Source organism: Cupressus sempervirens, chromosome 4, assembly GCF_028749045.1.
Source record: "Cupressus sempervirens isolate cs-2001-9-10 chromosome 4, ASM2874904v1, whole genome shotgun sequence".
Classification (NCBI taxonomy): Eukaryota; Viridiplantae; Streptophyta; class Pinopsida; order Cupressales; family Cupressaceae; genus Cupressus; species Cupressus sempervirens.
Window position 1 is genome coordinate 455,900,288 of NC_143121.1, and position 72,089 is coordinate 455,972,376.

At 33.2% G+C, this 72,089-nt stretch overlaps 1 protein-coding gene and 1 pseudogene across 1 annotated transcript; both read left to right on the top strand.

Moving 5' to 3' along the window:
- The first annotated feature begins 2,069 nt into the window (after positions 1-2,069).
- On the top strand, positions 2,070-9,204 carry LOC149561948 (4-hydroxybenzoate geranyltransferase 2-like). Its single transcript, XM_089825473.1, has 8 exons — positions 2,070-2,555; positions 3,488-3,623; positions 5,590-5,711; positions 7,202-7,271; positions 7,590-7,739; positions 7,848-7,983; positions 8,150-8,246; positions 8,894-9,204. Exons 1-8 carry the CDS (start codon positions 2,143-2,145, stop codon positions 8,961-8,963), a joined length of 1,194 nt encoding a protein of 397 aa, XP_089681599.1. The 5' UTR covers positions 2,070-2,142; the 3' UTR covers positions 8,964-9,204.
- A 6,652-nt stretch (positions 9,205-15,856) lies between these two features.
- On the top strand, positions 15,857-56,567 carry LOC149561949 (chaperone protein ClpB1-like; annotated as a pseudogene).
- The last annotated feature ends 15,522 nt before the right edge of the window (positions 56,568-72,089 follow it).

Sequence of the window (72,089 nt, forward strand, 5' to 3'; positions counted from 1 at the left end):
TTTCACTAGGTTGTCCTCATGCATAGGCTTTGGACAAGGGTGCAAACCTAAGTGACAACAGTTACTTGGTGGTTTTTCCCATATTGGGTTTCCACATTAAATTTGGTGTCTCTAGTGTTCATTTTATTTTACTTTTGCATGCATATTAATGTTTATGAATGCTAGATGATCAGTAACTAGTTAATCTACCGAGTTACAGCATTCTTACTGTGTTTACCAAGTTTCAGTAGTAAAGACATCTAAGGGATCTGTGGATTTGTTTTTGTGGTAACTGATTCACCCCCCCTCTCAATTACTCCATCTATAATTCCAACAAATAGATCACTCCTTCCATGGGTTGTCTTATTAATATGGTTACTTTCTACATGTTGGAGGCCCAGGTCCTTGATTTGGATGACAAAGTGAATGACATTGAGAACAACCTTAGAAGTATAACAAATCAAAGTTATAGTATTCTTAAGGCCTCTAATGAGCACATTACAATTCTCATTAACAAATTGAAAGGTAGTTTGGGGGAGATAACTATTTTCAATGTTGTTAAGGATCTAGGTGCAGCTCTTGATAGAAGCGCAGGTACTGGGAGTAAGACCAAGGCTAGCACCAAGAAGTTAACTGTTGGGGCCCCTTTAGACATTGTTTAAATTAAAGATGTTGCTGAGAAGATGGACTAGCTAGAGATGAAGGTTGTCGAGGTAATCAAGAAAATGGGTTAATTCCCCTTTGTTGTACTTGTTTTTGTTTCGACTATTTGGTTTTGTCCTCTGTTTGTTTGTTTGTCTTTCTGTAGCTATAGCTTTTTTTGGGTGTTGGCTATGTCTCTTTTTTCCATGATGTTTCTCTGGGCTTAGTGCTATATCTCTAGTATCTTTTGTTAAAGGTTTCAAGGCCCCTTCAAAACTTGTTTTCCTAATCAAAAACATATATTAAATCATCAAGACAATGCATTTTTTAAAGAAGTAAGATTGTCATAAGCCAATATTTTATTTATTTAGTTTCTATTGATTTAATGATATTTGAAATGTCATAATTATCTACTAGCATGTTGACCTCAAGTTTAAACAAATGGCACTGAAGTCCAAATATAAGGTGGGGTGGAACTTGAATTAAGGATAACCATTGACCACCTCTAGCACACAATTCCCCTTTTAATTATTGTGGTTATCTTGTTTGGCACCGCTAATGACATTGGATGTTGCAATAATCCCTCAATTTCTATGAAAAAGACAAATGAAGCAGATGAGACATGAACCTTTGACAATAAAATGAGAAATATGTCATTAAGCCACCATGTTAGGTGATGAAATTGTCCATCATAGTTTTGTGCTTGAATACTTATTCTATTTTGAGTCACATGCATCGGTATGCGAGCCATTGCACTCTATTTTATAGGATGAAATCTTTTCCTTGACTTACATTTCCAAATAATGATATAGCTTCTTTGTCAGTAGAGTATTATAGGTATCTTACCAATTCTGACGTTCCTTTGAGCACTTTTATAATATACATCAGAAACGAAATTTCATCATTCGATACCAAATATAAACTTTATTTTTTGCATGAACCCTTCCCGTTTCTTTCACGGACCTTTCAATAATCCACACGTCAAAGAAATAGATGAGTCAATAAGTCCAAAAGACTTATCATTTCCAGTCAAATATATTAGTCTAAAAACGTGTTTTGAAACTTTGACTTGATCGAATATCTGAAGCCCATGTGCTGTCTATTCACTCAACCACTCCCCTAATAAGTCAAGCCCGACGGCTGTCAGAGTCTCTGACCGTCATTAATTACAGACGTACACTTGATATTTCAATATCATATAGACGAACATTTGATATTTCAATACATAATACAATTATTATATAGGTAGACGAACATTGGATATTTCAATACATAATACAATTATTGTATAGGAAAGTTTGAATTCCGTGCACGATGCATGACGTGGGATTTCGATGGTATAGGAAATCTGACAGTCTCTTTGCTTCATTCAAAAAAGGCCGGTCATTCATCCTCTCTATCCTTCCAAAGAAGCTTATTTAAGGCGCGGCTCATTTGCTTTCTTCTTCATCTTCTCGTCTTGTTCATCCCCTCCGTCCTTAGAAAGAGAAACTCATTCGAGTTCCAAAAGAAAGGTTGGGTATGGCTCATTCACTGATTTCTTCATCTTCTCTTCACTCTGCCTATCAGAGAACACCCATTTCAACTGCATCTGTGAAATCTCACCATTACAGGGGACCATCAGTAGCGCTAAATCTGAGAAAAAAGTATGGAATGGTCAATGGTGAGCAAAAGGTTGGAGAGTTAGGTCTGAAGCCTTTGAGTAGCCTGCATTCTTTGAGATCTAGAAATAGATCATGGCTTCAGAACCAGTCCTCCACTGCTCTCTTCTCTAGTTTGACAGAGAATGTGGTAAGTGAAGATGAGTTGGAATTTGAAGAGGAACAGCTGTCATGGATTGATTATTACCTTCCAAAATGGTTGGTGCCGTATGCCCATTTGGCTAGAGTGGACAGGCCTATTGGAACTTATTCGCTTATGTTTCCCTTCTGGTGGTAAGTTCCTTTCTTGAATATGATGAAGTTTTTGTATTATACAAGATGTACGAGTGCTCTATCTATTATTTATTGTTAGATGATATTTAGGTCATGAAAATGTGTTTTTGGTGTACACTGTGTAACTTGGTATGACATCGTCTTTCAGTCTATTTCATATTTAAAAAATGAGTTTATATTTCATATAAATTTGTGTTAGAGTATATTTTATCAATTCATCTTTTTGTTTTTTTGTTTTTGAAAAGTATATCTATTATTAATATTTATTCATTTGAGCATCAAAATTAGATCAAGAAAAGTTCTCAATGAACCAACACTCTACAAATCACCTATGAAGACCCAAAGTCGCCACTTAGAAATCCACTTTTATTGAGAAACCACCACTATATTAAAATTTTGAAGAACAATAGTCACAACAAGGAATTCAATATTAGATGTCTCCATGGGGAATCCATCATCACTAGGGAAACCCAACATTTGGGTTATTAAACTCAACCCTTTGGGCACTAACCCATCTATTCTAAGGGTTTGTGAAATATAAGTATTTGTATCACCTTCACTAATTATGATAGAACTCTAGAGAGCAAGTTGCATCTTTAGAAATATAATTTCATTACATATATGTTATTGGGCTTGGGAATTTGTCTTAGCTATATGAAGAGGAACTTCATGACATATTAAAACTTTTAAAATTATTTTCCAAATATTTAGTACCATGAGCTAGAGTCCTCCTTTGACTAGAGAAGGTTTTATTTATTATTATTATTATTATTGTTTGTGCTCTTGTTGACATTCTTTAAAGTTACTTGTGATGGATAATATTGTAGATTTTATTAACTATGATATTTTAAATATTATATTTTTTTGATTTCTCATTTACAAGATTATGCAACATGTTGTCATCATCATCTAAGCTTTCTCAAATTCATTAGGTCTATTTGTTTTGCTGCACAATCTGGAAGTCTACCCGATCTAAGGATATTGGCATTGTCTGGAGTGGGATCTGTGTTGTGGAGAGGGGCGGCTTGCACAATCAATGACTTTTTTGATCGTGATATTGATGCAAAGGTTTGTCTTATTATTTTATAGATTCAATCTTAATGATGGAAATGTGTATAATTATGACTTGATTAACAAATTATGGTGTAGGGAATAACATATGCTAGTGATCACTCAATGATAGGACACTTGTTATAAAAATTTTTAAATGAATAATTACAAGACAGATAAAGATGCTTTCAAATCAACAAATATATCAACAGTTCCAAAAAAAATTGTGTTTATGCCCCTTCTAAAACAAAATTCTAATAAGCAATTTAAGAAAACCTATCCTCTTTATATTAAATAGACATGCCTAGTTTCAATTTACATTATCACATTTCCACAATCCATTTCATTGCAACAATTTGGTTTTTGGATTCGATGACAAAAAAAATACACAATCGAATCTAGAAACCTAATTGTTGTGTATTTTCAATTTATTTATATATGTAAATGATGTAAATGGATTTTCTATCTAATAATGTATTGGAATTCTATTTATATATATTCCTTTGTCACGTAATTAGTTTGTTCTCTTTGAGAAATGCAAATCTAGCCAAGATTACATGTTGGTATTATAATTAATTTTGTTACTTATTAACTAAACATGATTCTCAATTGCCAATAAAATATCTTTTCCACTACTATAGAGTGGTTATGATTCCATAGTGCAAAAAATTATGAAATATTATTTTACTTTTCATGTTCTCTTATTACACGTGGGAGGTACACTTGGAAACAACTCTTCTAGTGTGATTTTTTTTTTTCCAACTAGCATGCCTCTTTAATATTAACATTTGAATTCTTATTCTATGTGGCATTTTACTTTATTTTAAGAATATGTGCAAGTTTGTACTTTCTTAAAGGAATCATTTTGAGAATGTTTTATCTTTAGCTAAGTACTAAAATGCCTTTGTCAAGTCCCAAAAAAATGTACTATATAATTTCCTTACAAGTTATGCACTTATTGTAGGACTCCTCGAGACTATTCCTTAGACCTTTTATCCTCACCATGATTCTAAAATCTACCTTCCAATTCATTTGAATACTTTTAGGGTTCAATTAAAGTTTATTAGTATCAAGATGTGAACAATTGAAAAAATAGAGCTCCAAATAATCAAATCCATAATATAATAGCTAAATATTGAGTCACAATTGTTTGAATTAAACAAGTCTATTTTTATTGTATTATCATATTTTTGCAATAAACTATTCAAATATTTATTTAGAAGATAATTGACTCAATGATTTATATATTCATGAATCATTTATTGATCTATTTAGTTTTCTTGTAATGTCTTCTTAGGGTAGAAGCATAAATGTATAACCCACTTGCAAGATAGGGTGTAAATTCATGTTGTGTGAAGTAAAATAGTTTTGGTACTTCTAAATGAAGGCTTACCTTCAGCAAAAAAGTCATCATTTATTTGAAGATATATTTGATAGAAGGTTCTACTATTAGTGGTGGAAGGAATTTTTTTTAGTCAAAATATTAATTTGAATGTCCTCATGGGCTGAAAAGTGGGACACATTATAGAATTCACATGTTAGTCTTCCTTTTTATTGCTATTTAATGCACTACTTTAATTTTTTCTATCTTCATATTTCATGTAAAACCTTTGCACCATTACATTGACATTTTGACAGACATGTACTATTTAATGTTTAATCTTTATAGTAAGATTTTTTTTTAAAATTCTATTAGTATATACTTCTATATTAAAGAAGATTTGAATTTAACGCCTTCTTGGTTCCTACAACAAGGAATGGAAACTTATTTTTACTTAGCAAAAAACTTTAATTATTGACCAAGAAAATAATACAATAATTGAGGACATTATTTTGAAATAAAATGAAAGATACACTATAATGTAATAGAATTTTCACTTTATGTAACAAAATGTTTTATGATCTCTGACTTTAATATTACGAAAATTGTGGATAATGAATTTTCTTATAACTAAATTTTCAAACTATAATTTATGTTTTGTAGATGCGGCGCACTCGATCTCGACCACTTGCTTGTGGTATGGTAACACCCTTCGAAGCACTATGCTTTTTTGGCCTTCAAATCCTTTTAGGAGCTGGAATAATGCTACAGTTTAATACTTATAGGTATGTTTCTTAAGGTTTTGCAATTTTGTGACAAAATATTAAATGGTATTCTTCAAATTATAGTTTAGACTTTATCAAATAAATTTAAAATATCTTACCTAGTTATCAAATTGAAGTTGTGATATTTTCAAGGAGCTTGAAAAAAATTATTAATAAAAAATTGTTGACTTTTCTATCACCATTAACCCTACCGGTTAAAGTGATGCAACACACAAGTATATCTACACACTAATACATTACTACGAATGGAACTAGATGAAATACAAAGATTTTTTAAACTTGCCAATTTTACACTCATCAACTATCCCTCTAAAATGTTCAACAACTTATTAAATTAAAAACATCATGCCAAACCAAAAAAATAATATTAAATTTTCCTTTTTTGAAAGATTTTTACAATTCTTGAAACAACCTCTTAAAAAATCTTACATCAACCTTTAATTTGAAGAGAGTCTATTTTGATTCTTATTTGGTCAATAATAAAGGTGTATTAAATATCCCACCCAAGAAATAACAACATTCTACTATTTTCTTCAAGAAACATTTCTTTCTCTACTATTATCTTCTCACTATTAGGTTCATACTATTGAAAGGAATGAATATTTTTCTTGGGTTTCTTTGTACCCACTTCTCCTAAACTTAGTTCTTTTCTTAATCTTGATTAGAAAACTTTTCAATTCATCTACTTTTAATAAAAACTTATCTTCCATTAAATATTTGATAAAATTCTTCATTCATCTACTTGAGTGCTAGTGCTAGAGGTAAAATCCACCTTGAAATGTTATTTTCAAATGATGGATTGAATGTATGATTTATCGTGAAAGTATGGATCTTGAATGTAGGCGTGGTTTCCAAATGAGGTGAGTAATCTCCATTTTATGCTGATTTTGCAAATGATTTTGAAATGGAATGACTACATTTGGATTGGAAAAATATTGGAAACTTCTAGATAAGCTCAGGATCTAAGAAAAAACTTATTTGGTAAGAGACTATCTCAACCCTTGCTTGGGTAAGGTATGACGTCAACCCTTGCCTAGGTGTATTCCAAGTTAGGATTCCCTCTAAGATCTTGGGGGTAAAGAAATAACAATTAGAAATGAGAATTTTATTAAAAAGGGAAGTTGTTTTATTATAAATTCATCCATGTTCTAGGAGGTCACTTAAATGAGGCCTAAGAAGTATTTAAAGCTTCCAAATTAATTGGTGCTAACTTTTAAGATGGTACACACACACACACACACACATATATATGCATATATTTATTATATATTTTAGTTTTATATTATTTGGAACTTATATGAATTATTGATAAACTGATCTAATTTTTAAGATTTATGTATGCTATAAGATTTATTCTTCATGTATTAGACCACATCTTGAAGCTAAATACAAATATACCTTTAAAAATTCAGTTGATATAAAACAAGTTATATTGTTTTTGAGACATTTTCTCTAACATTATTTTCATTTTCTTCTCTTTACATTTACAGTGCCATCTTGGCAGCACCATGGCCACTGTTGATTACCATATATCCTCTCATGAAAAGAATCACATATTGGGTAAGAGATATCTGACTAATATGCGTGGTTCAACAATCCAAATAATATGACATTGTTAAGAAAAGAATCTATTTTACAATCTTATGTTTATGTCTCTCTCATTTCATGTATCTTGGTTTTGATCTCTTGATTTTTTTAAGCTCATATAAGATCAGATAGATTTATATATTTGAATTAAATTTGAGTTCAAAATATTTTTCTTATACATAAACTATAAACCTATTTGGGATCATTATTTTTTTATTTGTTAAGTGCATTGATAAACCAATGCCACAACCACAATCTAACCAAGATGAATTTTCAAAATCTTATTTGTAGCCTCAAGCATATCTTGGATTTTCGTGGAGTTGGAGTGCTTTTCTAGGGTGGGCAGCGGTAAAGGGTAGTCTAGACCCAGCTGTTTGCTTGCCTCTCTATCTAACTACAGCATGTTGGATCTTTGTGATTGACTCTATCTATGCTCATCAGGTGAAATACATATTTATGCTTGTGGAATATATTAATGATGTTCTTTGTTATACTGAATCTTACATTATAGTTTGTGCATGCTTGTTACCATTTGTTACTTTTTTAAAGGACAAAAGATTTGATGTTAAATTCGGCGTCAAATCAAGTGCATTGAAACTTGGAGACCAAACAAAACCTGTTGTTACGGGACTTAGTACCATAGTTATAGGTGGCCTTATACTTAGCGGATACAATACCAGTATTGGTAAGTATTTATGAGGAGTTGCATGTTTCTAAATCTAAATAATGTTAAAAATATTAATTAGTTTTCCATATTGTATACAGGATGGCCTTTTTGTTTAATTATGCCAATAGTAGTTGGACATCTTGCAATGTTGAAAATATTAATTGGTTTTCCATATTGTATACAGGATGGCCTTTTTATGTAGGTATGACAATGGCAGTTGCACAGCTTGCATGGCAAATTATAACGGTGGATCTCTCAGTCCCTAATGACTGTATGGCAAAGTAAGTATTAATAAATTATTATTGTTATTTTTAATATAATACTAATGACCATACATCATCATCAAATGATTTTTACTCTATGCTGGTCTACCTTTATTTAATATGTTTTCCAATACTTTGTATGCTTGTATTTCCCTTGTTATATAGTAGTATTTTGCTGCAATTTGAAAAAAATTTCTATTATTTCATATTATAATTAGATGTACTTTTGTAACATCAATGTATCATATTTATGATATTTCCTATACTAGTGATGTAATACCCCATCAAGATACTCTTACATAGAGTCAACTAGCTATTTAACATTTTGTATAAGGCACCAACTTATCATTATCGTGGTTGGCTTCTTCAAAAAACAAAGAATTAGAGTATTTTACATTAACTTTTAATTATTATTTTTTACTAATATTTAAATTAATCAAGTGGTAAGACTTTATTGGGATTACTATTTTCATGCATTGATAAATTCTATAGAATTCAATGTCATATTATAAGTGAGTATACATTGCATAGTACAATTATAATATACAAGTACTTCGTTGTGATATATTTTCCAAGTATTTTTTTTATCAATCAAGTTGTAAAATTATACTAAAATTATTCATTTATTATATATCTCTTCTGATACGTATGTTTTTTTTGGACAGGTTTATCTCTAATAAATATTTTGGAGCTATTGTGTTCACTTCAATTTTACTTGGAAGATTAGTTGCATGAAGATAATAGGCTATTTTAAAACTCAAAACATGTAATGTACCAACAAAAATGATGGAATCCTATAATTTTGTTTGGTTGTATTAGATTTTTATATGTAGTAATTTTATTTTATTTTGTGGGGAGGGGGACTATATTGTAGTATTATCTATTGGTGTTTAGAACTCTTTTAGATATACTTCTCTATAGTAGACTATATGACTATGTTACATAAAGATTAATAAATGTGATTCAGTTATATTGATTTTTGTAGCTTCACTTAATTTATACTATAACCATAGGATGCATGTTCTTTCATTTTGACACAATTCAACAATATTATTGGTAATGAGTATATTCTATTTGGTCATGATTTGTATGTATCATTTCAATTTCATAGATTGTTGGGTAATTAATATTATAATATATTTTTTCTAGGTTAAAAAGATTTTATTAACAATTAAGAAAATATATGTAATTCCTCATCAACTACCAAACCAACCTAAGCCTTATCAAAGCACCATACTAACCCTACAAAACATAAATTACATACATAGTTTTGAATTAAACCATACTATTTCCATTTTGATAACCTGAAAACATATATTTTCCCATCTTTTACTTAGCTTAAGCTTGAACAAAATGGAGTAACTATTACAAGAACCAAATAACATGTTTGATAATTGCAAGAAAATACCATTCATAACCAAAATGAGTCATGAAAAAAAAAAGATTTAATTATAGGCGGACAAAAATTTCTCATAGAAAATTGACTCAAACTAGTAGATGTGCTTTCCTTTGAATATGGGAACTTTCAATCTAGTCTTCCCCTCTAGGGAACCTAACATGAAAATGTAATAAACTAACATTATGGAAAATATTTTAAAATATATATATACAATGCATCTAACATTATATTTACCACATGCTTCAAGCCTCATAAGCCAAATGCATTTCATTATATCCAAACATAAATGTTGAACATCATTAAATAGCATGGTTTTCTTAGGTTCCTATATGTCATTAGTAGAAATTATTAATATAAAAAACTAATATGATAATACCATAATGAATCTATGAACAATTTTCAGTATGAATGAATTCATTCGATCAAACATCATGTAATCATATGATCAAATCAAGGACATTCATCCTTATCAACTTCTTTCTTTATATCTCATGTAATCATAGATACATGTTTACATTGAAAATTACATGTAATCATTAAGTCAAATAATAATATACAATGAATAATGGAATCCATTTGGCCACATAAACAAGAATTTATAGAGAGAGAAATGAAACACCATCCCATCTCTTGAGAACAATTAGGAGAAAAATACTTCATGGATGAAAAATTTTCAACCCAACTAAATAGAACCCTAAGTCCTACTCTCATGAACTAGGAAATAAAAGAAGACTCTCACACCACATGTGCTGTGCATGTAAGGAAAAAATTAACGAGCCATCCAAACCAAGCAATAGCATAGGAAACCACATGGGTACACAAAAATATAACATAGAATAAGCTCAAAGTAACATTCTATACTATAGGAGATAATATACCATACACTATGGGATCTTAGGACAATAAATGGTTTAATTTCATATTTCCAACTCTTGGATCCTGTAAATAGTCTCTTTATACCCAATGCCCAAGTGGATCTCATGTTGAATTGACTACCTCTAATGTAGATAAGACACGCCTCATCAATGTCCTATGTATATATGTATGTGTGTGTGTATGTATGTATGTATGTATATACATATACATATACATATACATATATGTATATATAATATGTATATGTATATGTATATGTATATGTATATGTATATGTATATGTATATGTATATATATATATATATATATATATACATACATATTATATATATATATGTATATGTATATATATCTATATATATTATATATATACATATATATATAATATATTATATATATATACATATACATATATATATATATATATAATATGTATATGTATACATATATATATATATATATAGTATACACACACACACACACATATATACATATGTATATATATATATATATATATGTATATATACATATGTATATATATATATATATATATATATATATATATATACATATGTATATATACATATGTATATATATATATATATACATATGTATATATACATATATATATATACATATGTATATATACATATGTATACATATGTATATATATATGTATACATATATGTGTGTGTATATATATAATATAGATACATATATGTATACATATGTATACATATATACATATATATATATATATATCTATACATACATATATATATATATATATATATATATATATATATATATATATATATATATGTATGTATGTATGTATGTATGTATGTATGTATGTATGTATGTATGGGCCTTCTTTAACCCATTATTATCTATACATGCACTCTAGGACATGGGCAAGAAAATTATAATTTAATTTAATGTGAAGTCTAAACCCAATTCAATTATTAATTTGCCGCGTGATTAAAAATTCAAAATGGGTTACCCTAGAATGACCACTTTGGTCCTTGGAACTCATTGTGAGCCACTCTCTATGTCATGCTCCTAGAAAACCCTCATACACTCTAAATATAGAATCAAATAATGAATAAATTAATTAATCTTAAGTGAAAAATCATAATAAATTAATCCAACCAAGTAGAGTTTGGAGAATAGCCATAGAATAATTAATGGGATCCAAAATTCCAACATAACAAAGAAGACATCAAATTTAGATAAATATTATAAAGAGGATCACACATGAACTCACTCTAGGTCCCAAAACATATTCATAAGTCTACATAAAAAATAAATCATGTATAAGTCCTCTTTTGGATTTATTCCAATAATTTAGATATGTAATATCTCACTAATTGATTAAATACATGATTTGGCTCTAAAGGCACTAATAAACATTAGTAAAATAAAGTCATGATCACCACATATAATAGATCAAAAGAACCACATTTAAAAACAAGTCAACATTAAACTAATTTTAGTTGAAGAAGGTTCCAAGAAGCACAACTAGGACCCACATTGTGAGGCCTCACCCTGACCCATCATAAGATAGTTATTTATTTGTATTTTGGACACTTTATATTTTGAGATCATGTTATATTTTAGAATTATTTGAACAATGATTCAGACTATTCAATACCACGTGATGATTACTTTATGATTCTTATTTATGATGTTTGATGATTATTCATATTCATGCACTAAGTTGTTAATTCTTTTGATCGGTATGGAATTGTAATTTTATACAAATGCTAGATAAGTAGTATTATGAGGTTAATAAATAATGTACATGGGTATATCATGGTGTTTTTAATTTGGTAAGTATTATTTATGCACATTGATTTGAAAATGGGAAAATGTTATTTCAAATTTGATTGAGAAATAGTTAATGTTGTGATATATAGATATATATATATATATGTTATTATTATCTATAAAGGTAGATATGTTTTTTCAAAATCATGAGTGAAAGTACATCAAGTATATTTTATTAGAATAAATTGAATATTTGAAAAGATAGTTATTTTCTTAATTCAGCATAATCAATTTCAAGTTGAAAATTCAATTTAGTTCTATTTTTAATTCAAGTTATTAAATCCATTAGTGCATTTGGTTTATAATAAAAGATGATATTAGATTAATTAGTTTCATATAATCAAAATATATATGACATAAAATAAGAAAAGTTAAAAAAATGGATAGATTATTCAAGTAGAAAAAGACAAGAAAAATTGTATTCATGAGAAAACTTTTAATAGAGACCTACATGTCTCCATTTTTGTATAGGAAGGAGAAATAATTCTCTAAAAATAAATTGCATAGAGTAATAAATAATAATCTAAATTAACTCTTAAATTATCCCATAATATAGGTAGGTGTGTGTGTGTGTGTGTGAAAAGTACCTTATGGGTGGGATACCCATGCATGGCCCACCAACCCCTCTCTATTCATAGTCATGCATGGGTGTGTTTTCTGAAAAAAAAATTATAATTGTTTTGGGGGACCCTTAGTAGTGCCCACCCCTTTCCTACCCTTCCATATGAGCGAAAAAGGTTCTTAAACTTCCTTTGCAACCTTAATTACACAATTAGGCCCAAATTTTAGGACAACATAATTTTTCCCTAAAAAATAAATAACCATAAGAATATTTATTTTAAACAAGCATATGAAAACCACAAGCCTTTGGCATACATAACGGAACCCAAAACTCACCTTCATACTTCTAAAAAAAATGAAGGAAATATTACAACTATAATAGATCAAAGGAATAAAATTTTACCCTTGAAATCATCAAAGACAATATATCACAACTCAACTTAAATATTTAACCTGTAATCAATTTAGTTAATAGAAACACACAACTAAAGGATGATACATACCAACATAATGAATAACACTATAAATGATATAATTTTCATAATTTTACTATAACAATAACAAAAATAAAAAATTAACACATGGTAATTATCATAAACACATACTGACATTATAATAATCAATTCAAGATAAGGACGATAAAATAAATATATAAATTTTCTTTATTTACTCGATAATCAAAGACACCTAACTTACAATCATTCTGATTAATAATATACATTCAATGGAAAGATCTAATATATTAATTCACTTACTCACATATCATAATCACCAAGTCAATATTACCAATTTAAACCTAAGATACCCATTTTCTACACTTCTTATGGTTCATAGACTCCAATATAACACATAAATAACTTTACTATCAAGGATAACTTTAAGAAACCTCCTCCCTAAAAATTTATAAATTCATGGAGAATCCAACATTGGTTTAAGGGGAAAAAACTAATTGCTATTGGTTTACAAGATATTATTCTTTGACCATAGTTAAATTTCATAAAATGACACAAGTGTTCCCATTTAATGGAAAATAAATATATTGTGTAAGCAAAGTTTTCCCTTCTAATGAGAAAAAAAAATATAATGTATTGGTAAATGTGTACTTTAGGACACATAATAAGGTCATATGCAAATGATGTGATTAGTAAATGAACCAACAACTAAAAATTGATCATATAGTTATCAAATTGGTTGTCAAATTATCAAAATATTATGATTAGTATTAAGCTAAGGATTGATAAGAAAGTTAGGTATCAAAATGATGTCCCCATGTGAAATGCCCTATTTCATTTATGGAAGAATGGAAATTGGTTGAAAAATATTCTTTAAAATGAAGACATCATGATTTCCATTATCAAAAAATAGTCAATTTCCATAAATGGGATTATTTGTGGTAGAGGGGTTATCATATGAAAATTTAAACTCTATTGTCAACCTCAATTTGAATTTGGACGAGGATGTAGAGAGAAGTGATATTATTACTGGGATTATGGAAGCTTGATAGGATCTATTTTCTAATACTAGGGTGTTAACAACCAAGTCATGTTTCCTATTGGTGTCAAACACTAAGTCATTTCCTTGGAAAAGTTGGTTGGTCATCACTATGACTGAGTCATCCAATGAAGGCCAAATAATTTGAGACTTGTTTACATTTTAGTTGAGTCAAGGAAGTCTTAGGTTGTCGGCAACCTAGTATGGACCGAGTTCTAGTTTATACAGAGTAAAGAAATAAGATGTCAAGCTAAGAAGAGTTAGCTCATGCCGAACATATAATTAGTGTTGAGAATACAGAAGACAAGGGGCAACATTAATATTAGTTATGATCCAACATCAAGGTATTAAGTGCTGAGTAAACCAATTTTAGCATATGTGTTTGTGATAGAACAAAAACTTATGTAAACTACGTTGGGTAACTTCTATATGTGATTTAATGATTGTAGAGATAACTAAGGATTTGTTTACACATGTTGTCAAAGGTCATTGATCCTGATGAAGACAATGTAACCAATCAAAAAATGGAAAAAAGGGAGAAACAATGATTATTTATTATGATCTAGAGCCTTCTCTAGATGGTTATTTAAGGAGGCACTAGTACATTTGAGGTCATTTTTCGACCAAAATTTTTGACCATTTATTAAATTGGTCGGTATGGAAAGGGAAAATATGGCTTTTTTAAAATCTATGCCCGTGTTGGTCAAAATTTTGACCAACACGAGCTTAATATGTAAAAGGGGCAAATGTCGCCCATTTCATTGATTCTATTCAGCTTCAACGCGCGCGGGAGTTGAGGAACCAAAGCTATTTGGCCAGAGATCTGCTCTGATGGGTGCATTGATCTTGAATTTATTTCACTTTTTTTCTATTACCATTCAGTTCTAGAGAAAATAGCATCAGGGTAGGGTTTACATTTGTTGGGAAAGACCTACATTGCACGATGTGAGCTATGGGCTAACTGGGGCTCGATTTGTTAAAATAGTATTGATATTTAGTTTTTGGCAGTCGATGCATTTTATAAAGAGTTAAATTCATTATGATGTAATAATTTAGAATTCCTAAATCATTGGATAACGTAGGTAGATTGGGGTTTCGTCCAAAAAATTTAAATTTAGTATTATGCTATAAGATACCTCATGTGTTGGTACCTGATGTTGAGACTTACATGTAGGCAAGTGTCTCGCAGAAGAGTTATCACATTCATATGACAAAACAATGAACCATACTGCAGCTCTTACATCTACCAGATATGGTGTTAGTAGAATGAACATGCTCAAAGCTTGCTTCTCTCGAGAAGTATTGCTTATGAAGAGAAACTCTTTTGTCTACATATTTAAAGCAGGACAGGTGAATCACTTGGATCCCAAATTTGGGGAGCTCAAGCATTCCTTTTATTTATCTTATCAGAGAAAGAAGAATGAATCCTGACAAATATATAATGCAAATTGCAGTTATTGGAGCAATCACAATGACGCTATTTTTGCGCACAAAAATGCACCAGCAGAACATTACAGATGGAAATCTATATATGGGAGCTATGTTCTTCAGTCTAGTCCATATGATGTTTAATGGATTTCCAGAAATGTCAATGACAGTTGGCTGCCTTCCAGTTTTCTACAAGCAAAGAGACCTCCTATTCTATCCAACTTGGGCTTATGCATTACCAGCATGGATAGTGAAGATCCCACTATCTTTTCTAGAAGCATTGATTTGGGTTTCAGTTACATACTATGTTATTGGCTTTGCACCAGAAGCTGAGAGGTAACTCTAAAACTCTGTATCTTTTCTCATATGCAATCTTGGATGCATAAAAGTCATTCTAATCCACTCACAAGAGGTTTAATAGTTCTTTGTGAATAATATTGTTTCATAGATGTGAGAGAAATAATAAGAAATATAATGATTTTAATCTTAACTATTATACATCACTTGCTGTATTTATAATACTGTATTGAAGTGATTCTTTTCAACACCAACATTCCATCTATGGTCAAGAGATGGACAGAATAATTAGTTCTTCAAATTACTTTACCTAAACAATACTAAGCTTGGGCTTCCTTAATTTAAACAAAGCACTTAGTAATGATCTTCATGATAATTTCAAGAACACAAAAATTGGTCTGCTGTTGTAGCAGATAATTTGGAAGCTCACAATGTATTATTTGCAGCTCAATTCTACCTCTTATTTACCAAGCTCAATGATCCTTACTTATTTGTTAGAAATTGAGTGTAGAAAATGTTACACATTGAAAAAAATAGATTCATGCTGTGTAGCTCATGCTTATGATGCTTTGTACTCTGCTAGCTAGTCAAATTTGTATCCCCCACAACAGCTAGTTTTGGATTTTGTAAATATTTTATTTTAATTTCCTTTTAGTTATGCAATTAGAAACATGTGAGATGAGCAAAGAGATTCTTTTTTAACTTTGAATTCTATATAGAAGTGCGCACAAACATGGCTCAGGTTTGTTAGGCAGAGGTGAAATCAATCTTGACACTTAATAGTTTCTTCCTACAAATCACCATCTGCTAAATCTTATCAATACATATTTGGGCCTTGAACTCTGAAGTGTCCTAGTTTTTCTCATTCCAATGTTTCTTCCATGCAGACGACAACCAGCATTTCAATGCAAACTCATTTTATTCAGTTATCTACGATCATTTTGATGTTATTTGAGAAAACAATTTTACTTTTTCCCCCAAAAATTAACTTGTTGAAACCCGTCAGCTAAAAGATCTTTGTTCCACAAACTGGGAAGGTAGATAAGTGTTGATTTCTATTAATTACAAAACCCTCCAAAAACCACTACAAGAACTATTCACTCCATTGAATTGATTGTCTCCTTGAACAACAATAGACAAAAGACTCCACAAAGATTGTTTGTGTTGTTATGTCATCGAATTCGCGCACAACATGCCGATGTATGATAAACATCTTACAAAGCTAACCATGTTGATGATATTTCAGTTATAGTGCTAGCTCAAAAGTTTGTATTACATGTTCAAGAAGCCATCCTTAAATTTCTTTATGGCATAAAAATGGGTGTGGGGAGTATTGAGTGGGTATTGGAAGGGAGTGACAAAACAAGAGTTTGGGACAATATTTTTTGAAACTAGGAGGATGCTTTAGTATGTCATGAATGCATGTGTTGTGATTCTATTTCTCTAAGTGAAGCCTACATTCAAGAAGCTAGCCACCAAAGGTAGAAGACCTCTACGATCACTACTCAACATCTTTACTTACTAAGATATTATATGATAGAAGAATTAGTCATGTTGTTTGTATACAAATAAACCAGTGGTCATCAACCTGTTAACCTTCTTGGACTATGCCCTTTAAGATGAGATGTTGTTAAATCTTCACTAATTTTGTCCATGAATTGATACTACTTAAATAGGCATATTCCTTTGTCTATGGGGAACATTTAAAGCAGACAACCTTTAAAAATCATTAGTCCCACATATTTTGGCTGATTAGGAATATAAGCACCTTCAATCATGTAAGGGAATGGACTCACATCATGTAAGTCTCAACATCATGTATATCCCGGTTCTCATAACCCTGCTCCACAAGAAAATCCCCCCAGCACTGCTTTAATCAAATGCATTAGGCGCGCATAATCGAGACAAAAGAAGAAAGGAGATTCTCATTTGGTTGTAGATCATCTTATTCTAGGATTATTGGAGGATTCACAGATTGTGGACAACTTTGAAGAAGCAGGCGTGAGTGCTTTGGGTGTTAAATCTGAAATTGAGAAGCTGAGGGTAGAAGGAAAGAAGTCAGAAACTACCTTTGGTCATACAAACTTCCAGGCTTTGAAGATCTATGGGCTCGACCTGGTGGAACTAGCTGGGAAGATTGACCCAGTTATTGGTAGAGATGAAGAGACCAAGAGAATCATCAGACTTCTGTGTCGGAGGACGAAGAACAATCTAGTGCTAATTGGAGAGGCTGGTGTTAGAAAGACTATTGTGGTGGAGGGATTGGCTCAAAGGATTGTTAGAGGAGATGTGCCAAGGCAAGTTGTTTTCTGCTAAACAGGTTCTTATTTTTAGCAATTCTGAAGTAAAGAAAAAGCTTAATAAGAGAGGAACATTTGACATTTATGCCAGTCTTTTTATTTTTATTTTATATACCCTAGGGCTTCCTGTAGGATAGATAGTAGTAAGCATACATTAGTACTTGCAGAAGGATTTCATAATCTATTTTATGTCAGTTATATTATTGTTCAAACTTTACATTCAAATTTTCCTTTGGTGGCAATATATACGTTACACTGTTCTACATGGCACACCTCTTTCTAAATTAGCAATTGATAGTTCAAATGATGCAACACTATGCCCCCTTATATATTACTACAAGCTTAAATTAATAACATTGAAGCAACTTGCACAAGCTATTCTAAGCTCTAGATATCTGGTCAGCATGATTCCTTGTGCATTTTAGTTAAAGATTGGCATGTGTCCTTGTAAACTAGTTTTCCCTTTGTAAGCTAACATATAATAAAATGTTGATGCTTGGGAATATTTAAGTAGTATTAGGATAGGGACTGGCATTCAATTGCAATTTTTGCAGTTGGTTTGGGACTTCATGAATTTGCACTTTGACATTCATAAAATTTCTTTGGAATGTTGTAGTAATTTGCTAGAATTTAGATTGATAGAATTGGATATGGGAGCCCTAGTTGTTGGAACAATGTATAGGGGTGACTTTGAAGAAAGACTAAAATCTATTTTGAAGGAGGTGGATGAATCCCAAGGAAGAGTCATTCTTTTTATTGATGAAATACATTTGGTTCTCGGTGCTGGTGAGTGTTTTTTTTTTATTGTTTTCTTTCTCCATTTGATTAAATCTAAATATGTATCATTATAATTAGTTGTCTTCAATTTGACAAAGGGGGTTTTTCCTAGGACATGCTGAGGGTTCAATGGATGCTACTAATTTATTGAAACCAATGCTTGCCCATGGCCATCTGAGGTGTGTGGGAGCAACTACACTGGACGAGTATCGAAAATACGTAGAGAAAGATGTTGCATTCGAGCCCCGATTTTAGAAAGTTGGCCCTTGATTAATTTTATTGGTGCATTTTATTTTTAGGTCTGTATCACTGTAGGATCACAGATCACCTTGTGAGTAGATTATCTCAACAAGTGTCTTTGGCAGGTGTATGTGGCTGAACCAAGTGTGGCCGACACAATTAGCATTTTGCGTTGTCTAAAAGAAAAATACAAGGGTCACCATGGTGTGAGGATCATGGACAAAGCATTAGTGGTTGCTGCCCAGTTATCGAGTCATTATATAACTGGTAAGTTCTTCAAATAGATATTCATATGATTTAAGTGGTGATAGAAAAAGATGACATTGTGTGGCAGCTCTTTAGATACGAGATTTTATCGTAAATGGACAGAATTTTGATTTTAATTGAGTGATTGTGTATAATTAATTACTTGATTTTAAAGTATAAGAAGTTTGTTGAAGCTTGAGACAATAAATTTCATTGAGTAGAATGCAGACATTTTGTGGGCTTTGTGAAATTGATTAATTATTGTTTTCTTGTTTGGACTATGAACAGACCGGAATCTTCTTGACAAAGCAATTGATCTGATTGATGAGGCATGTGCAAATGTGAGAGTGCAATTAGATAGTCAACCTGAAGAAATTGATGCACTTGAAAGGAAACAAATTCAATTAGAAATTGAGCTCCACGCTCTTGAAAAGGAGAAAGACAGAGCAAGCAAGACTTGGCTTGTGGAGGTTAGTATGGAGATCTACCTTTCTTTTAAAAAGATTGTTTTGCTATTAGCACCTACTGCAATTAGAAATTTGGAAATCCTTGTGATGCTATAACTGTCTATTTTTCCATTTTCAAAATTGAATTCTATTTTCTCTTTTTGGGATAAGGAGCTTATTTTAGTCACATATGATCTCAAGGGGCATTAACCATCATATAGGTTAACCATTTGCAAATTTTATAGACTCCTGTTCAAATACTACACTTTATTAACAAGAACAGATTTCCACAATCAGTCATAGTAGAGAGATGCATATTCTGGATTCAAATTTGTTTTATCTCCTATAGCTCTTCTCATCTTGATGATGGATCACTAAGTGTGATTCGAAATGTTGATGCAAAAATGTGGCACACAATCAAATCCAAAATATGCATCTCTCTGGTACACTTTACTTTCAGTTGTATTTTATTTTTAAGAGTGCTTACAAGTTCCATCGTTGCCTTATTCTTTATTTATGAATTGTGTTTTTCATCATCAAATGTTTTGGTGTCTTGAAATTCATGTTCTATGTCATTAGCCCATGTGAAATGACTAATAAGATTGCTCATTTCAATTTCCAATACTAAAGGTTCTTACTCTTCTGAGTTACTAGAGTTGAAGAATAAGTAATCTTTTTTTCACTAGGGTGAATTTCGCTTGTTCGCTCTTGTTATGAGAAGCATCTTTTGACTGTTTTATGCCCCATACCTCCCATTTCATGTATGTCTGTTTCTTTTATTAGAAAATATCTAGAATCATAGAATGACTTGTCTGTCTTGGGTTTAACTGTAGCACTAATTATATTTTTATTAAAAAAATAATTTTTTCTTTCAAATGATTTCATCTCTTTGACTTGAAGAAAATAACAGCCTAGTTCCAAACACTACATGGTTTTCTTAGCCTTTGATGAGTAGTTGCTGATGCACAATGAATTATGGAAAACAGATGTCTGGCACCAACCACAATTTCATTCTGAAAAGTGAAAATTATTAGTTGGGCATGTATAATAAAGTTTCTTGTCTATTCATTTACTCTTTTATTTTTGATTAATAACTTACTCATTAAAAATTATGTAGATCTTTCACCTCCACATTTTAGCCCTCTTGTGATCTGTGTCTTGCAAAAGTGCCTTCGAGTTGTCGAGTCAAGTTCCAAAAGTCAAAAGCTTGCCCACCGGACAATGATTTCATTCTATGTGGCCAGTGTGATGAACTTTCTTTTGCAAGCTCAGGTGTGTATCTGTTCTTACTCATATAGTTCATTCTGAGTTTGAAGTCAGATCCTGATGTTGACAAGTGGATATTTCCTCTAATAGGCTAATTCAAGGTCATTATCTTTCACAATTGTGACTACTTTGCTTCCAAAAATCAATCAAGTATATCAATCTGATCATGGTTCAGAAGATTTTCTTTGTGAACGGAGTCCATTGAGAAGTTTGCTTCATTTTTCCCAAGGCATATTATCCAAAGAGCAAGTGAGATCTAGTTTGGAATAAATAGATACTCACTTTTTGGGTAAAGGCAATCCTATTGTTCAACGATCTCTTTCCCAAGTGCTGTCACTTGTAGAGAATACAGATTGTGAGAGGAAATCTGGTGCAACAATTGCATTTGCATCCTCCATAGTAGCTGCAATGCTAGAGGAAATAGTGGAAAACTTTCCTTCCCTTGTTACATTATGCCATAAAGTGTTTGGAAAGAACTTTTCTATCTTGTTGGCTTTGTTGTGTGTGCACAGAGATCTTTTTGGTAGAATTGCTGAGGCCTGGGATGATTATTTCTTATTGGGTCTGAAGCTTGCCAAATATTTTTATCAGACAAGTAGAGATAATGGTAATCTCCAAGTACATCATGTTGATAAGCAAGACTCTTCTTTGGATGATGGGTTCAAATTTTATCAAATGAGACATAAAAGTACAGAGAAGCAGTCACTGTCTGTTTCCATGGGTGGTGGATGTTCTAATGATTCGGCTACTGTAGCTTTTGTTTCTTTTATCCAATCCATACCATTCTCTATTTTGTTTATGTTAAGTGCAAATTGTTATCAATCAAAACTTTTGAGCTACGTGTACATGAAAGCCATTCTGGAGGCAAAATTATGTCAAGTTTCTTTTGATTACATTAACATGCTACAGTTGATTTTGCATTGGATTTTACAAATAGAATCATCATCGAGCGAAGAGGCAGACTCAAAAGAGCAACTAGAAACTTGCTTTTCTCTCTTAAGGCATCTTCTGATTCATGCTATAGAGGGATTTTGGAGTTATTATTGTACGGATAGACTTGATGCTAGTTTGGATATGATGTCTATTGAAGAAATCATTCCCACAGTTCTAGGTCATCCTGTAATAAACATGTTTATGCATAAACGGATGTGTTGTTCGGTTTCAAAGAATACCAAAGGCTTAGAGAATTGTGATATAGAGCATGAGGACTTGCATTGTGATCAATGGCAGACAAAAACTGATCAACCAAATTGGAAGATATTTCTAGGTCTATGCAAGGATAAGCTTCATGTATTTGATAATGGCATACTCAATTTATTGATGACCCTAATGGAGTTTGTGTCTTCCCAGTGTAAAATCAATCGAGGTCACACCTTAAATTAGTGGGAGTCATATTGCAAAGTCATTATAGCATCTTCCAAACCTCTCATTATGCAGTCATTTGCAGTATTTAAAATCAAAATTTCTAAAAGAATGAAAGGAAATTCTTACGAAATATCTCCTTTACCTTCATTTTATGTGCTTTCTATGTTAAGTCCATTTGTATCCCCTTTCAATTTACTTGAATTAGTGCATTGGTTATTTTTCAATGACATCTATGAGCATAAGGAAAATGCAACCTCTGTTCCACACCCAAATATCTCTTATTTGGATATTGGACTATATTTTGGGACTGTAGCTTTTGATATGTTCCATGCTTATTTGAATCAGGCTAATGGAGATGCTTGCATTCAGAAGTTCTTTTGGGACTTGGAAGGTCAAAATATTGATCAAAATTTAGTTTCATTCGTGATGCTGTGAATTTAAAGTGTTCTGCACTCTCGCTTTATATATTAGTTTTGTCTTTTTATTGATGAAAGCCCTTGCTAGGTTATGTTTAATTTAGACTGGATGGTGATGGATATTTTACATTAAAGTCACCTGGGATTTGTACATGGGTGTGCCCAATTGGATATGCTGCACCAAGGACCAAAGTAGGTTGCAATATGTTTCTGATTTTAGCACTTTAACATGTCTCTTGGTGATTTGAACTGATGGCTCTGTCATGTGTTTGAGATTAAAATGGTGGGTATATGTTTAATCTAGTTATGTACCGTATTGCCTACCAGCTTTCTTCAACACACTGCAAAAGTTCTTTAAATGGCATTCTCTACTTTTTGTTTTCTACATGTTTTGAGTTTTTTGTTTTTGGTGGATTATTGTGAAAGGAGATTCCTCCCATTATATTGAAAGAAAGTAATTTGATTACAATGAATTCCTGTAATTTGGCTAAGATCATGATGCGAATGCCTTGAGTGATGTCTTGCAGTCTTTTGATCTGATTAGGAGAAAATAGATTTCATTGAAGTTTATAAAATAAGCATTTGTTTGCATGTTATTTGTTGCCAGTCTTTTCATCAGAGTGATGCATGCATCATGTCTTCACTCTTGCTTGTTATTGCAATGCATCCTCAACCAAGCCTCCTTTTGAATCTCTTCTCAAACCAGCAAGTGTCGTCAATGCCACAAACCTATAGACTCGATTCACTATGTTGTTGATCACTCTTCTACCACATTCAAATTTATTGAGTGATTTGTATTTTGTTTAGTAGATGTATTCCTATTTTAAGCTGTAGACAACGAATCAGAAATAGACTTGGTGAGCGTACTTCAATTGTCAGCTTGGCGAGCTGACTTGGGGAGCCGGCCTGGTGATCTAACATGGTGAGTGTGCTTAAAGTGGCAACTTGGTGGGGCAAGTTGGCAAGCCGACTTAGTGAGGCCACTTAGAGACGCGACATGGCGAGCTGACTTGGTGAGAAAGCTCGATGAGCGGACCTAAAGACTGACCTTGATGAGGCACTTTGGTGGGGTGACTTGATGACCGAACTCAAAGAGTCAACTTGGTGAGCATACTTTAATAGTCGACTTGGTGGGGCAAGTTGGTGAGCCGACTTAGCGAGTCCACTTGGTGAGGCGAGAGGTGAGTCAACTTGGTGTGGCGACTTGGTGAGCTGACTTGGTGAGCGGACTTAAAGACTAACCTTGATGAGGTGCTTTGGTGGGGTGACTTGATGAGAAAACTTAAAGAGTCAACTTTGTGAGCGTACTCAAACAATCGACTTGGTGACATGACTTGGTGGGCTTGGCAAGCCGACCTGGCGTGCGTACTTGAAAAGTAGACTTGGTGAGTTGACTTAAAGAGTCAACTCGTTGAGGTGACTCAGTGGGGGTGACTTGGTGGGCTAACTTGGAGAGTTGACCTAAGGGGTGGACTTGGTGAGCGAACTTAAAGAGTTGACTTGGTGAGCGTACTTGAATTGTCAGCTTGGTGAGCTAACTATGGGAGTCGGCCTGGCAAGCCGATATGGCGAGTTGACTTAAAGTGGTGACTTGGTGGTGCAAGTTAGTGAGCTAACTTATCGAGGCCACTTGGTGAGGCGACTTCATGAAGTGACTTGGTGAGCTGACCTACTAAGTGTACTTAAAGACTGACCTTGATGAGGCACTTTGGTTGGGTGACTTGATGAGAAAACTTATAGTGTCAACTTGGTGTGCCGACCAAGTGAGTTTACATGGTGAGCGAGCTTAGAGAAGCAACTCTATGGGGCAACTTCATAAGCACACTGAGTGAGCCCACTTACTGGGGCAAGGTGGTAAAACCACTAGGTGAGTCGACTTCGTGAGCTAACTTAATGAGTCAACTCATTGAGGTGACTAGGTGGGGGTGACTTGGTGAGCTGACCTGGAGAGTTGGCCTAGGGGGCAGACTTGGTGAGCGAACTTAGAGAGTTGACTTGGTGAGTGTACTTCAATTATTAGCTTGGCGAGCTGACTTGGGGAGTCATCCTGGTGATCTAACATGGTGAGTGGGCCTAAAGTGGCAACTTGGTGGGGCAAGTTGGTGAGCCGACTTAGTGAGGCCACTTAGAGACATGACATGGCAAGTTGACTTGGTGAGCAAGCTCGATGAGTGGACCTAAAGATTGACCTTGATGAGGCACTTTGGTGGGGTGACTTGATGACCGAACTCGAAGAGTCAACTTGGTGAGCATACTTGCACTAGTGCATTTGGGTTCATTTTTCGACCTTCATTAATCAAATTTTTGACCCAAATTTTGACCAAATTTGACCAACCCATTGGTCAAAATTTATCTGGTCAAAATTTTGACCAACTCACTGGTACATGATTTGTCTCAATCATATAACTAATTATATATTTTTCATATTAGTTACTGTCAGTTTTTTTTAGGCATTCTATAAAACAGTTCACATGCCTTGCGTATGATATGACATTTTGCATGCATCCTGCACTCTCTCTCATCCGGCTAATGATGGATTATGTAGAGTGGTCTAAAACCATGATGCTAAAAAACACACAATCAAATCCAAAATGAACTTGCACTACAAATGGATTGTGGAAATCTGATATTGGTAAAATTGCATGCATGTCTACCAGGACAATCACAACTTAAACATATATTTGTCCTAGTAGACATGCATGCAAAATTAACAATATCAAATTTCTACAATCCATTTGTAATGAAAGTTCGTTTTGGATTTGATTGTGTGTGTTTTTTAGCATCATGGTTTTAGATCACTCTCCGTAATCCATCATCAGCCGGATGAGAGAGTGCAGGATGCATGCAAAATGTCATATCATATGCAAGGCATGTGACTATTTTATAGAATGCCTGAAAAAAAATTTACACCTACCTGTTGGTAGAAACTTCTACCTTCATTGGTCAAAATTTTTGACCTTCATTGGTCAAAATTTCTACCTTCATTGGTCAAAATTTTTGACCTTCATTGGTTGAAATTTCTACCTTTAGTGGTTGAAATTTTTGACCTTCATTGGTCAAAATTTCTACCTTTATTGGTCAAATTTTTTTCCTTCATTCGTCAAAATTTCTACCTTTATTGGTCAAAATTTTCTACCTTTATTGGTCAAAATTTCAACCAATTCTTGGTAGAAATTGCACCATGGCTATGGAGGTTTTTCGACCAACGTATTGGTCAAAATTTTGACCGAATTTTTTTTGACCAATGGGTTTGTTGAAGTTGGTCGAAGTTTGGTCGAAAATTGGGTCAAATTTTTGACCAATAATGGTCGAAAAATGGTCTCAAATGTACTAGTGAGGGTCTAAACCCTAAATCAATGTGTGTGCATGAGAGACAAAGGAGAGATTGAAGAGATAAGTGTATGAGCAAAAGGCGACTATATTTGATGATTTGAATTAGAGATTAGATAGAGAAACCTAGTAGTGAAGGAAATAATAGAGTTTATCAAATAAGGAGATCAAGTTAGAATTGGAAAAAGATCATTAATCTAGAATTAGAGTGCTAACCAAAGAATCAAGTACTGATAGATTCTAGTAATTGAATTAGTGTAAATCTCTTAACAAAGTGGTCCTAATAGGCCTATTCAAATCTCCTAATAGTGTTCTTACTTAATTGTAAGTTTAAATCATTTAATCAAGGTAAATTGAATAAGTCTCGTAAGCTCTTAGTAGGGAAGACCCTTCATAGAGAAGATCAACAAAAGTGATCAAACATTGTAGCCTAAACATGCATACTTTATCGCTATAGTTGTGAAGATTTATAGGTGTCATCCCCACCCCAATTTTAACTTCATCTTAAGGGATTTCTGGGTAACAAAATATTTTTTGTTATGTGTTTATATTTATTTTCATGTCTATGAATGTGATAGATAGTTAGATCTATTTCAGTTTATGGTTATATGAATAATGATGTTGATGTGAGATGGGTTAAAGTTGAACACATTAGATTTGTTTCAAAGAGTTAAAAGTTTTTATAGATCCTCATTCACTCATATATGAGTATATTACTTTCCCAATAGACTTCCAAAAATTGGTATTTAATATTTGTTTTCTTAGAATAGGTCTAACAACTTGAGAATTAATATCTTGGAGATGGAGGCTTATAAGCTAGGAAAAATCATTGAGAATTAGAAGCTTGACATACAAATCATACAACAAAAAAATGAAGAAACAAGAGAGGAGTTGAAGAAACCCTTGAATATAAGAAAGGAATTGCCTATCCAATAGATTGTCACTCTATATAAAGAAGAAGACACTGGAGGACTTCTTGACAATAAAAATTCTAGTAAAAGTGATTAATCAATAGAAGCATTATTAGAGAGAAACAAAACATTGAATGAGGAGGTAATATCACTAAAGAGAAAACATGAATTCTAGTTAGCAAGATTGTGTGAAGTGAATGAAAAAAAAAAAGAAAGATAAAGAGGATAAAGATCATATATCTACAAGACTTGATGAAAAGAATAGTGAAGCGAAAAGGCTTACTCAAAATTAGTTTTTTATGGCCAATAGACTACTCCTTACAAACCAATAGTTCAATAGAAAGGATGTGGAGATAGCTAATCTAAAACACGAGAATGAGCATCTAAAGAATGAACTAAAACATGGAAAGGAATTTATTGAAAGGTTGAATAAACCTAAAGATGTGAGATATTATGAAGAGATGATTGGATATCAGAGAAGACCTCATGACACATCTAGTCTAGGCTCTAGAGAGAACCTATCTAAGGAAAGAGAATCATCAAAGAGTGGGGAGAAAAGAAATTCAAAGTCAAATAAAAAACCTACACACTATCATTATGTTAAGCCAGGACATATAAAAAATATCCACAGAAGAAAAAATGGCAATAAAAATCTTTTGAAAAGTTTAATAGATATTGTTTGAACTGCAAGAAGATAGGACACCAAGCACATGAATTCAAGTCAAAGGCTAGTAATACACTAGATACACCTAGATTGGAAAATCATTGCTACAATTTTTAGAATTATGGACATGGGGCTCAAGAATGGATATCCAAGGAAAAATCTAATTGGACATCCAAGAAGCAAGGATATACACCTAAAAAGGGTAAATTCCACAATTGGGATTACAAAACAAGGTACAATTGTCATTATTATGGTGAATATGGTCATATTGTAGAAAATTGCATCAGGACACATTTTAGAGGAAAATACGAGAGTTGGATGAATGGAACTATAGTTTTCTATAGTTGCCACAAGATTGGACATGTGAGAAATAAATGCAAGACCTGAGCACCAACACCTAGCAATGAAAAAAACAAGGGAAAATACAAAGTTGATGCAAAACAAACAAGTAATGAGATGAATCAAACCTAGAGAAAGAAGGAAACTAAAGTCAATAGGGAACCAACAAAAATGAGAACACCTAATCCAATGGATCAGGTGATCACACTAATTCTAATTAAGAAAAGATAGTATTTAAGAAACTATAAAATTGAATTCTACATTATATACTAGTTCCTAACATAAGATGTGTTAAAATTACATATGTTCATGAATCAAGATTTTCTAGGATAGATTTGAGGCAAGAACTAATCAAAGATATCATATGCACAATTGATGTCAAGTATTAGTTTTAGTCTCTATATTTAATGAGTATCTCTATGTAAATTGGGCTCCCATACAGATTGAGTTGATATGTTGACCGAGCCAAGTGTGGAAATGGAAATGATGACTAAGTTGTGGTCTTGGGTGAGAAATGGAAGGAAGGCATTGTGTTCACCAAATTTTATGTTGAGGTTGAGTCAACTGTATTGCACCCACCATTGAACGAAGCATTTTTTCAAGACCTAATTTAACCATTTGAAACTATATAGAAAATTTTGAAGATCTTTTTTACTTACCAAGTAATTAGAAAATCTATAGAGTGATTCAAAAGAAATTGATAGAGAAATTTGTGTAAAAATTTATGTGATTCTATAGCATGCCATTGGTAAATTATGAGAAGAAGTAAAGTTTGAGAACTGAGTTCAATTATTTTCTAAAGTTGTTATATTATATCAAAACTCTAGACAAAAATGGAATCACCTACAGTTGGAAGTGGAAAGGAAGCTTTGAAAGATAGTAATGCATAGATTATGAGGAATAACCAATGGCCCCACCAAAATTTAAGGCATATTGGAAAGTTGTAATGACTGCAAATGCATCTAGCATGTTGTCATCCATACCTCCATTAGCCATCATGGTACACACAAAAAATTCACCCTATATGTGTAAGATTTGTTAAATCAATGACTTTGAACTAAGGAATTCTTATGAGAAGATGTGTGAAGAGGAGTATAGAAAGTGGAGAACAATATTGTTTCTAAGAAAAGGGCTTACCCATGCCCTAGCTTTTCCCAAGGTTTTTGAGGTTGAATGGATAATTTTTTTGTTAAGAAGGGTACATGACATCAATTTTTGGCTAGAGAATAGGCCAGTTAAGATAATAAAATAAAATAATTCATCGAGTGACTGGGCACCCTACTCTAGTTTGTGTAAAGATCGTACCATGCCTAACCATAAATGTGATAGAAGAAAAATTAAAGGGAAAATGGAATCAATGAGGAATACCTATTAATGGCATTAAAATCCTATCATTGTGTTTTTAGTACATGTGATTATTCACAAATTCTATCAGTCTAGCAAATTGAATAGTGTACCATGCATTGTAGTTGACTATGGATACAAAATTGTAAACAAGAGTCAAAGCTATGATCTTGTTAGGTTATAGTTGATCCAACTAGTAGAGAATATTGGAGCCATTAGAAAGGATATGAATACATCATGTAATTTTTCTCACTATTGATGTACATATTCTTTTATGTAAAAAATGTATTTCCAACCATAGGTGATAATGTGTGGGATAAATCTAGATGTGTAACTAAGAAAATTAATGTTTATATTGAACAATTAGGAGAGAATTTTGAAACAATCTTAGATGCATGTTTTGATGAATTCAAGTGTAAAATGAAAAAAAAAAAAAAAAGAGGATTCCTAGTCAAATTTTTATCATTACTATGATGACATTTTCTTCATGGTGGATACTGACTACACCTATGCACAAGATATTTTGCTACGGGTTGCATTGCTAAGGCCTATGTGTTAAAATCTAATTGAAAAGATCATTGGTGAAAGAGATTATTGAAAGAGGGAGATTGTTGAAGTAGAATATGTGTTTCAATCATTTTTTTGTCACTGAAGTCAAACCTACTAATTGCTAGCAAGACAACTATTTATAAGATTCAAGTACTATCTGTACACTCGAAAGTGTCCCACTCTAAACCCTTCTATCCAAACAATTCCATGAGTTGGAATGCTTAGATGCCGGCTTAGAGCTCCCTATCCATGGAGTGCAAGAGAGTATTTTTCAAAAATAAAAAGGCTCTCAGATGAGCCTTAGAGATATTCTTGCTAGTAAACCATGCAATGGGAGGTTCCAAAGACAAGATGCAAGAATGCAAATGTCCCAAGGAGTTCCTCAAGGATGCAATGCAAATGAAGATTAAGCTAGAATGAGAATGTCAAATGCAGCTATGCTAGAATATGAATGAGAGTGTTACAATCCAAATATTAAGCTATGTGAGAGATTATTGCAAAATAGAAGCTAAACTAACATGCAACATGAATCTAAGCTAAAATGCCATGGATGAGAGAATGTAGACAAGGAAGAGAAGTTCTCCACAAAGCTCCAAAGAAAACCTGTTAGAAAACCTGCAACATAACAATGTTCAAAAGATGGATGATGGATGGGGAAAGCTCTCTCCCTTTTAAAGATGTATGGACGGTGGAGATCAAGATGAAGATGGTGGATGATCAACGGTGGAATTCAAAAATAGGAGTGATCCATGTGCACACACAAATCAACCAATAGAATATAAGTTGACTTGTCATATAAGACAAAAGTCACAAAGCCTTTTCTTTTAATTGCAAAATAGAAAAAGGACTTTATGTGTGCACTTTAAGTGGGTTAGAAGAATGGGGTCTTTTATTTAATTAAAAGGGGACATGTTCTTTTAATCAAATAATGAACTTAGGATAGCATAGTCAAACTATAGGTTATAATCAAATAAATTGATTATTAGCAATTTGGCTTAGGTAAGTGATTAAATTAATTTAGCCAAAATGCTGAGAAGGGGGCTAATAGTCTAGATGACCATTTTTAGGTGATTACATTTGCCCCTCTTTGACTAATGCGTGATCGATCTGGGAACACATTATGTCAAAGAAAATAGAAAGCCAAGTAGGCGGTGATAGATATAGACGTCTAATTCCAAAGAATGAAATGCAAAAATAGATAGCAAGTCCTAAATGCACAGCCTGATAGCGGTAGTACTGAACACTAGGAAGAGATGATGTTAGAATTCAAGAAGAATACTAACACTTAGAAAAGCAGATAGAATGAGAGCAAGTGAGAAGATCAAACAAATGCTCCTAAGTAGTGATAGAGTATTTATGGAGGAATTTATCATGGCTTACATTAGTTGATTGATGAAGAGGAATTAATCAATAAGAGGTAACAAAAGCACCTAGAGGAAAGGTTGAGTTATGATTATGTAATAAAGTACAAGGATCAATTAAGAAAATGATGACATGATGTATTGATAATCTACTTAATGTTACAAATGTTGGATACAATTAGAAACTTTAGAAGAACAAGTTACACAAAAAACTGTCTGCCAAGCTTAAATGAGTTGTTAGTAGGTGTCAAGAAAAGTTAGTACAAGTTGTGCAGAAAGTAAGTTGAAGTTGAGCGAAAGAAAATTCTAGTGGGTGCCAAGAAAGATAGTTGATGTTGAGTAAAGTTAAGTTGATGCCGAGCAATTTTATAGTTTATGTCTAGCAACACAATATGTGTTGAGCATCAAAAGATTTATAATGCCAAGCTACTACATTATGTTAAAAATTGAAGATTCACCAAATCTAAGCCAACAAGTTTATTTTCTTGAAAATTTTGAACCAGTAGGAAGATAAGATTGATGAGCCAGTGGCATAGAAATTTATGTAAACCATTTTTATAGAAAATTCAAATGAATTCTAAGAGAAGTTTCTAGAAGAGATACAAGATATGGGGTAAATACATTGTATCCTACCTAATTCATCCAAACCCTAAAATGGATGATGGAAGATGAAAAAGTATCTTAATTTCCTATTTATAGGAATGTCTAGTCATGAAGCAATGAGTGAGAGTGTAGAGAAGGGAGAAAAGGTTTTGCTTCATCAAGTGACCTAAAACGGAGACTGCATTGGCATGCTAAGCAAGAAGGCTTAAGGAGATGAATACTTGAAGGGTGAACAAGCTATTAGAATTGAAAAGTATAAAGGCCAAGAAAAATTGAGGAATAAAAAAAGATCTATAATCTGCAAGATAAGTTGTATCAGATCAAAACTCTATTGTTACTCTCTAACAATTGTATCAGTCTAGGATAAATCCTTTGGATTAAGGTTGACCTAATAGTCATTTGAAAATTGTTTAACTGAGTGGCATTCCAAGTGAATGGCCTAAAGTCCTCTAACAAGGCTCACTTCTAATAAGGTGACTGAAATCCCTTATCCAGGTCACATTTAACAGTGTGTGTTGTAACCTTTAACAAGGTTGGCCTTCCATAGGGCATCACTTCAAAAGAGTGAAAAGGAGTAGCATGTTACTGGTGGTTTTTTTCAAATTGGATTTCCATGTTAAATCATTGTGTCAAATGTACTGATGAATCTATTATGTTTCATGCTTTACATTTTTGCAAGTTGATTTGATAGTAACCTACAAGTTTTAGGGACTGCATAATCTTAATGGATGCATGCATGAGTATTAATTCATTTATGGGTTCGCTAAGCTGTGAAAAGTTTTATCTATACATTTGGACCTTGGATAACTAATCCACTCCCCCTCTTATTTATTCTAAAGAATTCCAACAATTAGTATTAGAGTCATCTGCTTAAGAGGACTAGTTTGAAGGTACTAGAAGCACAAAGATCAAGATGTCAAAAAGAGATGTACCCAAGCTTAATAGAGATAACTTTCTTGCATGGAAAAGTTTGATGAAGCTACACCTTGGAGGACTTGGAGATCATGCACAATCTACCATTTTAGTGAAAGATGTTGATCCAATTGGAGCCCTAATTGGTGAAGATATAAAGAAAAAGAAAGAAAATAATCAGGTGATGTTAGAGATTTCTTTTGCTCTAAGCTATGTCGAATTTGATGATATCAAAGGATATGACACTACAAAGAAAATTTGGGATGCCCTACACATTATCAATGCAGGAGACAAGAATATTCAAAGAGCCAAATTTGAGAGTCTCAGAGGTAAGTTTGATGATATGAGAATAGAAGAATGTGAAAATATTGCTCAATATGTTTCTACAATAAAAGATGTTGTTAGTGCAATAAGAGGAGCTACTAGTCATATAGATGATGATATTGTGTTAAGAAAAGTCTTGAGAACATTGCTACCTATCTATGCTATTAGAGTTTCTACAATTCAAGAATTGAGATGTATTCTAGGAAATAATCTAACTCTTGAAGGTCTTGTAGGTAGACTCCCTACTTTTGAACTATCTAACTTTGATAGTTACAATACCTAAGAGTCTTGAATCTAATTTCAAAGCTAAGTTGTTACTGAAGGACTTTGATGAAGTAAAATAAAAGAAGAAGAAGAGAAAGATAAAACATGTGTCTAGTAATATAATATAGGTGAGGAAGATGTTGAACAATTGGAAGCACTACTAGCAAGAAGATTCCATAGAGGTAAAGGTAAGTCACCCATCATTTGTTTCGATTGAAATGAGATTGGTCATATTGCTGCTAGATGTCAATAGAAGAAGAACTACAGAGGAATTGATAAATACAAAGGTAGAAGAAATGAAGACAACAAGGATTTCAGAGACAAAGGCAAGAAATGATACATTGTTGAAAAGGATGATTTTGATGAACATGATGATGAAGTAGTCTATGTTGCAATGAAGGAAATATGATGAAGATGAGGCAACTACACTTGTGACTTGTGTGAATAAGAATGATAGATGTATCATTGGTAGTGGATGCTCACATCACATGACTGGAGACAAAAGTAAGTTCATTAACCTAAATTGTTATGATGGAAATAGTGTAAGATTGGATAATGATGCACCATGGTTGATAAAAGGAAAAGGTTCTATCAAACTCACAAACAAGATTTCATGTTACAATGCTTACTATGTTGAAGGACTAAACAATAACTTGTTAAGTGTATCATAATTGAATAATTTGAGATGCAAGGTTGAATTTGGAAACAAGACTGCTAATATATATGACACAAATGGGAAACTAATTCAAAAAGGTGACCAAACTAGAAGTAATCTATTCTATCTTGATATAGAGGATGCTACTTGTTTTGTTGCAAAATTTGATGATGTATGGCTTTAGAAAAAGAGGTTATGTCATGTTAATTTTGATAACTTAGTTAGTATCAATAACATGAAAAAAGTTAGAGGATTTCCTAAGTTATAGAAACCTGACAATACAATGTGCAAACAATGTCAGTTAGGAAAAATGACAAAATCAAGTTTTAAGAGTAAAGCTTATACCTCTAAAGGAATACTAGAGATAGTTCATACTAATTTGTGTGGACCAATTGATGTACAAGGCTATAGAGGAGATAAGTACATAATGCTTTTTGTTGATAATTATTCTAGGATGATGACAATTATGTTTCTAAAATAGAAGTTTGATGCTTTTCAAATGTTCAAGTTGTACTTAGTGTTGACCTTAGATTGGTTTAGACAATTGAGTGTCAACACACTTAAGTCATTTACTTAGTTCATGCCAAACTAGTAATACATTCCAAGTACAACATGTAAATATTAGACCATGCCAAGTCACTCAAGTGTCAAGCAGATAGACCATGTCTAGTGATTCAAGTGTCGAGTGAATAGTAGATGCTGAGAAGTTTAGGTGCTAAGTCAGAAGAAAAATTATAGTATATGTCGAGCATCAATAACTTCATATGCTGAGTAACATAGATTGGACATATTTTTTTTAAAGGCACAAAAAACTATTTAAACCATTTCCAAGCTTACCTAAGGATAAATTATGATCTTCTGGAGATAAGAACGAATCTGTGTGCAAAATTCCTATGCAATTACATGCAGCCAATCAAAAAATGGGAAGTTTTAAATGACAATATGAATGAATCACAACTATAGATTCATACCTATCCCTAAGCTAGAAAAGTCTATATATGGGAGATGAAACCCTAAATCTTTTATCAAGTTATAGTAAGGTAACAAGGAGTGAATGAAAAAATTGAATAAGTGAACAAGAGAGATTGCAGAGCATTCAAGGTGACTTAGCAGTAAGAGAAAATTGTAGATTCGGTTAGAAGAGAACAAAGGATAGAGAAGGATACAACATTGTTATATATGATCATGAAGGATCAAAAAGGACATTGTGTAGAGTTGATTTTTTATTAGGAAAGCAAGTGTTAATCACAAGATCTATTGTGAGACATTCTAGTAGATGATTTTAGTTAAATCTCCTAGGTCGAGTAGTCATAATAGGCTTTACCAAATCCTTTGATAGGGTGGCATTCCAAGTGAATAACCAAAAGTCCTTTAACCAAGCACACTTCTAATAGGGTGTTGAAATCTTCCAACAAGGTGGGACTTAATAGTCTTTGTAAGCTTTTAATAGGGCAGGCCTTTCACAGGGCAGATCATAATTCATGGTCAAAACATTGTAACCTTACTTGGCTACACTTTAAAACTATAGTAGTAAATATTTGTGGGTTTCATTCCCACCCAAGTTTTACCTTCTCATTTGGAGGGTTTCTATGTGACCATATATAGTGTTATGTGTGTTTGATTACTTATAAGTTTTAGATGTACTTACTTTACATGTTATTTTAGTATGTTAATATGTGTGATGTATGAATGGTGAAAGTTTTATGGGTCCAAGTTTAAACTCCCGATTCAACCCCCTCTCAAAATTTTACTTATTTCCTACTTGTAATTCCAACAACTGGTATCAGATCTAAGTTCTCAAAAGGAGAAGCTTTGCAACTTAGAGGAAATATCTTGAAATGGAAGTCCACAAGTTGGAGAAGACCATTAAGAACTAGGAAATTGAAATACATCTTATAATACATCAACTAAATGAAGCCAGAGATGCTTTGAATAGTTCCTTGAAGAGAAGGAAAAAAATTGCTATAAATAAATAAAAAAACACTCAATACAAAGAGATCAACACCACAAAGGTATTTGTAGATGGTAACTCCACTGACTTTGATACAACAATTGCAAACCTAATGGAAAAGAATTGATCACAAGCTAAGGAAATCAACATTCTCAAACTAGAACAAGAATCTCAAGCCATGATGCTATGTGAGGTGACTGAACAAAAGAAGAAAGCCATAGAAGACAAAGCCATGATTGAATAAGACAAAAGAATCTTGAACAACAGACTAGAGGAGAAGTTAACAGAGCTAATTAGGAGCTCAAACATGCAATTGGATACATTAAGCCAAATGGTGAGTGCTCATGATGAGTTGAATGTCAAAGACATTTAGATAACTACATTGGAGTTACAAAATGAACAACTGCAAAATGATTTGAAAAGAGAAAGAGAAATTGTTGAAAGTTTCAACAAGCCAAATGAAGCCATCAAGTACTTTGAACAATTACTAAATCCCCTAGATCTAATGATGGTGTAGTAGGATTAGGCTACACAAGCACTAAAGAAGGAGAATCATCAAAAGTTTTTGAAGAGAGGAACATCAAAGGTAAGAAATCCAAACCTACTTGTCACTTTTGTGGTAAGAAAGGATATACTACTAGTGTGTGTAGGAGAAATAATACAAACCAAAATCCTAAGCCTAAGAACATGAATCATTGTCATAAGTGCAACAAACAAGGTCATCAAGCACATGAATGTAGAACCAAAACTATGCTTGCACCAAGATTTAAAGGATATTGCTACAATTGTCAGAAGTATGGACATAGAGCTTTTAGGTGTAGATCCAAATCCATGTGGTCATCAAAAAAGTTAGCAAAGGTAAGAAGTTGTGGAGACTTTTACAATTCAGATTATAACAAAAAACAAAGCTATCATCACTATCAAGAGTATGGACATATTCCTGAGAACTACATTAGGACTCACTTTAGTGGTAACTACAAAAGATGGTTGAGTCAAACCACATTCTTTAGATATTTGAAGACTAGACACATTAGTAAGCATTTTCCAACTAGGTCAAAGGCACCAAGTTGTGAATTTGATAAAGGAAAAGGTAAGGCAAATGTTGAACACATTAGGAATGAGATTAACAAGACATGGAAGAAGACAAATGGTTACATTACATCAATGGAGAAAGGATCACTTCACCTAATAGGTTAGGTGGTCACACCTCATCAAACTAAGCAAACAAAAGGCATGTGGGACTGATACTCAAATGTAATATCACACATCAATTCCAAAGGAAATAGTATTGAAAAGGACTACATTAGCATGAATAAAGATGCAAGATGTTGTTGAAAATCCAAGATAAAACCTTAAGTTTTTCATTTTTTTGATGAGCATGAAAAGTTTTCTGTGTATGCCGAGTGGAATACTAGTTAGTGTCGAGCTGTCAAGCTAGCTAGTTGATGCCAAACTTTTAGTATCTATTGAGTGATGGTAATATCTATAGATGACGAGTGAATCTAAAATCATGTTGATGTCAAGTTTACAATTGTACAAGAACTAAGCATTAAATGCAAGGGTTTTGAAATGTATATGGTTATTTTTCACTCATTTCTCATCATTTTGAATGTGAGCAAGAGCAAGTAGAGCTAAAAGTGATTTAAAAACTCATTCAATGCATCTACAAAAAATCTCAATAATGATTTTATTCCAATTCTTCAAAATTTTAAAGGTATTTATCAAAATCCAAGCTACATAGTTTGCATTTACAAAAACCCTAGTTTGTCACATGGCATCTAGCTCAAGAAAGAGGTCTTGAATGTCAAATTAGTTAGTAACAAGGTGAAACAACCAAATTTCAAAGCAATTATAGATATAGCTTACAAACAAGATCCTTCAAGTGCATTGTCCATGATTCCCCCAAATGTCATTATGGTTCAAGATGTCATAAAATGTTACAACTATAAGATAGGAGAAATAGGTGACATGGAAATAAGGGAAGCCTTTGATAGATTATGTGAAAATGATGTCTTAAAAGAAGAATTCAAAATTGTTGAAAGGAAGGGTTTGACGTGTACCCTAGAATTTCCTAGCCTATTCAAGATAGAATGGATAAGAATAGTATTGAGCCAAATACGTGCTAGATATTTATGGTTGGAAGGTGGATCAATAAAGATTACCAAATGAATAATCCATAGGGTCACTAGTTTCCCAACCATAGATCGACCAAAGACTCTATGGAGTGATTCCAAAGAGGTAATAGAGAAGAATATAGGAGCAAAGTTGAACAAACAAGGAATGACAATAGACACTATAACAAGTCCACTAAAAAACTTTGCAGTAAGAGTTATTTCTCACAAGTTTTATCAATCTAGTAGATTGAATAGTGTACCCTATATTGCAATAGATGTTGGCTACAAAATTGTGAAGAAAGATCATACTTATGATCTAGTTGAGCTTCAACTAAAACAATTAATGGAAAACCTTGGAGCAGTAAGGAAGACTAAAAGTACAAAGTGTAAATTTGGATCAATTATAGTTTGCATATTTTCTATGTACAGAATACATTCCCATCTTTTAGTATTGTAGGATGGAAGACAAATAGGTCAGTTGTTGTTTAGATAAATGAATATATTAAAAAAATGGGAGAAAATTTTGAGACATTGATGACTAGTTACTTTGAAGACTTTAAGAAGTCTATGAAGCAAAGGATGAGGATACTAGTTTCTTTGGTTGAACAATATTACAATGATATATGTTTTCTTGTAGACATTTATTATACATACATACAAGCTACTACACCAAGGGTAATATGGCCAAGACCTTTAAGTTATGAGATCAATGTTGATGAAGCCTCAGTAGCAATCACTACTATTTTAGCAGAGAAGTTGATAAAAATGAAAAAATCTTTGGAAAATATGATGTAATGAAGTCAAAGGTAGAAATGGAATTGAAGATAGCCTCTACACTAAAGAAAATGGAAAAGCTAGTGAGGAAGCTTAAAGCTAAATTTGGAGAAGGTGCTAAAGAGGATGAAGAGGAAGAAAAAAATAAACCCAAGAACCTCTTACATTGACTCAAGGCATGGGTGAGGATAAAGAAGAAGAGGAAATAGAGGGTGTCAAGGAAGAAGAAGCTAAGGAAGCAGCAACACATGACAAGCCAAAGAAAAGAAAGGCCAAGGCACAACTTATGGCTAAAGCAAAGAAAGCTACTAAACCAAGCCTAGCAAAGCCAACAACACCTATAACCAAAGCAAGCACATGAGCTACCACGCAAGAGACCAAGGAGAAAACCAAGTAGACATAATAAGGAGGCCAAGTGAAAAAGAAGCAAAGAAGGAAATATATTGCACAACCTGACTCAGATGAAGAAAGAACTGAATCAGATGATCTAAGACAATTCAAAGTGGTAAGTCATACACCACTCTTTGATCTTGAAAATTTGTCTGAGAATGGCAGAAACAATGCAGATATATCTAGCCTTAAACATGTATATTTTTATGATTTGGGAAAAGAGGAGAAAATTTTAGTAGAAGAAGCCCTATATGCAATGATGTCTAAATTTAAGACTACACCATTAGAATTTGCTAACTCATTACCCAAGAAATTATATGATTTAGTTGAGAAAAAATGGTATTATTGTTTAAATTTGGAAAAGCAAATAAGGGAAACTACTTTGGCCCAAGTTATGCCAGAATTGACAAAAGGGTAGATTGTTAAGGTAAACAAGAAATATGGAGGAAGGTTCACACCAAAGTATAGAGCCTTCAACATTCTCCAAAATAACATTGAAGATCTTATGAAGAAATCCACTCAAATGTGGAAATTAATCTATGGATTAACTGCTATGAAGCAAGAAGAGGATCCCTTTGAGGGTAAAGATGATGATAAAGAAGAAGATGACAAAGAAGATAGCAAGGAAGAAAGGAATATAGTTGAGGAGGAGACTGAGAAGATGGATACTAGTACAACAACAACTAAACAACAAGAAGAGGAATAGAGTATGCAAGACACACAAATGTCGAGTGTCATTCCTCCTTATGACATTAGTACATCTACAAAAAGTATCATTGTCAAGGATGTCACTAATGCATCATCTCAAAATATCAATCCATTAACTACAGAAGTTTTGAAAAAGATTCTAGATCAATCTACATTGCAAGCACAATTATGTGCAAATCCCATTTTGATTAGTGTTGAATAACTTCAAAAGGTAGTAACTAAAGTTACAAGGGATAAGGTGAATACATAAGAACTACCTTCTACCATCCCTTCATCTACTAGTAATAAACCTTTAATTTAAATAACAATAGACACATCTATTAGGCTTGACACAAGTGTTAAAGTAGACACAGTTGAGCAGAGGTAGATAGCCAAAGAAGAAAAAGAGACAACAATAGAGCAAATAGGATAGATAGATTCATTTGTACTTGAAGCACAAACACAAGGCGTAAGACAAGTCATTATTGTATATTAAGATAAGCTAGAAGAGCTGGATCAATCACCAAAGGTAAAGGAACAAGAGGCCATCCAAGCATTGGTAACTTTACCAACATTTGGCTCTTCACCTATAAAAGCTCTTCAAAAGATGAGCACAAAAGGTATACCCTTGCAAATCTCAGTGTCAAGCTCAAGCCCTTCTAAGGTTGAAAAAGTAATTCACTATGGAGATATAAATTTGGATGAAGATATAGTGACAATGACACTAGAGCAAATAGGCATTTTGCAACAAGCCTTAGAGAAAAAGAAGCATCAAGAAATTCTTAGGAGGGAATATAGGAAGAAGCAAGCTATCTAAGAAATTAAAGACATCTTTTTAGATGCATTTAGCTTGCCAACCTCCTAAAGAAACCAAGCCACTACTGGAACAACTATCAAATATTGTGGAAAAGGTTAATAATGAAGACCTAGATACCTACTAAAATTTTAGAATGATCTAAAAGAAAGTTTCAAGGAAAAGTAAATGAAAAGATATCTAGTGACATAGCACTAACTCAAGTTGCATTAGAAACCAAGGTTGAGGATGTGAAGAAGGCACTTGAGAATATCTTCTCATTGTACACCAAATTGTGTGATTCCACACTCTTCATCCTAGACACCAGACATAGAATTCTAAGCCTTGAGAGGAATCTAAATGTTTCAAGTACACAACTACCTAAGAACCCAGTTTAAAGTGAGAAGCATTTCCATACATTGCTTCAATCACAGAGTCAATTATCTATGTTAACAACAAAAGAGGCTAATATAAGAGCCAAATTAACAAATATTCAGGCCTCCCTCACCCCACACATTGAAATTTTCCCCAAGGAACTAGGCTATGCTGAAACTCTACTGAAGAAAGACCCAAATATTTCTACACTAGATGCCCTAGTACACCTGCAATAGAGCTAGCTATCCAAATCAAGTCATTGGGTGCTTCATGTGACAACTAGGATGTAGCTCTTAAAATAATAATGGAAGTACATAAATCCTTTTTGGACAAATACACTATAAGTGTATAGCCCATTTGACATAAGTGTCAAAAAGGGGGCATAAGTAAGAAAGCAAGCAAGGGGAAGATTAATGAATGTGGGAGAAATAAAAGTGGAAAATATGGAGAAGGGGAGACAACAAAAAGGGAAAGCAAAAAAATGTAGAGATAAAAATAGAGCTGAAAATGGAGCAACATAAAGAATATAAGTGCATTGAAGTCAAAGACTATAAGTAGAGACAGATCTACTCAGAATGGAGAACAATGTTTGGATACAAAACAAATATATTAACTCAGGGGGAGTTATACATTTTAAGTTTGTTGGTAAATAGATTTGTCACCTTGAAAATATATGATTTGGCGCAATCGAGTATGTGGAAAATTGATGTCTCCAACAGTTGGATAGGCCCTTGATATCCAACCTTCCTCTACGTTTAGAGGGGCGGCTCCCTCATAAGATAAAATTTGTGCTTTTTCAATAAAGATGAGTATAACTTAGAAAATAAAAAGGAAAACCGTTGATAGCGAATGCACCACACGCCTTCAATTTTTTCATAAAAATGATGTAATCTATTAATGAGAGCAATCAAGGACTATGCTTGAGAACTATCACTGACATAACACTAATTCAACCATTCATGAATACTCACACCATACCATGAAAATACTCATAGATGAATCAACACTTCAACAATTCAGATTGCTTCCAAAGAGAATGCCAAATGTGCTTCCTTTATTTCTTTGCACCAAGAAAGTAAGAAATAACTTATTACAAAAACAACAATTGTACACACTTTCAAAAAATTGCTTTGTTATTAGAGCATAAGTGTTCCCTGTCTCCAAATCCAAAAAGTCCCTTATGACATTGATTTTTAGGAATTTATAGCTAATCCAGATTAACCAACTTTTTGGGTTCATAACTACTCAAAAATTTAGAGTTTGGACTACTTGAAGATGGTTCGTAACCAACTCTAACCTTTAAAGCTTAACTACAGTTAGAAAAAACAAAACCAGAGTTAACTCTAAAGTTGACCTTTTTAAAAAATACATAAATAAAATTCTAAGAAAACTTTAGACAAATATAATTCTAACTTTTAACTGTGGCCACTAATATTCCTTGAACTCATCCTTTGATCTACACATGTTGTCAGCAATCGAGTTAAGTTTTCCTTGTATGCTCTAAATGATTTGATGACTTAAGCCAAAGTTTTTCTTTTAATGATGATTAAACTCTACATCTTTAGCTTACATAGCTCATATCTCTTTCTAATTTCATCTAATTATGTGACATAACCTGGCAAGTTTTGAGTATAGGAGTCCAATGCTACTGAGAGACTGCTCAATCTCATCATAACACTAGCATCTGAATTTTGTTTACTACCAAGTTTGGTGCTGATTTTTGTCTCTATGCATTCCAAAATGGAAGATATGTCCAGATTTAGAGTGTTTTCACTAATAGGAATACCTTCTATGATCATCGGTATATCCCCCAAGGCCTTCTTTTTCAATAACTTGCATGAGTTTAAGAATTGTTCTCCTTCACTCAATTGTTCATTTGTACTATCATTCTTCCATCTGATGTTTTCCAGCCATATATCAATTTTCTCTTCTTCTCCAATGCTGATTAACTTTAATGATTTAACTATATTTTTGTCCATGCCTTTAATCTCTACTAAATTGGCATCAATTTCTCTCCAAAATGTTTGTTGTTCCTTGAGAGTTGTCAGTTCTTTTTGAATGCTTTGTTGTATATGATCCGCTTTGGTAAATGTAACCTTAACATCTTGAAATAAGCTTGATGCTTTTTCTTTCATGTTTTTTACCCATGCTTTCACCATCTTACCATAAGTTTGGCATTCTCCTATGTTCTGAATGGTTTCTTCATCAAATATCTTCTTCAGATCTTTTGTACTTTCTGTGGATGAACTAGGATCTGGAAAGGAGTCACCAACCATCAATCGGATGTATGAAGAAAGAGCTTGGACTTGACACTTGAGTTTATTCTTAACTTTCTTATCTCTCCTTGATTGTTCTATTAGGACAGCAGCTAACACTTGAAAATTGTGGTTTTTCCCTTCATAGGTAGTTCGGCCTAGATCCACTTTAGTGATGCTAAAATCATATTCATTTGCCTCATTTATGTCCTTCTCTATGATTGGTTGTGCAATTTCAATAGATAAATTACCTGAAGTAGGGTTCACTACTAGTCTGGAATCCATTTTAGTCTTTTTTATCTTTGTAACTCTATGCATTAAGTCAACTACAACATCTAGATTGGGTGCTTCCAATTGAATCATCCTTTTCTTCTTTCTCTCTAAACTTTGTTGTAACCAAGATGTTGAAATACTAGTAGATGGGCTCATTATTGAAGGAACCTGTAAGACTGTAGATGATAAGTTTAGGTTATGCACATTTTCTACAACTGGCTCCTCTTGGATTGCTTATGTGCAATCGGGAGACAATGAGTGTGTAGGAGATGCTATGGATTGAATCATCTCATCTACAAATGATGGTAAAGTATTCATCTTAGGATCTTCATCTATCATTTGTTGAATTGGATTTAAAGTCTTCTCCTTGGGTTTTGATCTCTTCTTCCTGGTGATTGCATTGAGTTCACATGCTGAAACTAGATCAACTCGTTTATCAGGATCTTCACCATCATCTTCCCCTTGTGTGCTATCTAAAGAGCCCAAGGATTTAGGGATAGAATATGGAATGGCTGAAACTAACATTCATTCTTGAGAAATATTATTATTATTTACACTGCTTCTTCCTATTGATTTAGTAGCAGTGACTTCTTTTGTATAGAGCCATTCATTTGATAGAGAATAGATTTCAATAAAATTGGTGAAGATGGATGTATGTGAAATTTGGCCTTGCGAGGGTGGTAGGACCTATCTGGTATCGTAAGCATCAAATGCACCTATGATCACTATGGTTACAATGATAACATAGATCTATTGTTGTGTATTTGATTTGGCTCTGCTACAACCCCATCTTGACAACATTAAAAATCTTGATGTTCATAACATCTTAGGAGACTGAAAACCTCTGATGATGAGACCGTGCTACCTATGTCTTCATTCATGTGCCTTACCCAACTCTCAATGTGAAAAGAAAATACAGATATGAATAAGCTATAGAATTATAACTGCATAAATATGAATCATCTCAAGGTATTATCAGGTTCAAAGACAAAAACTCAAGTTTCCACCTTCAAATTCACCATGACTGACTTGTAAGTGCCTTCTCTATGAATAAAACCATTCTTTCAAATTATTTCAGTGAACTATTATTTCCAACCAGCAGTTGTTTTAACAGGTATATTTTGGGTTGGGTAGTTCGGGCTAGGATTAGGTTAAAAATTTGGAGTACGGGGAGAGAGAGTATGGCTAGTACGTGGAGAGAGAAAAATTGAATGAGAAAACTTGAATCCAAACTCGTACTTCTCTCTAAAGGTTTGAGTACATGGAGAGAGAAAAGTACGTGGAGAGAGAAGATTGTGAATGAGGGGAATGAAACTCAAACTCAAACCTCGAACTTCTCTCTACAAGTTTTAGTACTTAGAGAGAAAAAAGTATAAGGAGAGAGAAAGTTTGGTTTTACTTGAGGACTAATCTCTCTCTTTTCAATTAATTAATATAATTAAACCTCCCTGTAAAATGTTTGGGTAACAAAGTTATATAGGTTATTACAAAATTTTGAAAATTTTGAAGTTTTGTACATAAGCCAAGTCATGGATATGTTATACTCAATAAGATTAGATTGATTATGTATATTCAAGTGTTCTTGACACTCATGTCAAAGGGGGAGATTGTTGATCTCATATTGGTTTTGACATTTGAGTGTCAACACACTTAAGTCATTTACTTAGTCCATGCTAAACTAGTAATACACACCAAGTACAACATGTAAATATTAGACCATGTCAAGTCACTCAAGTGCCGAGCAAATAGACCATGTTGAGTGATTCAAGTGCCAAGTGAATAGTAGATGATGAGAAATTTAGGTGCCAAGTTAGATAAAGAATTATAGTATATGTCGAGCATCAATAAATTCATATGTTGAGTAACACAGATTAAACATATTTTTTTTTAAAGGCATAATCAATTATCTAAACCATTTCCAATCTTATATAAGGATAGATTACGATCTTTTGGAGATAAGGACAAATTTGTATGCAGAATTCCAATGCAATTACATGTAGCCAATCAGAAAATAGAAAGGTTTAAATGGCAATATGAATGAATCATTGTTTTAGATTCATTCCTAACCCTAAGCCACCAAGTTTTGGACGAAGCCCTAAATCTTTTATCAACTTATCGGAAGGTAACAAGAAGTGAATGATAGAACTGAATAAGTGAACAAGGGAGATTGCAGAGCATTTAAGGTGACTTAGCAATAAGAGCGAATTGTAGAATCAATTCGAGGAGAAAAAAGGATAAAGAAGGATACAACATTGTTATATCTAATCATGAAGGATCAAGAAGGACATTGTGCAAAGTTGATTTGTTTTTAGGCAAGCAAGTGTCAATCACAAGATCTATGCTAAGACATTCTAGTAGGTGATTTTAGTTAAATCTCCTAGGAAGAGTAGTCCTTATAGGCTTTACCAAATCCTTTAACAGGGTGGCATTCTAAGTGAATGGCCAAAAGTCCTTTAACTGGGCATACTTCTAGCAAGGTGTTGAAATCCTCTAACAAGGTGGGACTTAACAGTCTTTGTAAGCTTTTAACAGGGCATGCCTTTCATAAAGCAGATCATAATTCATGGTCAAATCATTGTAACCTTAATTGGCTACACTTTACAACTGTGATAGCAAAGATTTGTGGGTTTTATCCCCACCCCAATTTTACCTTCTCATTTGGAGGGTTTTTGGGTGACCATATCTGGTGTTATATGTGTTTGATTACTTATTTATTTTAGATGCATTTACTTTACATGTTATTTCAATATGTTAATGGATGTGATGTATGAATGGTGAAAGTTTTATGGGTCCAAGATTAAACTCCTAATTCACCCCCTCTCTTGGAAGTTTACTCATTTCCTACTTGTAATTCCAACACTTAGCAAGAGTTGAGAAGGAAATAGTTAAAAGCTTGAAATATTTGAGATTAGACAAAGGAGAATTCACATCAAATGAATTTAAGATGTTCTGTAATGAAAGAGGAATCAAAAAATAGAATCTACCCCCAAGACCCCTCCACAAAATGGAATAGCTAAAAGAAGAAATAGGTCTATAATGGACTATGCTAGAACACTCATGATGGAGAAGAATGTTGCTCTGAAATACTAGAGAGAAGTTGTAAGTATAACTGTCTATACCCTAAATTGTGTACAAATTAAGAGAGGTACTCACTCAAAACATTTTGAACTATGGTATGGATATCCACCCAATGTAAAATATTTTAAAGTATTTGGAAGTAAATGTTACATTCTTAAAGATGTTGGGAATGGAAAACTTGATACAAAAAGTGAAGAAGGTATATTCCTTGGCTACTCAATAAGAAGTAAAGTGTACAAGTGTTTAAATACTAACACTATTAAAATTGTGGAACCAAGTTGCATTCAGGAACTAAGCTGCATTCAAATGCCAAGTTATAGAATGAAGGAGTTGTACATTCTGATTCTAAGGTTAGTGTACATTAAAGAGATGCTAAGATACCTGATAGAGATGTACACAATGACTCTGAAGCTAAAAGACAAAATGAAGAAACAAGAGCTAAGCCAAGACTGTCCAAATATGTCAAAAGACATTGTCCTACTAATCAAATCATTGGAAACAAAGATGTTAGGCCATTAACAAGAAATAGATTGAGAAGTGAATCATGTTTGTTGAGTATGAAGGAATCCAATATAGTGAAAGATGCATTAAAAGATTAGGATTGGTACAAAGCCATGGAAGAAGAGATTGAACAAATAGAGAAGAACAAAACTTGGAGTCTAGTTCCTAGACTAGAACACAAGAATGTAATTGGCACCAAGTGGGTATTTAGAAACAAGCTAAATGAAAATGGTGAAGTCACCAAGAACAAAGCAAGATTAGTTTGCAAAGGATATGCACAAGAACACAAAATTGACTATGAAGAGACATTTTCTCCTATTGCTGGAATGGAAGGAGTAAGAACTCTACTTGCTTATGCTACATACAAAGGATTCAAAATTTATTAGATGGATCTTAAATATACATTTTTGAATGGCATATTAGAAGAGGAAGTTTACATAGAACAACCAGAAGGATTTGCTAATGATAACAATAAGGACATGTTATGTAGACTACACAAAGCTCTATATGGTTTGAAACAGGCACCAAGAGCATGGTATGAGATACTTCATAAGTATCTTGTGAAGATTGGATTTGAAAGGACTAATGATAATGGCTATCTATACATAAAGATAGAGAAAGGAAAAGGCCTTCTGATATATAATTTTTTTCTTGATGATATAATATTTGGAGGAGAAGATGCTTTATGTAAAGATTTTGCAAAATAGATGAAGCTAGAATTTGAAATGTCTATGTTTGGAGAGATCAAGTTATTTGTGGGTTTGCAAGTATATCTGATGAAATATGGCATATACATCACTTAGACAAATTAAATCAAGGAAATATTGAAAGCTTTTGGATTAAAAGATTCTAGGCTAGTAAGTACACCAATGGTGATAGGACACAATTTGTCAAAGAATGATGATTTTGCTTTGGTAAATCAAACATTATACATGTCTATGATTGCCAAATTACAATATGTAGTACAAGCAGACCTACCATTGCATTATCTATAGGGATAGTTGCAAGATTCTCTGGTAATCCAAGGGAGAATCATTTAATGGTTGTAAGGAGAATAATGAGATATCTAAAAAGGAATAGAAGAGCTTGGTCTATGCTACAAGAAGAATGAAAGGTTTGAATTGAGAGCCTACACTGATGCTGATTGGGATGGAAACATTGATGAAAAAAAGAGCACTGGTGGAGGAGCATTTTTCTTAGGTAGAAGACTAGTAACATGGACTAGCAAGAAATAAAACTGCACCTCACAATCTACTGCTGAAGTTGAGTATGTTATTGCAACTATCAATTGCACAAACATTGTATGGATGAAATAGCTACTCAAAGGAATGAAGGAAGAAATAAGAAAACTAGTGATACTTTATTGTGATAATACAAGTGCTATCAATATATCAAAGAATCCAGTGATGCACACAAAGATAAAGCATATTGCAATCAAGTATCATTACATGAAAAAGTTAGTTCAAGACAAAGAGGTGAAGATGGAATATGTCAACACAAAAGAGAAAATTGTTGATATCTTCACAAAACCATTACCTAAGGAAGCTCATGAAAATCTAAGAGGTAAATTAGGGGTGATACTCCTATCAAAGGCTATCTAAGTAACAAGAGCACTACCCTGCATCAAACAAGCTAATGTTCATATATTACATATTGATGTAGAGAATCTTACTTCAGGAGTTGCCTAAAGTAATCACAGAGCTAAAAACTTCAAATCAATCACGAGAAAGGTGATACAGGGAGAAACTAAAGAAATTGCAAAAGCTTATATTTTCATATTTTAAGATGAAATTTTTTTGGTATATGTCTTTGGCATAATTGTCAAAAGGGAGAGATTTACTGATCAAGAGCTAGAAGAGAGAGATTTACTAATCAAGAGCTAGAAGTGAGAGATAACTGATCAGAAAAGAAGAAAGATCATCATCAGAGAGGGAGAAAGTATCAAACCTAAGATCTTCAATAGAGAGGGAGAAAGTATCAAAGCTAAGAATGTTACTAATCTTAGAAAGAGATTAGATAATTGCTAATGTTGTTGATTAAAGAAGAGGAAATATATATGAAGAAAAAAATCCTAATCTACCTAGTAAGAGGGAGATAGAAGAAGGAACTCAAAGGGAGTTATAAGAAAGAATTTTGTAACCTAATCAGCTAATGGAAGTTGCTGATAGAGGGAGAAATTTTGATACAAGTTTTCTTTTTGGTATTGTCTTACTATTTTAACTTAGTCAATTCGGTTGAACAAAATGCTTATCATTTGATTGACTTAGTTGATTAGTTTGGTTAGCCATCAATGCCAAAGAGGGAGATTGTTGAAATTTGATTGAAAAGATCATTGTTGAAAGAGATTATTGAAAGAGGGAGATTTTTGAAGTAGAGTATCTGTTTTAATCATTTTTTTGTCAGTGATGTCAAACCTACTAATTATTGGTAAGACAAATGCTTATAAGATTCAAGTACTATCACTTGGTTGATTGATGAAAAAGAATTAATCAATAAGAGGTAACAAAAGCACCTAGAGGAAAGGTTGAGTTATGATTATGTAATAAAGTACAAGGATAAATTAAGATAGTGATGACATGATTTATTGATAATCTACTTAAGGTTACAAATATTGGTTACAGTTAGAAACATTAGAAGAACAAGTTATACAAAGGACTATCTACTAAGCTTGACTGAGTTGTTAGTAGGTTCTGAGCAAAGTCAGTACAAGCCGAGCAGAAAGTTAGTTGAAGCTGAGTGAAAGAAAATTCTAGTGGATGTCGAGAAGGACAGTTGATTTCGAGTAAAGTTTAGTTGATGTTGAACATCAATAAACTTTAGTTGATGCCGAGCGATTTTATAGTTGATGCCAAGCAATGTAGTATGTGTTGAGCATTAGAAGGTTGATAATGTTGAACTGCTACATTATGTTAAAAATTTAAGGTTCATAGAATCTAATCCAACAAGATTATTTTATTGAAGCTTGTGAACTAGGAGGAAGACAAGATTGATGAGCTAGTGGCTCAAAAATTAATGTAAACCATTTTTAAGGAAAATTAAAATGAATTATCGAAGAAGTTTATAGAAGAGATACAAGATATGGGGTAGATACATTGTATCCTACCTAATCCATCCAAACCCTAAAATGGGTGATGGAAAACAAAAAATTATCTTAATTTCCTATTTATAGGAATCTCTAGTCATGAAGCAATGACTGAGAGCAAAGAGAAGGGAGAAAAAGTTTTGCTTCATCAAGTGACCTAAAACGGAGACTACATTGGCATGCTAAGAAAGAAGGCTTAAGGAGATGAATGCGTGAAGGGTGAACAAGCTATTAGAATTGCAAAGTGCAAAGGTCAAGAAAAATTGAGGACTGAACAGAGATCTATAATCTACAAGAGACGTTGTAAGTTGTATCAGATCAAAACTCTATTGTTACTCTCTAACAGTTGTATTAGTCTAGTTTAAATCCTTTGGATTAAGGTTGATTTAATAGTCATTTGAAAATCCTTTAACTGGGTGGCATTAAGTGAATGGCGTAAATTCCTCTAACAAGGCTCACTTCTAATAGGGTGATTGAAATCCCTTAACTAGGTCACATTTAACAGTGTGTGTTGTAACCTTTAAGAGGGTTGGCCTTTCACAGGAAATCATTTTAGAAGAATGAAAAGGAGTAGCATGTTATTGGTGGTTTTTCCCAAACTAGGTTTCCACATTAAATTATTGCATCAAGTGTGTTAATGAATTTGTTATGTTTCATGCTTTAAATTTCTGCAAGTTGATTTCATAGTAACCAACAAGTTTTAGGGACTGCATAATCTTAATGGATGCATGCATGAGTATAAATATTTTATAGGTTCATTAAGTTGTGAAAATTTTTATTTATACATCTGGACCTTGGATAATTGAGTCAGCCCCCCCTCTCAGTTATTCTAAAGAATTCCAACACTATGTAGTCTGAACTAAACATTGATAAGATATCTACAAAAGTGACAACCTTGCTGTCTAAAAAAATTGATCGAAATGTTGCGCTATTTAGGACCTATGAGAAAACCAAGATCAATATGCTAATGTGGAAAAAGTTCCCAAGATGGATAGGAAAAGGAAGAAAATGATTATAGATCTTGAAGGAAAACTAGGTGAGGGACCCCTACAAATTACAAAAGGAATAGGGGAAGATGAGGAAACTTGATGCAAGAGCATCTTGGGTTGTATTTCCATGTTTAATGTTTTCCTTCTTTCTTAGTGGTTTCTAAGTTATAATTCCTTGCATTGACAAGATCCTTATTTTTTTTTAGCTCCTCTGTTGTTGTTGAGTTCATAGTTATTTCCAAGTTTGTAGTGGTTATTGAGTTCACTGTGGTTACCAAGTTTGTAGTGATTGTTGAGTTCGTTTGGTTTCTAAATTCCTTTGGTTGCCAAGTTCATTTAGTTTTCAAGATCCTTTGATTATCGAGGTCCTTTGGTTGCTAAGTGTTCTTGGATACCGAGTGAAGTTATTTCTTTTGGGTCCTTTGTTGAACGAGTTATCTATGTCTAGTTCCAGTTTGGCATGACCTTAAAAGTCATTTTTTATTTTTTATTTAATATCTAGTAAGAGCCAAATTGTGGCTTGTTTTAGAATTTAATATAAGGGTTTAATTAGTTGGTATTTGCAACAGACCATCTTGTGGTTGTGCATATATTTAAGAGTCTTGGGTAGAGTCTTAGGGGGATCATTAATAGAAGAAGTAGAGGGAGAAGATAGATGAGGAAGAATACTAGTAGAGTTGGAATGTAAAGGTTATTTTCAAGGTTTGATATCTGAGTTGCATGTTGGCCATAACCAAAAAGGCCTTACAATTGGGCATGTATTTGATTATTTGATGAATCTATGAAATAATTTGTTCCTCTATCTCCCATGTTTTTCTATTCTTGTATTATTTTCCACTGTGTTACTCTCGCAAATGGTTTCAAAAGTTGGGTGTGCCTTTGGCCCTGGTTATCTCATTTCTCTCTACATCAACTGGTACCAAAGTTTGATGTAAATCCTTCTGGAGATTGGATCATGTGGAACTCTAAGTGGAATTGGTTGTAGGGTTTTTCAAATCTATAGATTTGACCTATAACTTGCAGAGATTTATGAGCTTGCAAAAACCTGATTGTAAAGATGGTTCAAGGTAGAGGAAATGGTGATAATGCACTATTGGATACATTGAGACAAATTATATCCAGATTAGATGTCATTGAGATAACACAAAGGAGAGGATCACATCTTGTGAATGTGAGTGATGATGAAGTAATTGTACCAAACCCTAATCTAGAACCTAAAGAAGATCAAGATGAAGTAAGACTATTGAGAGTATTGTCTAGGGAATATTCAAATCTTGTTGTAGAAGTTTTCCCTTATGATAGGAAATTGGATACTAATGTTGTGTTGGATTGGATCTCTGATATGGACAATTTCTTTGAGTGTGAAAACACTCCTGATAATAGGAAAGTAAAAATCATAGTTACTAGGTTGAAAGGGAATGCTTCACTTTGGTGGGAGCATTTGTAAATTGATAAACAAAGAATAGGAAAGGAGAAAATCATGACTTGGTTGAAGATGGTAAACAAGGTAAATAAAAAATTACTTCTTAGTGGTTACCAAATTAGTTTATTGAGAAAGGTGCAAAATTTGAGAGAAAGAGACACAACTATAAATGAGTGTACTAAAGAATTCTATAGGTTGGACAATGGATCTAGACATGTGGATGATGATGTTGAGAAAATTGATAGGTATCTAAATGGATTGATATTTGGAATTCAAGAGGTAATAAGTTTTTTGAAATTGAAAAGTGTTGAGGAAGCATACTAACATGCCTTGAAGCTAAGGAGGTCTCGATAGAGAAGCATAAACAAAGAAAAATAGGTAGAGATGGAAAATTCTAGAGAGGTGAAAGTAGATCTTATGGAGAAGGTAGAAGATTTGTGCAAGATAAGGGAAAATATGAATGGAAAAGTGATGACAAGAACAAAAATGAATGGAAAGATGTTAATTATTACTGAGGAGGTACTGGTTCTTACCAAGGAAGAGGTCATTCTTATTCTAGGGGTGGATTTCATGGTAATTATTTCAGATGTGGTAAGGAGGGACATAGATCCTTTGAAAGTGGGAAAGGTAATAGAAATGCTATGATTCAAGGAGACATTGATGGTTTACCAAGTGGACCTGAGGCTAGAAAATATTTGATGTTGAGAAGAACCTTATGTAATAAGGGAAGTGATGAGGAATGTGTCCTTAGAAGAAGTCTTTTCAAGACTAGATGTAAGATGGGTAGAAAATGTTGCAAGGTGATCATTGATAGTGGTTCAACTCTACAAATTTGGCATCAAAGGAGTTGGTTAAAATGTTATAGTTGAAAGGCTAAAGCATCCTAAAACCCATCATGTTTCATGGATCAAGGATAAGAATAAGATATTGGTAAGTGAATAATGTGTTGTGAAATTCAAGATTGGACATTATTTTGATGAAGTTCTATGTGATATTATGGCTATGGATTATTGTCATATTTTTTGTGAAGACCTTGGAAATACAATAGATATTCTATACATGATGGAAGATTGAATAAATATACTATTTGGGTGAATGGGAGAAAGAAAATATTTTTACCTTTGATTGAGAGTCTAGATGAGGTTAATCATATTATTGTGAGAATTTTGCATGGTTAATGGAAAGTAATTTGAAAAGGAAATAAAGAAGAATCAAGTATATTTTTCTATAATTCCTAGAAGACTAAATTGTGCTAGTAACAACCAAGTATTAGAAAATAATGTTAACCGAGTGCTAATTAGTAGCAACTGAGTGATAGAAAATAGTGATAATTGAGTAACAACTACTTGTAATTGAGTGATAGAAAAATGTGGTCATATTGATAGAGTGCTAGTAGAAATTAATTTTTTCCTAAAGGAGTATAAAGATATTGTTATAGAGGATAATCCTAATGGTTTTTTTGCCAGTGAGGAGCATAAGTCATTGTATGGATCTAATTCCTAGAGCTAGTTTTCCAAATTAAGCACCATATAGATTGACACCTGTCACCTACCGAGAATGAAGAACTTAATAGATAAGTGCATGAGTTGTTGTAGAAAGGTTTGATTAGAGAAAGTTTGAGACAATGTGTTGTACATGGTATAATAGCACTAGTACAAAAATAATAATATGTTACTTAAAAAACCACTAAAAATTGTATATATGTGACTAAAATCAGTCAAGTGACTAATAGTAGTTAATATCCAGTCATTTATAACACTACTAGATATACTACTAAGCAATTTTAGTCACTGATTTTGATCTATGACTAAAATATACTACTAAATATACTATACTTAGTAGTATATTTTAGTCACAGATCAAAATCAGTGACTAAAATCTCTTAGTAGTATATCTAGTAGTGTTATAAATGACTGGATATTAACTACTATTAGTCACTTGACTGATTTTTAGTAGTATATTTTAGGCACAGATCAAAATCAGTGACTGCAATTTCTTAGTAGTATATTTATTAGTGTTATAAATGACTGGATATTAACTACTATTAGTCAATTGACTAATTTAAGTCACTATTTTCAATCATTGATTTAGTCACACATTTAGTCATATAATTAACAGTATATTTAATCACATATTTAGTTGTAAATTTGAAATTTGATTTAGTCACATATTTAGTTTTATATGTAGTGATCTATTTGGTCACATAATTAGTATATTTAGTAGCATATTTAGTAGTATATTTAGTTATAATAGGGCATGATGGAATCAAACCACCATCCTCCTATTTTAAAAGCAACTACTCTTCCATTGAGCTAATACCCTTTGAAGAATAATCATACAATGTGTATAGCATTGTATAAGTACATTTGTAGCATATTTAGTAGTATATTTAGCTATAATAGGTTGTGTATACCATTAGGAGTTCTAGAGCTAGATGACTTGAAGTTGTTGTCAATCCTATCTTTCATTATATCAAGTATTGCAAGGAGTATATTAGAATACGTGCCTTTCTCAGGTCATTTATCTTGCAATATCTGCATAGTCAAGTGTTTGCATTCAAGTACAAGCATTGCTCTTCCACTTAAGTATTACCTTAAATTTTGATGTAACATCACCAAGGTCATGCATCAAACATGTAGTTGCAGTTGCAGATTCTACATCCACCCTTTGACCATGTAGTTACACAAAATAAATGCTTGTTTTTTTAGGAAATAATAGATGAAAAAAATTTATTATAAAGTATTTTTCATTTCAAAATAAAATGGTGACTACTAAGCCCACATGAAATTGCACACAGATAAGGCACATAAGATTTTATTTTTAGGAGTAATAGTAGCCAAAAGGAAGTAAGTAAAAATGTATCAAGAACACTAAAACAATAACTACATATATAGAAAAATTCAAAATTTTCCTTGAAGCCACATCAACAAGCACAAATAAGCATGCAAAGTGTTCCATAGGCATGACTTATATTTCTATTGTTAAAATAAATTATCTTTAGAAACTGGACAGCTAATTCCACCCACATTCTTTGGAGGTGACAACTTGTAAAATTCCATATCAGAGAGGCTAAAGGGGTTTTATACGTTATTTAAAACTTAGTTGCTCTATTTTGTTGGTTAACACAAAGCTCTGTGTAAAAATTCATATCAAAATTTTAAGTACCAAATTACTATCATATTTTACTACTATGGTCCACATGGAACATCATATAAAAGGAAACTCACAGTTGATAATTAAGGTTGAACAAGTTACTTAGGTTGTTGTAGTTGAGGGTGATATTGTTGTTGGGTCTGTCAAAGTTGTGGTTGTTGTTGTGCATTGGATTGCTACATTTGAGGCTATTGTTTTTGTTGGGGTTGCAACAATCGAGGCTTTTGTTGTTGATGAGGTTATTGTAGTTCTAGCCGAGGATGCTATAGTTGCTTTTGTTGCTCAAATTTTTCAGCATGACTACTAGTTGCAAGATAACATAAATTGGAAACCATAAGAATTGTATCATTTTTTTTTTTCAAATGATAGCTTTTAACCTAAAAGTATGGCCTTTACTGAGCAAGTTGCATAATCTAAATGTTTAAGATTAATCACAAACTTTCAACTGAAGCTAACAAATAAATGAATGTTACTTAAAACCTTACTTTCACCTGTCACACTATTATAATAATACGTGTATCCATCTAGAGAAGTATTTCTTGTCCAGACACAAGTCAGCGGTGCTAAACTAGGGGCACTAACTGGTGTGACAACTATAGTAGTCTTGGTTTTAGCAGACACGGAAAGTGCACTAGCGGAGCTAGTTGTCGCAATCCCTTGTGGTCATGTTGAGAATGTCCATGGCTTTATCAATAACATATAACAATGTTAATATTATACCACATTAACAGTCCTAAATAAATCAACAACTAATTTATAGATGCATTACTAACTTGTTGCAATTTAGCTTATTGTGTTGGAGCCTTTTTGGGCTCACAGAAAGCTGAGGTCTTGGTTCATATTAATACCAATTTCAATATTTTGTCATGTAAGGAGGATGGATACAAGTAAGGGTCAACCAAGCTTTGGGATGCAACACTTCAAGATTTTACTGTGATGATAGATGATGATGTTGATAACATTATGGCACCACATGCATCTACCACAACTGAAAAAATATTTCATTTAAATGAACTTGCAATTCTTGTAGTAGAAGAAGATGATGAGAATGTGGATTTTTTGAGAATCCTTATGATTCTAATTGACTGAATTTGAATTGTGAATCTTGAGCCATGACTCTTGATGATCAACATTGAACCATGAACTATCTTTTGATTTTGTAATTTGAATTGCATGGAATATTAAACTTGAGTAATTTACTAATTAGAAATTATGGTTATTTCAATTTGAACTATCAATGGTGAAGTATCATGTAATGGGATGGTTTTTTTTGGTATATTTCTTGCATTTCTTTGCAAACATAAATTATAGATTATATATTACACACACACACACACACATATGGCCACACCCAAATGCATCCAAACCCCTCCCCCCGCACCCAAAAAAAAAAAATTGTGGCATTAGCATCAGAACCAACATCAATAACTTAGGAATGGAGTAGTGCTTAAATAACTTTACCATTCCATGACTAAATTCATATAGCAATATTGTTAGGTAAAAAGTAAATCCATCATAACATCAAAATAAATACCAACAAAAGTAATTGAATAATAGGATGGGTAAAACCATAATAGTACATTTATTAAAAATAACAACCATCTACACAAATGAAAAAATTAAACTCTCTAGATTAATAATAATTCATTTATGTAAAACATATTAGAGTAAGAAAGGTAATTGAAAGTGAAATTGAGAGAAAACTATATGCCCTCATTTAGAACCATTAGACTACTTAGAAAACACAAAAAAATGTATCAGTGTAAGACTCCATATGATAGAAGAATGTGAGAAAAGTATAGGAAGAAAATTATAATAGAGGGTGCATACCGAAGTTTTAATACAACTAGCAGATGAGGGCAATGCCACCTCTATTTGCATGGCTTTCGAGCTAGGGTCCATCCTTACAAATGGTGTTGCATTTTTCATGAATGGATGCTCTAAGAGTTGTGCAGCTATGGGACGATTTGTAGGATTCCTCTGCAAGAAAAGCCTCACAAAACTCTTTCCTTCCTCAGAGAGATTGTTGGGAATTACTGGCAACTCCTTAGTGTTGCCAATTTTAGACATTGCAGCAACCTGTAAAGGAGAAATACAGATTTATAATTATGTGATATACATGCACAAGCATGGGAAAGTAGAGAAATGAAAATATATTGAATTTCATATCAACTGGACTGTGAATTTTAAAATTTGACTAGATGGTTCTAGTGTCACGGAACTAGGCCTATGCCAAAAAGGAGTTGCAAAAGTATATGATTAAAATCTACCATTAAATTTCAAACATTTAACCAAATGCTTTAGTAACCATATGAGCCTAAGGGTTTCAAAATACCAGCTACTCATGAGAAAAATTAACTAAAAGTTAATAAAATCAATTATGCAATTTGTGCCCTAAGAGGAAGTCAACAGTTTTAAAATACATGAATATTCCTCCCTCACTGAAGTAGTGTCAGCAACATTAATTATTAAAGAGTATCAATTATCTTACCCCTTCATACTACTTCCATGGTGGTTTTGCAGTAGCCATTTCCATGACTGTAGAACCTAAGCTCCAAATATCAACTGCTAAGTCATAGCCATTTATGTTTTTAATGACCTAAACCAATAAATAAAATGGCAATTGTTTATATTCCAAGGGTGCATGAAATCAAGAATCCAACTAACAAGGAGACCATTTCTACAAGTAAAGAAAAATTAATACCTCAAAAGCCATCTAGTATGGTGTTCCCCTAAATGATAAAGGACATGAATGTGATGAGATCTAGTGATGCAAAAAATGCATAGGATTAGTGTTGGGTCAAAAGTTAGATGGAAATCTTAGAATTGTTAAAAATTTTCATAAATACAAAATCCATGACACTCGATACAACCCACCAGGTTTCACTCTAGACACCAAGTGGATGAACAACACAACATGTACACTCAATATTTCAATCATGTCTAACAACAACATCTATTTTGACCCTAAAGAAAGCAAGCATTCCCATTTTGCATGAGACTAATCTACCATCACTAAAGCTTGCACAATACAAACATGCAGTAGCATATTCTAAACATATATTTTAAATGATATATCAGAAAATGGTAAGAAAAAAATTCTTTCAAAAAAAGAAATTCTTAAAAATGGTTAGCCCCATGTATTTATGCTTTATTATACAAAACAAATTGTTGTAGATTGCTGATAGAAAACATCAAATCAAACTTGAATATTCCAGGCTAAGTCACCCATACATGAAGTCTGAAAAACTTGGCTTCTTTCAAATAACAACATATTAATTATGTTAAGTGACATAGGACAACATACTAAAGAAAGCAGTTAAAGTTTTGCATTGTAGGAAATTTCAGCCACATATAGCATAGAAAGCCTATAAAACTAGCAGTTATTGTTAATCATCTTTGAAGAGAAAATCTAGTTGATCTAATACATTTAGATGGCTTGGATAAAAATATTTCAAAAGAAAATCCAACTAATTGCAATTTTTTATTATATATTCAATCTTTATTATAAAGTTTATATAATGTAGACAAATAATAAATATAATCAGAAGCTAAAAATCAAATAGATTTTTCATAGCAGACACTATAAGACTTAATAATTATTATTCAACCTTGTAAACTATCATTTTGCATTTTAAGACAAAATAATTGCTTATCATTAAACACTATAGTACAGACTTGTGAAGGCACTCTGGTTAAGAAATTCACAAGTCTAGGGCATGTGATAGGCCCCAAGTCCAACAAACTAACATGAATCACTTCATTGATGTTGCCTTTTATGTGAATATCAATGTCATTGTAATTTTCTCACATGGACAATAGGCCTAGTTCACTGCCCTGAGTTTTTTATTAAGGAAAATAGGCTTTAAAAGGGCCCTGAAACCCTGAACATAGAAAAGAAAGTCACCAGTTTAAACCAAAAAGGCCACCAAGAGCCAGGAAGAAAATATCAATTCCCTAAAACATAAAGCAAGAAAAAGCGAGGGAAGAGTGCCAAAAACCAGAGCAGGCCACCAAAGGCTAGGGCAAATCAACCAATGTCTCTGAGCATCTCCACGACATTGATCTCAAGCTCAGACATCTTTCCTGTCTCCTCCTTTTCCATAGTGTCCTGCTTAGGGGTGGTGGTGTCTTTCTTTCTGGTGCTAGCCCTAGTTCTTTTTTGAACACCTTCCTCTAGCGGCTTGTCTTTCTGATTTATACCTTGTTCCTTCTCCTTGTTGCTTTGAACCTCACCACGATGGATAAGCCTCTTTATGTTATCATGATCCTTGAGGATGTTGAGGTTTTTCTCAGATATGCCCTACAAGGTCTTCACCATATCCAGGGAGGTAGTGTTGAAAGCCTCCAACTTCTTGTCCATGCTGAGTTCATCCTCATTAACCCTATTCCTAAGGGTACAGGTCTCCCTTTCCAACTCACTGAGTCTATCTTTGAGATTGAGGATCTCATGGTAGATCCATTTAGTTGTCTTGTAGTTGTCTACAGTGCTGTTCTTAGCATTATTCAGCACATCCATCTCTGAGTTGTCCCTAGAAATGTTGCTAAGGATGATCAAGGAAGGGTCTATAAGTTCTTCTATTTGGATCCTGCCCTCCTCATTCTCATGGACCTGGGTACAGATTATCTCTCTCTTGATCCCCAAATTGGAAGTGGTGTGGTCAAAATTTCTCCAGACCACCTTCCTGTCATTGCTAGTGATGGAGCACCTATAGGTGGAAGTGCCCACATCATTGTAAAACTGGTCAGGTTCCAAGTCAAGCTACTACTCGGGCTTGTCCATTGGTTTCTCCTCCATCATCACACTTCCCTCACCCTGCTTCTCCTTATTGACTTCTTCCTTCTTCCTCTTATTCTTGGCAGTCTCCATGGCTTCCTTGTCTCTGCTGGAAGGCACTTTGATAATAATCTTCCACTTGCTCTTCCTGTTATCTTTTCCTTTTTTGGCCTTGGTCATCTCCTTGCCATCAGCACTATCACCCCTAGTCTCCATGCCATCATCTTATTCATTATACCCTTTGTCTGAAGAGGTATCTCTCCCAGTCTTAGGGGGAGTGGCAACCTCCTTGCTGAAATAGGGAGACATGTCCAAACTACACTGAGGGGATTCATAATATTTTGAATCCATGTACAACTCCACCTCCTTAGTCTTAGAGGGGGAGTAAATTTCATCAATATCACCTAAATCCCTTTTAATCATTTTTCTCTCTTTCTTTCCCTTAATTTTATTGCTTATTGTTTTAGACTTGAAATATTCATATAGAAGTAAGAGCAGCCCTTCATGGAAAGTAGGGTTCCTCATTTTCTTATCTTGAAATTCTTGGATATTATCATTCATCAACAAATAGAGGTAAAAAGGAATGGATATTTTAGCTCTTTAATTGAAATGGTTTAGCAGCACAAAGTGGTAGGTGCAGATGTGATCGAAACTAGTGTCCAGAGTTATGTATTTGATAATGGCTCTTAGTACGAACCTCCAAATGGGCTTTATAGACCTTGGGAGATAGCGGGTTCCACTTTTTGCCAGCTTTTTCTTCTCCTCCAAGTCTTTGGTGAACTCTGTCGCCGCTTGCCCTTAGATTTTGCAGTCTCTGTAAAATTTTTTCCCAGTAATGGGGATGCTAGTTACATGAGAAATAATTTCCCCCATGATAGTGAAGTCCACCCCATCAATCTTCACATTGCCCTCGTTCTAATGTTTCACCATAGCTTTGGTGATCGAAGGTTTCTAGCCATGTAGACACTCAATGTAATTGGTGATCTCCCCTTTCTTCAGGATCTTCTAGACTTTAGTTCTTCTCTTCCATTTCAAGGCCTCATCCTCTGGCTCTCATCTATGTCATTCGCCCACCATGACTCTCTTCTTTCCTTTACCTCTGAGAGTCAAAACCTACAAAATTTTCCAACTATAGACTCCTCTATTTTCATGTTTCTAGCACTTTCCTTGTCATAATGGATGCTCGGCTTGTGGTGAAAGATTTTGATGATGTGGGGAGTACTTGTGAGATTGTACTTTAGCTTCATAGATCTATGCCTTCCCAAAAACAAAGTAATTACCCTTTTGAGAACACACATGTGTGTACTAAAATCAGTGTGCGGGAAACTAATATTCATTATTATCATTAATAATACCCAATTTTCCTGGGATTCGATCCATATCGATGGTCTCATTAGTTTCTGATGGTATGTCACTTCCATCCATCCATCTAGCCACCTCACCATTTTTTATCCCCTAGTTCGCCAACCTGTCTGCCACCTTGTTGGCTTTGCAAAATTCTTGTGCCATGTGAATTTTATCAAAGGTTTTAAGGTCTTCAATGCTCTCCCCAATAATATTTTTCATAGTCTAGGTTGGTTTAGTTTTCCCCTTAAGGCAGGTGATAATGTTTTTGGAGTCTCCCTCTAACCAGAGACATTTGACTCCCACATCTTTGGCCAACTTGATAATTTGGTGAGTAGATAGGACCTTGGCAAAGTGATTAGTTTGTCACCCAATGGGAGTAGTGAAAGCGGCAATGCCTTTTCCATGTTCATTCCTGATAATTCCCCCCACTCTAGCCCTACTCAGGTTTCCTTTAGCAGCCCCATCAAAGTTGGCCTTGAGCCAACCAATAGGGGGGAAGGACCAGCAACAATTCTCTCTATTATTTTTGATCTTGAGAGGGGGAGGGGAGGGGCCCTTGGCAATGGTTCACTGCCCTAAGTTACATTAAGGTAGATTTTAGTTTATTAATGCCTCAACACTAGCATATAAAAATTATATGGAGTGATGTAGATTTATGTTTTTTGGGCCTCATTGATTGATTGTTAGTTTGACAAATTGAATATTACTCTTATGACTCCCCAGTTGTTATTGACTTTGGTGTATTGATCACTAGATTCAAATGATATAAAGAGACAAAATTACAATTTTGAGGGTTATAGTCCATATGCTATTAAGAATCATAAGGTTGCTACAATTCCTCCCACTTTATATTGTCAATCACAACTTGTCCCAACAAGAAGGCATATTGTCTCATCCTGATCATGATCACATAATTTAAATCTTTTATCCAAAATGATGGACTTTTCAAAACCTGTAGAGTTTTTCCCAAAATATCTTAATTATTTATTCAATATTTGTCAATTGTGTGAGTACACTCCACTACATCTTCAATTCAAAAGAAAATTATAGTAACCACTTTGCATGGAGAGTTGAATAAGTTTTAGCTTATATAACATACACACAATGCTATATTGACACCAAACTCTCTAGGATCACATGAATAAATGAGATGGCATAGAAAAAAAGGTGCAGTATAGAATTGTCTTTTCAAGAATAAATTTTGCACCAGATGAAATTATTGTTATTTGAATAATAGAGCTCATCTTTTTTATTGAAACACTAATAAAAAGTGATAAAGTATTCAGATATTGGAGAAAAATTACATATTTTTCCATGCCAAATTCTACAAGCTTTACTTGACCATTAGGATCAACAAGTATATTTGCCCCTTTGATTTCTCTACACAATTAGCAATTGTACAAAATTTGATATAAGAAATATCTTGACATTCATACCACTAGAAAACATGGGAGAAATCATATTTTAGAAACATAAAAAGATACTATAAGGAGAACTTAAAGAACACCATGGTCTTTTGTAATTAAGAAGACCTTAGCACATGGAGTAACAACAAATTAATGCATTTTTCTATGGACAGTATTAAGACTATGCAAGTATTTCAAGCCCACTAAAATCTGTCGGGTATAACTGTGAATAGTTGGCTCTCCAAACTGGCCAATATCTCTAAGTAGTTGGTGTATAGAACCTCCAAAAACATACTCAAGGTAAATATTTAGTGTGTCATCCACCTAAGATGGAAAACTCTTTTATTAATTTTTACTAAAAACATGTGTTATTATTTAAAATTAAAACAATTTAATTCAAGTCCTAGATTGACCAGATCAAATAAGAGCTACGATTTAAAAGATGTATCTATATGATCATCAACAAAATTCTTGGGGATAGTGACACCATCCCATACTCTAATTAAGAATCAATCTAATTTGTGCTCATCACATGATTGCTTTAACTTTTATCAATGTAACAAACACAAGAATTGAAGCTTCTATCTAGATCTAATAAATTTGTTGATGCCCAACATATGGTTGCCCAGGTGCACCTAAAGATAAAGCCCTCATGTGATGGAAAACCCTCATTTGCCACTTGGCTACCAACAACACCAAAACCATTTAAAGATAGAGCCAATTAAAGACTAACTTAAAGAATATCCTCATCCACCCAGATGCAAAAAGAAAAATAAATAGCAATGGTTGTATTATGTATATTCACTAAAACACTGATCAAATGGTCAAGCAACAAATTAACATTTTCAATTAAAAGATTTCTATCAACATACAACTATCATTCCACATCAAAACCTAAGTTTAATTCATAAAGAGAACATTCAACGTATAACTTAAAGTTATAAATCTACAATATATAATGATATCTTAAATACACTTTCCAAATTACTCTAAAAATGGAAAAAAGCCACACAATCATATAAACCCTTCAAAAGAAAATATTTTTTTTCCATTTCTTACTTTACTTCATACTTCAACAAACCTCGACTAACTTTCCTAAATATCATCATAGCAATAAAGAAAAATAATAAATAATCCATCATAGAAAACAATTTTGGATTACCAAGAAACTTGTGACTATCCTAGCAAAGAATTTTTCAAATAGATAAAACCAATAGCTACACCTGTTGTTGCAAAACATGCATTCCATGGTAAAAAGGATCATGAGTGCATTTTAGCCAAAACATTTCAATGCATAAAGCACAATGCTATGTTAAATAAATCCCACTAATTTACTATAGTAGCATGATATCATTAAGTAATTCACCTAGAATTCATTTCTTAATTGAACATACTTGTTGAAGGTATTTCTTCTATTATATTCTAACTTTTGAGGTGTCCCATTGCATGGACTATGATTTTTACTAAATGATAGCTCTTTCTTCATAATGGTATTTTAATGAATGCACTTGTTTCATTTCAAAACTAGTGAATCTTCTCTTTTCCATTCTCACTATTATATCTGACTATTTCCACTAATGCTAACCTGATCTATATTATCCTTATAACAAATAGTATTGAGGAGGCCAAGAACATAGTAACTGATGTTCCTATTCAAGCCATCATGAATGATTTTGGATCTCCCAAATGAGTGATCACTTGAAAGGGTTGTAAGCCTAAGCACAAGAAGGAGATGTTGCAAACTAGTAGTGAAGAGGATAAGGTTGATGTAGCTTTTGTCTTAGTTGAGCCTGCTACAAGTTCTCTAAATTCCTTGAGACAAATTGTGACTCAAAGGTGTTGGAAAATGAAGATGGGGTAACTGAGAGGGGAGGGGTGAATCAGTTACCACAAAAAAAAAATCAACAGTCCCAAAGATGCCTTAAACTTAGTTGCTGCTGCTACTCGGTAAACACATAAATTACTGCTTAAAACTTGATAGATGTTTAGTTAATTTATTAAGCATTTATTGAAATAAGAAACCATGCAAAAGAAAGTAATCATGAACACAGTAGACACCAGATTTACGTGGAAACCCAATATGGGAAAAACCGCCAGCAACTAGTCACCAATTTTCACTCTTCTGAAGTGAGCCCTGTTAGGAGCCAACCCTGTTAAAGGTTACAAAACACACTGTTAGGTGTGACCCTATTAGAGGATTCAATCACCCTGTTAGGAGTGGCCTTGTAAGAGGTCTTTAGAACAATTCAACTAAATTGCCACCCTGTTAAAGGATTTATGGAATGGCTGTTAAGCCAACTCTGTTAGGAGATTTTGGAATCACTGTTACAATGGTTAGAAAGCAACAATGAATGATCTGAAAATATATGCAACTTATCTTGCTGAATACAGATCTCAGTTTAGCTCCACAAGATCCTTTCTGATTAAATATATCTTTGCAGCTCCAAGATTTCCTTCTGCTCAACTCTGCTTAGACACACACACGTCTCTTCCTTGCATTTCCTTGTACTATTCGTATATACTCTTTTTTTCACACTTTTCCACATCTTGAGCCTCTCTTTATATACTATACATGATACCAGGTCAGCCCAACCAACTTGACAAAACATATTCCAAAAGTCGGCTTGAACTAATAATCAAAACAAAATTCTTCACTGGCCGACTCTGCTCAAAAAAAATTGCTTCCTGTGTTAACCGGTAGAACTCGGTAAAAACTACACTTACCGAGGAATTCGGTAAACCTGCCACTTCCTTTGGAAACCGACTGGACTCGGTAAAAGCTGTCTTCGATTACCAAGTGAGCTCGGTGAAAACTAAGCTTTCCTTAGCTTATCGTGCGAACTCGGTTAATACTAACCATTCGCTACAAAATCCTTTGATACCCGAGTGATCTCGGTAAGAACTAAACTTTCCTTAGCTTACCGAGCGAACTCGGTTATCATTAACTCACCGTGTGACATATAGGAACGCTCGGTATACACTGCAAAAGGCTTTACTGACCGACTAAGCTCGGTAGACTCTGTAAACTATTTTCCTGACCGATAGAACTCGGTAGACTCTGTCTGATAACTAATATGGCATTTGTGTAACATCAAAGACAATACACAATTACTTAATTGTATCCAACAAAAGGGGAAAAAAGTTGAGCCATAAGGAGGATATGTAGAGAAATGCTAGCTCTGAAGAAGGCAAGGTTGATGTGGCAAATGTTTCAAATGAATCTACTCTTAATTAGAGATGACAGAAGGGTGGGAGGAAGGGAGAGCTAGTGGTAGCCAACAGTGTTGTGGAGGCCAAGAACATTGTACCTAATGTTCCTATTGAACCCACTATGCATGCTTCTGAATCTCCCAAAGGAGTGGTCACTTGCAAGGGTTGTAAGGGTGAGCAGAAGAGGTGTTGAAAACTAGTAGTGAAGAGGATAAGCTTAATGTAGTCTATGTCTCAGTTGAACCCACTTCAACTTCTATGGAGTGCCTAAAACAAGTTGTGTCTCAAAGGGGACAAAAATGCAGCCTCAAGGAGGAGAAGCTAATGAATGTTAGCTTTGAAGAATACAAGATTGAAGTGATTAGTGTTCTATATAAACCTACTATTAATCAAATAGGACAAAAGGGTGGCAATAAGGGAGAGCTATTTGTAACTAATAGTATTGAGGAGGCCAAGAACACTACAATTGATGTTCCTATTGAAGCCACTATGAATGTTTTTGAATCTCCCAAAGAAATGGTCACTCATAAGGGTCGTAAGGGTGAGCATAAGGAGGATTTGAAAAGTATAAATGAAGAGGATAAATTTAATGCTTTTTATGTCTCAAATGAACCCATGTCAACTTCTTTGCAATGCCTAAAACAAGTTGTCACTTGAAGGGGACATAAGAGCAGTCACAATGAGGAGAAGGTGGTCAACACTAGCTCTAAGGATTTTTTTGATGTACCTTCTATCAATCAAAGAGGATGACATGGTGGGAAAAAGAAAGAGTTAGCTTTTACCAAAGGTTCTCAAGAGACCAAAAAAATTAGAACTAATGTTCCTATTGAAGTCACTGTCAATGTTTCCAAATCTACCAAAAAAGTGGTTACTCAGAAGGGCTATAAGGGTGAGCACAAGAAGGAAGAATTGTTGAAAGCTAATGTTAAACTGACTATGAATTCTTTTGAGAGTCCAAAACAAGTAGTAACTCAAAGGGGTTTAAAATGTGGGGAATTATTGGTAAATGATACTATCAAGGAGTCCAAGAATGACACAACTGACATTTCTATTGAAGATAATGTGATGAGTCTCCTGAGAGACTGGTGCATGAGAAGGTATTGGATGCTGAAGAGAGAAAGGCCAACATAGTTAGTGTCCCAGTAAAACCCACTGTTAGGTGTTCTAAAAATCTCAAGCATGTGGTCACTCAAAGAGGTAGAATCAATAAATAGGAAGGGAGCAAATTAGTCTCTGTGATTTCTCATGAGTGTCAGACACCAGCAGTGATAATTCATTTATCAAAAGAACACTAACAGGTGTCAAGAAATTCTCCTCTTCATCTTTGGTCAAACAATGTCGTCTCCATATTTGTGATCACAAAATAAAAAATTATCCTACATGTGTAAATTTTAGAAGGGAGAGCACACCAGATGTAATTACAATAGAAAAATGCTAGCCAGAGGTACAATTTTAGCAAAAAAAACTTGGGAGTATTGTCAATGTGACCCCTCAATTCAACAAGAGAAATACCCCTCTCCATATTGGAGCAAGCTGCACTTGTGTCCTTGAATAGTGAATCAAACTGATCATGTGAACTACCAAATATATCTTCATAGTTTTCAAATATGAGATCAACATCTGACATATTAAAACCATCACCATTATCACCGCTATCACAGAGGCCAAGATCTTGCATGTGGGGATCCCATACCTACAAATTCCAATAAAATAGAGCTTTGTTATACAACACCAGAACATATAAGAGGCTAATCCAAGATAGAATATGTTATATAGCACTTGTCAAGTGCATATTTAAAAGCATATTATATGGAGAATTGAGGACAAGGAAAAGTAAAAATAGATGGAAATAAATAAAACTCCTATCTTATCACAATTTTAATTTGTACTTTTGCTTTATCAAAAACATTAAGCTTTGTAACTCCAATGGATATCAAAATAATTTATGCTTTAACAAAAAACATTCAATTTATTTTATTTCTTTGAAGAGAACAAGCTATAATAACATATATACTACCACTTTAAGGATCATATTTCTTCTTCATTTAAATCAGCTTTTCCAGGACTGTCATCAAGTTATCTACAGGGTAATGATTCTAAAAGTAATTTTCATCATTCTAAAACATTTGAAGAATTCATAACTAAATAAATAAGATAAATCATCAATAATATCAAATATCCACTATACTTGTAACACACCTAGTTAGTATCATTTGCAGGATTGCATCACCAATATGTGTCTCCTTTGATCTGATGAATAGATCTAGACTAATTGTAGTATTGAATGCTTAAATAAAATCAAATTAGTAGAAGTATTAATAAATTTATACATAAATGAAATTAAGCATCAAAAACTTAAAAAAACTTGAGGTGAAATAAACAGAATTAAGAGAGAGAAGAAGATAGAAAGTGCAAACAAAATTTGATTTCAAAGTTAGCCACAAACGTGACTACATCTCTGGGTCAGCTCGAATAGAGTACGATCAATCTGATTAATCTTCAAAAATCAATTACAATTGTGCACCAAGACCATTTCTTCTAGCACTTTGACAGCATAACAATTCTCTGAAGTATGAAAATGGCTCCAAAAATCTCCTAGAGAAATCTCCCTAATCCTTCAAAACTTCCCCATCTAGATCAACTAAATGTCTGTCAAGACCTCTCTCTCCATTTCATATTTTTCAAAATGACCTACCCCTCTCTTTTTATACATAAAATTAGCCTAAATTAGGATAAAAAAAAATATGACAATTTTAGGGCCTTTAACAAATTGCTTTCCAAAAATACCCCCTTAGCCTTTTTACAAGATTTGGCTACATCAATTTGTGGGGTTAAAAATTAGCAAATAACCCCTATTTGCTAAAATAGGCAGAATTAACTTAAGGGTTAAATAAAATATGAGCTGACAAAGTTTAAAATGTATTAATAGTGCAATGGCTTTACACTATTTTAGGTGGTCGGTGGTTAGGCATTCTACCCCTGTTGGCCACCTCCTCATGACATGGTCATGCGGTTATTGTTTAAATAACTGTGTGCCACTATATATGGTAAACATAGCTTGTGGTCTAGCGGCAAAGGCCCTTAACTATAATGATGAGGTTTTTGGTTTGAATCTCATCACTAACAAATTTTTTGAAACAAATTGCAACGACGAAGTGCCACATGTCAAATGATGATGTCCCCATTTTTAGCTTTTTGCCTCCAACTTCAAACAAGCATAACTTTCACATATGAAGTTCATTTTTGATGAAACGAATGCCATTAGAAATCTTGTGATGAGCTCTTCATTTTAAAATCATTGTTGACCACTTTTGAGATGGTTTGATTTTGCCCCTTATCTAGCCCTTTGGTTTGCATGTTGACCAAAACCTTGACTGAGCATAACTTCTACATCCGGACTCTATTTTTGTCCATTCAAGTTGTGTAGGAATCAAGATGCCGAGATCTTTCTAATGGTGAAAATTCTAGAGAGAAATGAGACACTTCAATTTTCACTAAAAATATCCATTGGATCATCCTTCCATGATATGTTCAATATTAGCATCAGGTTGCAGTTGTTGCATTCCTAGAAAAAATAATGAAACTGATGGAATCTCCTTCCACACTAATGGTAGAAATAATATTGAAACATGACTGCATTCACTACAACTTCTATGCAGTCTTGGTAGCATGAAGCACTGTTGAAGTCACTAGTAAATCCTAGCTCAGTTAATGAGATGAATTATATCTATAAGACTACAACAAGTCTCTTTACAACTTATTTTTTTCCCTTCTATGTGGTTGGGAACAAGAACAATGGCCCTGGAGTTTCAACATCATTTACTCTTCTTTACAAACTAGAACTATATCCAATGTTTGATTTCAGATAACCAAAACAATTTAGCACTAGCATTTTGTATGTTGTAGGAATGCCACACCTAGAATGAGAAAAATCTACTTGGAAGTATATAGATTGTAAGCATCAAAGAGATATGTTATTAATCCTATTTCTACATTAGAAAATTTTGAGAGGGTTACTGTCAATGAGTTTCATTGCTTTGATGACTCCAAGCTCAATCCAATCCAAGAGGCTTTCCTTATCTTCAATAAACCAATTGCAAGTGAAGAAAATTTAATCGAATAATAATTTCTAGGGTTAATTTATGTATGATTTAAATATAAATATATGTAGGTCTAATTTAGTAGTCTAATACAGGGTGTAGGCATTGCTTAAATAACACAGAAGATTTTCAGAGTGAAGTAGTTCCATGGAATAGTTAAAAATAAAAATATGTTGTTAAATTATTTTTGAAACATGTATTGATAATTGCTTTTAAATATTTGTGAAATAAAATATAGCATAAGTATAAATTATTCTCAACTTCCAATTGGACAAAATAGTTAAAAAGACTCTCTAGCAAGTGCAACAATCTTTCAGGGCCCCATCATTAGGTTCCTTTGAAGATATTATTCTAAGTAGCAACTGCTCTTCAAATTCAGAAGAATATGCTCTTTTTTGCAATTTTTTAATTTAACAGAGTGCATGAGATCACATTAAACAAATAATCTTAGTGGTTGCTACCACCATGTCACTTAAGTAGAGGAATATCTAAAGGCGCTAATGAAGAGTTGATGGATTTCTAACCTATTTCTATCTTGCATTGATTTTCTTGAGCATGTCTAAGAGGAACACGCCCCACATAATTTGGCTTAACTGTATGTCTTACTCTCTCTTAAATTATGTAATTCTTCTTTAAGTATTTTAATACTACTAATATACAAATAGCATGCATGAAATATTAGACATACTAATTGGTCCAAGGTAAGACAACAAATCATGTCTTCAAAATTTGTTCTAGAAAGCATCCTTCATCACAATTCAAATTGTTTATCTTATCATGCCATTTTTCCAATAAAGGACATTGTATTGAAGTTTTAAAGTGCAAAACATATCTTAGTTCACACTGCTATAGTATACATTTGTGTTTTTTATCGCAAATGATCATAAATGTATGTGTTGTAGGGAAATGATAGACATAAAGATTATACATGCTGATTATATGCTCTTATAAGTTGTGGTTATGAATAGCAATACTTGTTTTGCAAGAGG

Excerpts from the sequence above, each read along its gene's own strand:
- LOC149561948 (XM_089825473.1), top strand. The coding sequence starts at position 2,143 with ATGGCTCATTCACTGATTTCTTCATCTTCTCTTCACTCTGCCTATCAG. Across the intron at positions 3,624-5,589 it reads ATCGTGATATTGATGCAAAG|ATGCGGCGCACTCGATCTCG; the intron begins GTTTGTCTTATT and ends TATGTTTTGTAG. Across the intron at positions 8,247-8,893 it reads CCTAATGACTGTATGGCAAA|GTTTATCTCTAATAAATATT; the intron begins GTAAGTATTAAT and ends TTTTTTGGACAG.